This window comes from Heptranchias perlo, chromosome 19 (genome assembly GCF_035084215.1).
Source record: "Heptranchias perlo isolate sHepPer1 chromosome 19, sHepPer1.hap1, whole genome shotgun sequence".
Classification (NCBI taxonomy): domain Eukaryota; kingdom Metazoa; phylum Chordata; class Chondrichthyes; order Hexanchiformes; family Hexanchidae; genus Heptranchias; species Heptranchias perlo.
Genome location: NC_090343.1, coordinates 47568314 through 47640402, shown reverse-complemented (window position 1 = coordinate 47640402; position 72089 = coordinate 47568314). Strand labels below are relative to the sequence as shown.

The window sequence follows — 72089 nt, the reverse complement described above, 5'->3', positions numbered from 1 at the left end:
AACAGATCCTCAGTCCGTCTCCCCTTAATGCCTTCGGTTTCTAATTGTAAAGCAATGGTTCTAATATTGAGCTTCAGTCACAGGCTGTTCGGTGTGAATCATTGGAGGGCCCTGTGAGGTGGGAATCAGATTGACCAGTGAGTTCTAGCCCCACACCTATGTCAGGCCAGATGTTGATCTACAAAGAATTGCCCAGGAGACAATTACACACCGAAAGGCCAGTTTCAGAATCTGATTGCAGTGAGAAATATTATCTTAAAACTTGGCCAGAATCCAGAGGAAGGTTACCAGATTGAACCAGTTGACAGAAATCTTTCTACTAACATAACTAGCAATAACATTAGAAGTGAGAAGATACCTAGTGGTAAATAGGTTAGTGCACTCAACTCTTGTTACATCACTGTCTATGAACTGCCCTAAAAATGATCGGGTAAACAAGATGGACTTGATGACCCCTCGTTAGCGATCCCAAAGTTCAGGACCTGCATGACCCATCATTATCTCTCTCTCTCTCTCTCTCTCCTGTCCCAGGAATAGATCTTTATCCCTCTGCTCCTCAGTGAACCAGTAATACATTCTTTACTGAGACGCTGCTGTTTAATATTAACCCTGTGAGATTACAGTCTGGTCCATTAGTTAACAAAGGAAGTGTGAAGGATTTGATCCCTTTACTTCTGGGCTTCTTAACTCATCTCCAAATCCCCTTCTTTCACTCCTAATCCCCTCACTTGTTCCTAAACTTTTCTCCTTTTTCAGCAAAGTATTTCCACGTTGCTCCACATTTATTTTGCATCCTGTGAAGTAATATAAATACAGGAGAAAACAAAACTCCATTCGAATATTAAAAATAGTAACTGCAATTACACAGTGAGGGTATATCAGAATGAGACAAGCTGGCATTGCCAATTAACCAAATACATGACACATTTACAGTTGCCAGTGCAAATTGATCGCAAGCATATACAGTCTACTCCATGGTGTCAACCATGGCTCAGTTGGTAGCATTCTCGCCTGAGTCAGAAGGTCGTGGGTTCAAGCCCCGCTCCAGAGACTTGAGCGCATAATCTAGGCTGACACTCAGTACAGTACTGAGGGAGTGCTGCACTGAAAGAGGTGCCGTCTTTTGGACAAGACGTTAAACCATCTCAGGTTGATGTAAAAGATCCCAAGGCACTATTCGAAGAAGAGTTCTCCTTGGTGTACGGGCCAATATTTATCTCTCAACCAACATCACTAAAAACAGATGACCTGGTCATTATCACATTGCTGTTTGTGGGATCTTGCTGTGCGCAAATTGGATGCCATGTTTCCTACATTACAACAGTGACTACACTTTTTAAAAGTACTTAATTGGCTGTAAAGAGGTTTGGGACGTCCTGAGGTCATGAATGGCACTATAGAAATGCAAGTTCATTCTTTTTTAATTTAAAGTCATTTTTTGCTTTAAAAAATGTGATATATCCAGTGGTTTAAATTAAGCAATTTCAATAAAATAAATGCACGAGCTGCTTTTTAAACAAGATTTCAATTGAAGTTAACAGATAATTTGAATGCAGCAACTTTGATTTAAGAAGAATGGACTGTGGGCAACTACTGAGGATTGATTAGACCACACCCACACTAATGCCCAGGGTAAATTTTCAAGTTGTCTTGCAAGCGTAAAACTGGCGTTGTGGATCAGTGGAAATGAAAATCAGGCGGTTTCTATGATGGGCGGGTGATTGCTCTGGCTGTTTACTTCCCAAACTGTGAAGGTGAAAATTTCCCCACTGTACTTAGGAAAATGAAGGAATTAGAAAACCATAACAGTAAGGATTATGTAAATACACTGTGAGGTATTCACTGGTGCACACATGATGTCCTCTTCATGATTATGTGACTGTATGTGAGTAAGTCACGGATAGGTATCACACCGTTTGGTTCTGTAGGCGGATTTCTCCCATTACTGTTGCAACTATGGGTTGTTAATCCTTCAACAATAACTTCTACTTGATTCTAGCTCGAGTGGTTATAAAATAGCAAGTTTAATAGATTGACTTACAACACAGTTGCACTACAACTGTCTTCAACATTACATTCGACAGTATTATAGTTATAATACAACTGCTTACAGATTACATCAAATGATAAGCAATCAATACAACCTGATCTATCCAATGAGTTGATCAGACTTAGCCTTTGAGGATTGCTTGTGGCAATGGACTTCCGACCATGCCCTCTTGAGAGCTCTAACTTTTTGGAGGGAGCATGCCCTATCGTTATACTATTCGGCTGTGTTGTTCTGTACGTAAGCACCGCTGGTCTTATCTCATGGTTGTAAGTCCTCCCACCATGCTGATGCCACAATAGCAACTCAAGATAAGCTGTTTTATGTAACATAGCCAATTACCTCAACCTCCATCTCTGTTTACAAGCTGTTTGTTCCTCTGGGGAATGGGTGGCCTTTCTTATCTGAGTACAGCCCCCCAATTCAGCCTTGGACAGCCCCACCAATGTTGGTTTCTTAGCAACCACACCTCTTATTTTGGTGTAAACCACCTTCTGATGTTAATGTTATCTATTCTATGGCCTCCCTGATGTTCCACTGTGTGAGCTGTCCTTCTTCTCACAGAGATGTTTAACTCCGCCCCCTCCCTCCTATTAACACCCAGTCTCTTGCTAAGATGCTTGGGACTTTGTGAGATGGGTATTGAGTGAAACCACTTGGGTTCAATTTTCACTTTATCCTTCAATTTCCTTCTTGGTCTTGCCTAAGATCAAGTTGAGTTAACATTTAATCAACATTAGGTTTACATAAGCATACATAGACAGACACATATTGCTTCTAAGTTTCATTTGTTTAATACAGAAACCTACAGTCTATCATAATATCAAAAAACCATGGACTTAAAAGATTCTCCAGCTCTCCTTTTACTAATATTCACCTTGTGGATATTTTTGCTAAGTATTATTTTCCCTGAGCCCAATTTCATTGTTAACTGAAAGGAACTCAACCCCGAATTTTGGAAATCCAAATTACTTTGTCCCTCTTTACTTTAATTTCAATCTGTCTGATTGGTACCAGTGTTTCCTGATTGTTTCATTAATTAGTCGGTTTCTATATGGAGCATGCGCCTTGTTTAAAAGGTTTTCTCACTCTCCTGAGCCACATTATCCACTTCATGTCATGTTGTTGTCAAGTAACTAAGCATATCTGAGACCTGTTCTTCAGTGTATCTTCATCACACATTTCCACATACTGGTTACCTCACACGCAACATACCGCAGGTAGAATATTAACTTTCTGCCGGCCAGTTTCTTTTTTCTCATGGTATTTCCGAATGTGTTTCCATGGCATATGTCATATGTCCAGTCAAATTCAATCCTGTAAGAGCAACTGCTCTGTTTAAAGAGAGGTTCCAATAGTTCACCAGGCCTTTGTAATCATGTTCTTCATCCTGGTCTCCGTTTCCAATTGATGGCAGCATACATTTGTATCTTTCATGTCCACTGTAGCCATTCCTGGGCTTTCAGGTTATCATATCAAAAGTTCGGGGGATATCTGGAGGTCTTTGCTTATCTCCCCCTGCCTGGTCCTGATGTCTCAAGCTATCAAATGCTGTTTTCTCATTGTTCAGTATAGGCAAGGACACAAATATCTCCAAGAGAAAGCTATCAATTTACTATTCTCAACTACACTTTCCTGACTCTCACTAGATTGAACATTTATACCAGATTAATATCTGTTGGTAAATCATGCCCAGGTGATTTATTTACCCATAATCTCCCAGGACGATGACTTTAGAGAAATTCCCATTTGCTGGTGTAATTACTCTGTTTCTATCTTATATTCTCAATCATTTCCTCCCATCCAATTTTACACATCCCATTATATTACCATTTCATCTCATTCATGAGCCTTGGAGGGACTTTCCTGTCCAACACAATATTTACAGTCTGGTCCAATATCCCAATACATTTTTTTGTTTATTTTACTTAGATTCTTCTTGAACCTGCTTTTCATTATCCCAATTCCAGAGAGCAGTAATGTTGGACTGACAGGACTTGTCAATGTATTAGTTTATTTCCCACAAAATACTTTCTTCCTTGATACACAACAATGGGCAGGAACCACTTAGACTCAACTCTTTTATTTTAAAATATAATCTGATTATCCCCTTAAACTACAGGTAAATTTTCCCTTCTCGCTTGAACAGCAACTCATATTGATTTATCTTATCAATTCCAATTTCAGAAACAAATTATGTCCAGGCTTTGTGGTTTTACAATAGAGACAGTAGTGCTTGTAATTACTTTTGGCAAAATATTTTCAAAAGAGGAAAAGCAACTTGGTTTATTCTCAAGGCTGATGATTGCTTTTCCTTCTCTACGTAATTTTAAATTTTTGATAGGACTTAAGTCTTAATCCAAAACATCACCACACTGTGACATTTGATATCTGCCAAGTCTGCAGATAAATTCTTAACACCACTGGATCATTTCCTGCACCAGCACTCATGCGGTCCCGAAAACCCATGGTCCCCTGTTTTAAAAGAAACACAGAAAATCCATTGTGATTCTCAAACAACTCATTAATTTTTTTCTGTCACGCTTTATCCCGGGTCCAGAGAGAAGGGTCCTTGGAAGGGGTTAACTTCTTTGCAGAAACAAACGACGGAGCCGGATATCAGACGCATGCAACGTATGTCAACGTAGCTTTCACTTAAATTTTTTAAAAACCTTTCATGTCAGGGAAGGGAATATTTCATGCTGCTAAGTTGTATGAACTAATTGATTTTCCACCTCTAATTTTTGTTCCATCAACTTTTTGTTTAGGTCTCCCTCGGTTTCTAATTGTTTCTTAAGTTTTATAATTTGCTGTCCTTGCCATAACACAACTATAGTTTTCCAATTTTCCTTTTTCACAAGCTTTTTGTGGGTGTGATCGTAACCAACTCTCCAGGCCGTTCCAGGTTTCCTGCTTTTTCTATCAAGGAGATACGAGATTTCCTTTATTTGATTTTTTCTGTCTTACGGTCACTTTTTTTTTCTGACCACAACCAATCACAAGATAAAAAGGGGTGCTGTCAGACCTAACAGTTATCACATTTTAGTACAACCAAGAAGATTATCTCAAACTTATCAAAATTGATGCCCTGTACTAGATAACAAGATATTGTTCTTCGATTTACAGTTACACACAACATTAACTCCTTACACACCAATTCACACTCACTAATATTCAACACAACTTCAATCTGATTAATTCACACTCACTAATATTCAACACAACTTCAATCTGATTAATTCACACTCACTAATATTCAACACAACTTCAATCTGATTAATTCACACTCACTAATATTCAACACAACTTCAATCTGATTAATTCACACTCACTAATATTCAACACAACATCCTAACTCGCACCAAGTCCTGTTCAACCATCACCCCTGTGCTCGCTGACCTACTTTGGCTACCGGTAAGGGAACGCCTCGATTTTAAAAATCACATCCTTGATTTCAAATCCCTCCATGGCCTCGCCCCTCCCTATCTCTGTAACCTCCTCTAGCCCTACAACCCTCCGAGATCTCTGCGCTCCTCCAATTCTTGCCTCTTGCGCATCCCCGATTTTAATCGCTCCACCATTGGCGGCCGTACCTTCAGCTGCCTAGACCCAAAGCTCTGGAATTCCCTCCCTAAACCTCTCCACCTCGCTACCTCTCTCTCCTTTACGACGCTCGTTAAAACCTACCTATTTAACCAAGCTTTTGGTCACCTGCCCTAATATCTCCTTATGAGGCTCAGTGTCAAATTTTGTTTGATAATCACTCCTATGAAGCTCCTTTGGTCATTTTACTACATTAAAGACACTATATAAATGCATGATGTGGAGATGCCGGTGATGGACTGGGGTGGACAAATGTAAGGAGTCGTACAACACCAGGTTATAGTCCAACAGCTTTATTTGAAATCACAAGCTTTCGGAGCTTTGCTCCTTTGTCAGGTGAAGTGAGGAGGAGTTGCATAAAGGCACAGCATATATTGTCAGAGAACAATGCCTGGTGATTACAGATAATCTTTCTAACTGCCCTTTATCACACCTCGGCAGACAGATAATCACAGCATTCAAAGGAGTGAATGGTGTTCAAACAGGTTAGTCGGGGAAACCTTACATCCAAGAATACTGAGGTGGGATCACCAGGGGTCAAATGTAGCAGATGCTGGGGTTTGTATTAAAAACAGATAACTTTTTTTTGCTGGAAATCGCAGCAGGTCCGGCCGCATCTGTGTATGGAGAACAAGCCGACTACGACTTGAGTCTGGATGACTCTACGTCAGGTGGGGTTACATGTAGCGTGACATGAACCCAAGCTCCCGGTTGAGGCCGTCCTCATGGGTGCGGAACTTGGCTATCAATTTCTGCTCGACGATTTTGCGTTGTCGTGTGTCTCGAAGGCCACCTTGGAGAACGTTTACCCGAAGATCGGAGGCTGAATGTCCTTGACTGCTGAAGTGTTCCCCGACTGAGAGGGAACCCTCCTGTCTGGCGATTGTTGCGTGGTGTCCGTTCATCCGTTGTCGCAGTGTCTGCATGGTCTCGCCAATGTACCATGCTCCGGGGCATCCTTTCCTGCAACGTATGAGGTAGACAACGTTGGCCGAGTCACAGGAGTATGAACCATGCACCTGGTGGGTGGTGTCCTCTCGTGTGATGGTGGTATCTGTGTGGATGATCTGGCATGTCTTGCAGAGGTTACCGTGGCAGGGTTGTGTGGTGTCATGGACGCTGTTCTCCTGAAAGCTGGGTAATTTGCTGCGAACGGTGGTCTGTTTGAGGTTAGGTGGCTGTTTAAAGGCGAGTAGTGGAGGCATGGGGATGGCCTTAGCGAGGTGTTCGTCGTCATCGATGACATGTTGAAGGCTGCGAAGAACATGGCGTAGTTTTTCCGCTCCGGGGAAGTACTGGACAACGAAGGGTACTCTGTTGGTTGTGTCCCGTGTTTGTCTTCTGAGGAGGTCTATGCGATTTTTCGCTGTGGCCCATCGGAACTGTCGATCGACGAGTCGAGCGTCATATCCCATTCTTACGAGGGCGACTTTCATCGTCTGTAGGTGTCCATCGCGTTCCTCCTCGTCTGAGCAGATCCTGTGTATTCGCAGGGCCTGTCATCGATGACGACGAACACCTCGCTATGGCCATCCCCACTCCTCCACTACTCGCCTTTAAACAGCCACCTAACCTCAAACAGACCATCGTTCGCAGCAAATTACACAGCTTTCAGGAGAACAGCGTCCACGACACCACAAAACCCTGCCGCGGCAACCTCTGCAAGACATGCCAGATCATCGACACAGACACCACCATCACACGAGAGGACACCACCCACCAGGTACATGGTTCATACTCCTGTGACTCGGCCAACGTTGTCTACCTCATACGTTGCAGGAAAGGATGCCCCAGAGCATGGTACATTGGCGAGACCATGCAGACGCTGCGACAACGGATGAACGGACACCGCACAACAATCGCCAGACAGGAGGGTTCCCTCCCAGTCGGGGAACACTTCAGCAGTCAAGGACATTCAGCCTCCGATTTTCGGGTAAACGTTCTCCAAGGCGGCCTTCGAGACACACGACAACGCAAAATCGTCGAGCAGAAATTGATAGCCAAGTTCCGCACCCATGAGGACAGCCTCAACCGGGATCTTGGGTTCATGTCACGCTACATGTAACCCCACCTGACGTAGAGTCATCCAGACTCCTGTCGTAGTTGGCTTGTTCTCCGTACACAGATGCGGCCGGACCTGCTGCGATTTCCAGCAAAAAAAAGTTATCTGTTTTTAATACAAACTATATTTGACCCCTTGTGACCCCACCTCAGTATTCTTGGATGTAAGGTTTCCCTGACTAACCTGTTTGAACACCATTCACTCCTTTGAATGCTATGATTATCTGTCTGCCGAGGTGTGATAAAGGGCAGTTAGAAAGATTATCTGTAATCACCAGGCATTGTTCTCTGACTATATATGCTGTGCCTTTATGCAACTCCTCCTCACTTCACCTGACGAAGGAGCAAAGCTCCGAAAGCTTGTGATTTCAAATAAAGCTGTTGAACTATAACCTGGTGTTGTGTGACTCCTTACATATATAAATGCAAGTTGTTGTCATTGTTGTTAGAATCATAGAAGTTTACAACATGGAAACAGGCCCTTCGGCCCTACATGTCCATGTCGCCCAGTTTATACCACTAAGCTAGTCCCAATTGCCTGCACTTGTCTACAGATCACATTAAATGACAAGCAATCAATACAACCGGATCTATCCAACGAACCCAAGTTGTACACTTCCGACCATCCCCTTTTGAGAGGCCTAACTTTTTGGAGGGAGCATGCCCTATCGTTATACTATTCGGCTGCGTTGTTCTGTATGTAAGCACCACTGGTCTTATCTCATGGTCGTAAGTCCTCCCTCTGTGCAGATGCCACGTTAGCAACTCAAGATAAGCAGTTTTATGTAATGTAGCTAATGACCTCAAATCTCATCTCTGTTTACAAGCTGTTTGTTCCTCTGAGGAATGCGTGGCCTTTCTTATCTGAGTACAGCCCCCCCATTCGGCCTTGCACAGCCCCACCAATGTCGGTTTCTTAGCAACCACATCTCTTATTTTGGTGTAAACCACCTTCTGACATTAATGTTATCGATTCTGTGGCCTCCCTGATGTTCTGCTGTGTGATCTGGCCTTGTTCTCACAGAGATGCTGAACTCTGCCCCCCCACACTCTTGCTAAGATGCTTGGGTGCTTAATGCGAGATGGGATATTGACCATGCTTGGTTTTAAACCATATTCTCACAGGTTCTTAGCCAAAAGGTAAATGCTTTGCTTCTATTTTCAAAATGGTCCCTAAAACCACTGGGCAATCAGGGTGCAATAGCATCAAGATTCTGCTGGTGGCGCTGCTGAGACCTGGAGATATAATAGCAAGACAGTGTCACCCACAGGAACATGTTGACACTGCTGCTGCGTGTTGCTAACTTCAGGTATCAACATCTGCAACAAGAACTTGCATTTATATAGCACCTTTAATGTAGTAAAATGTCCCAAGGCACTTCACAGGAGCAATTTTCAAACAGAATGTGGTACCGAGCCACATAAAGAGATATTAGGACAGGTGACCAAGAGCTTGGTCAAAGAGATGGGTTTTCAGGAGTGTCTTAAAGGAGGAGAGAGAGGCAGAGAGGAGGAGAGGTTTAGGGAGGGAATTCCAGAGCTTAGGGCCCAGGCAGCTGAAGGCACGGCCGTCAATGGTGGAGCGATTAAAATCGAGGATGCGCAAGAGGCAAGAATTGGAGGAACGCAAAGATCTCAGAGGGTTGTAGGGATGGAGGAGGTCACAGAGATAAGGAGGGGTGAGGCCATGGAGGGAATTGAAAACAAGGATGAGAATTTTAAAATCGAGGTGTTCCCCGACTGGGAGCCAATGTAGGTCAGCGAGCACAAGGGTGAAAGGTGAATGGGACTTGGTGCGAGTTAGGATACGGGCAGCAGAGTTTTGGATGAACTCAAGTTTACGGAAGGTGGAAGATGGGAGGCCGGCCAGGAAAGCTTTGGAATAGTCAAGTCTAGAGGTAACAAAGGCATGGATGAGGGTTTCAGCAGCAGATGAGCTGAGGCAGGAGCGGAAACGGGCGATGTTACGGAGGTGGAAGTGGATATGGGGTCGGAAGCTCATCTGAGGATCAGATAGGTTGTGAACGGTCTGGTTCAGCCTCAGACAGTGGCCAGGGAGAGGGATGGAGTCGGTGGCTAGGGAACGGAGTTTGTGGTGGGGACCAAAGACAATGGCTTCAGTCTTCCCAATATTTAGTTGGAGGAAATTTTTACTCATCCAGTACTGGATGTCGGACAAGCAGTGCATTTATATAGCGCCTTTAACGTAGAAAAACGTCCCAAGGCTCATCACAGGAACGAAATCAGACAAATATGGATGCCGAGCCAAAGAAAGAGATATTAGGAGCAGGAGAGTCCAAAACCTTGGTCAAAGAGGTGAGTTTCAAGGAGGGTTTTAAAGGAGGAGTGACAGATGGTGGAGAGGTTTAGGGAGGGAATTACAAGGTATGGGACCTAGACGGCTTCTTGCAGCACAGCCGTCAATAATGGGGCGAAGTGAGGGAGGGGATGCACAAAAGATAGAGAACGGGGAGTTCTGGAGAGGTTGTACAGCTGGAGGAGGTTACAGAGATAGGGAGAGGAGAGGCCATGCTGGGATTTCAACATGAGGATAAGAATTCATTAAAAGAACTTGCAGTGAGCAAGCTAACATTCTTGCTGCCAGCTGCAAGAAGCAGCAACCCCTCCGCGGTGAGGTGCTGCCCTTTCCAGAATTAGTCGGTGGCTGAAGTGTATGTGGGACAGGCCTCAGTCAGAAGGAGCAACATCCGGCCTCAGCTTGTCATTTAATGTAATCTAGATCTGGCGTAATACCAGGCGGTCAGGAGCCCCTTCCAGAAGACTCTCTCAGCACAAGCTGCCCCTCCCAACAGGTTCTCCCTGCTCACCCAAGTGCCCAGCCTCCATGTATAAAGCCAGGCAGTAAGTGAGCTATTTGACCCTGGGGGGAGGGGGAGACCATTGCAGCTAAATCCAATCCCGTCCGCACTTGCACGTTCCAGCAGGTGTAATCGGGAGCAGGAATCCTGCCTGTTCATCTTCCTTCAATCCTGGTTCAGGATCTGCAGCTGGACCGTGAGATTGGGGTGGATTTTAAACTTGTCGCCCTGGTCTAAAGCTGGAGTCGAGAATTGCCCGCCCGTTATACAGACCTGCCGGATTTTGATTTCCATTGGTTGGGGGGCTAATCTTCATCTTCGCCACCTGGGAAATGAAAATTGGGCAGCTTCTACCATGGGCAGGGGTGGGGGCGGGGGTCACGTGGGGGGTGATCTGGAGACGCCCGCAATACGCCCAGCGGAGGAATGTTGAAAATCCAGGCCAAGGGATGAAACATGTAACATCAACAAAACGGCCCATTCACTTAAACCTCCATCCGACTCTTTAACCATGTCGAACACATGCTGAGATATTCCATTCTACCCATACTGTCAGACAGCATCTCCCCCCACCCCCCCCCCAACATAACCTCACTCACTACACAATCCCCCCCCCCACTGAAATTCCAGTTCCCCTCCCTCCCCCCCCCCCCCAGGGCCTCAGCTTGTCAGAGCGGTTAATACTTCAATCATGTTTCCTGAGCATTTTCACAATCTGTGTATCGCCACCATTTTCATCGTGGTTTAAATAAAATGGATATTGCTTTCAATTTCAAACTAATACTTTGTGTTATTTCTTTCCTCCCCCTTCCTCTCCTGAAGCTGCCGTCTTATTCTGAGCTAAGTTCCTCTGGGAGTCAGCTGTCCTTACCCGAGTGGTCGTTCCTCACATGGGAGTCCAGACAGTTGAGTGTGGGCTGGCTATTTGACTTTGGGGAGCTTCACATCGGCACCTAATCCCGTCCTTGGCCACCGCCCATAAACATGCACGTTCCAACAGGGGCCACTGGATCATAATGAACACCGGGATTGCTTCCCCAATTGGGGGGCGGAGTGGATTAGGCCAATGCTACTGCCCTAACAGGGATCAGCAAACTCAGTCCAGACTGGGAATGGCCCCTTCTGTGGGTGTATGGTGCAGTATTAGACTGGGTGGTACGTTTTAACACTGAACCACTGGGGCTGAAAGTTAATGCTGCGATCATTTGCAAATGAATGATTTATATTATCGATTGTCAGTGTTTGATACTGAGAGTCATCACGGCCCAGCCCTGTCTACAGCTCAGTGCATTTATTGCCTCTGCCAGTTCTCTACATAAGTCGACCCAAACGCTTCAAAAGCTATTTGTGCACGTGGACGGTGTTCGATGTCTTGTGTGTGAAGTTCCAGGGTTTGTACACAGACTAGAGGTTTGGGAACATGTGGGCCCCACCCTGAATCTGCTCAGCATAGACCAGCAAGTAAGACCATTAATATCTGAAATCAAAACAGAAAATGCTGGAAATACTCAGCAGGTCAGGCAGTATCTGTGGAGAGAGAAACCGAGTTAACGTTTCAGAACTGGAAGATGCTGGAGGTGAACAAGTACAGAGCCTGGGATAAAGGGATAGAAAAAGAACAAAAGGAGGGCAGGGGTGATTAAATGACAAAAAGGGATGATGGTGCAAGGCAAAAGGGGATGGTAATGGGACAAGTAAAGAAACAAAAGATGTGTCCAGAGGGATAAAAACAGAAAATGCTGGAAATACTCAGCACATCAGGCAGCATCCGTGGAGAGAGAAACCGAGTTAACGTTTCAGGCTGATGACCTTTCATCAGAACGTTCGACCTGAAACGTTAACTCTGTTTCTTTCTCCACAGATGCTGCCCGACTTGCTGAGCTTTTCCAGCATTTTCAGTTTTTATTTCAGATTCATGTGTCCAGAGGAGGTGTAAAGTGTTACAGAATAGCAGCGGGGGAGGGAAGCATGGAAACTCTAGCAAAGAGGAGGAGGTTCCCATGGCACGGGAATGTGGTGGGGAAAGGCGGTAGAACCCAGCGGTGTGTGCCGATAGGGGAGTTCCCCCCAGCCCAAGCACCAACCCACACCTCCTCCACTCCTAGTGTCTCTGGTCCAGCCATCCTCCATTATCAGCACCTGCTGTCTGAGATAATCGGAGCAGTGGTTATAATCTAAAGTTGTTAAACTCAATGTTGAGGCCAGAAGGCCGTAAAGTGCCTAATCAAAAGATGAGGTGCTGTTCCTCGAGCTTGTGTTGAGCTGTATTGGAACAGTGTAGGAGGCCGAGGACAGAGAGGTCAGAGTGAGAGTGGGACGGAGAAGTAAAATGACAAGTGACCGGAAGCTGAGGGTCACTCCTGCGGACTGAGCGGAGGTGTTCAGCAAAGCCATCACCCAATCTTTTTTTTTTATTTGTTCATGGGATGTGGGGGTCGCTGGCAAGGCCAGCATTTATTGCCCATCCCTAATATCTGCGTTTGGTCTCCCCAGTGTAGAGGAGACCGTATTGTGTGCAGCGAATACAGTATACTAAATTGAAAGAATCGCTGTCTCTCCCGGAGGAAGTAACTGCGTCTCGTTCATGCTCTCCACAGATACTGATTGACCTGCTGAGTGTTTCCAGAACATTCTCTGTTTTGAATGACCTCAGTGCCTGACCTGGGAAAGTACTTTGTTCCCCAGTACCCCAGCCCTCTCGCTTTCTTCCCTGCTCCTCTACACCACTCCCTGACCTGACGTGAATTATTGTAACAAGCTCCGATAATTCAATCTCTGCAATGAGACGACAGCTGAACCTGCACTAAACACTCTACTTTTTGAGAGATGATGCAAGACAACCTCAACGTGTTGCAGCTTTACAACATAGAATCTATATATACTGTTCCAGGTAACATGCAGCAGAGAGAAATCCAGTTCAAATATCATGATATAAAATCACCGATTCAAATCACGATTCAGTGTCAGCTTGCCCCTCGCAGCTTTCAAGTAAACTTAAAAAAAAACTTTGCCACATGAAATAGAACCAAATTCCACTTTACTTTTTTCAAAGTCTTTGTGCCTTTAAAACTTGCATAAAGATCCCGATACAATTACATTTTGGAAAATAAATTTCAGCTTCGGTTTGACTTCCAATTTTCAAAACATGTGCCATGAAGGCAAAAAAAAATTATCAATTTTTTATCCATCCTTAGGAATTGAAAATATGTTAAAACAGCAGAAATCATTAGAAACATCACCATTAACTTTCTGTGAGACAATTCCGAAGGACAGTCCAACTACAAGATGTCTCCAGATTGTTATCATGGAGATAGCAGTAAATCCTTTAATCATTCTTTTTTTCCCGTCACTTTGTTTTAACCACAGTCAATCACAAGATCAAAGGGTGCTGTCTATTTGCTGACAGCTATCACATTCCAGTACCACCAAGATGATTAAACAATCAGAATCAGAATCACCTCAAATGTCCCAAAATTTTAACAACAGTATTCATGATCTCCGATATTCAACACAACTCCAATTACGTTTAACATTAACTCCTTATCCACCTCAAGTCATTGAGTCCTTGGCATGGGTGAGAAATTCAAAAATGCCAATTTTTTCTGTGCTAATCTCATATCCAGAACTGGAAACTCTCACATAATTTACAATAACCAGAATTTCACCTTGGTCACAATATAAGTCTGGTTTTCACAATTTAATAGGTTAGTTAACCTCAATAACACAATACAGAACAGATAAAATTATCAAAATAGCACGTGCTTACAAAGACCCAGTAAATTACATCATCTTTCTTTTTGTTCTTTCTTCAGGCGCTTTTCCAAATGACTATGAAAATATTAAATATAACTGAAGAAAAAGTTAGCGTTCACAGTTAAACAAAATCTTTGTACCATTCTTACACATTGAGAAAAAGGGCAGAGCACAGTAGTGGCACCGAAACACTCACACAGTCTTTTTAAAGAGACGATACCCTGAAAACAATAGAACTTCTGTAGAACAGTAGAAAGGGACAGGATCCTCCCCTTCCTCTTTATTCCATCATAGACTGATTTATCCTTTTTCACTTAAACCAATTTTCAATTTCTGATGTTTGCTACTTAACCCCATTCTGTACTGATTCGAAGTCTCAAGCTCACAGTCTGTGTCTCACCCAAGCCTGTTACCTCCTGCACAATTATTAACACTTTTCCCCGTTGGTATATGGGAGGGGTGTAATGACATAGAGTAAAGGGATGCTGAGGGTCCAGTCCACAGACCCAGTCCTTTTCTCGGTTCACCCTCTGGAACTGCTGGTTTCAACATTCCAACTCTGATTCCACATCCCTTTACACCATGCTTACAACATTTTAGCTTTTCACTGAACATCTTATCAGTTTTGAGACGGCCCATTCCTACAGAAACTTTACCTCCTTCGGAACAAGCTGTTCCCATTGCTTTTCATCTCTAACTGTTTCTGGATCAGTTTCTCATCCTCGGCCTCCTTATACCGAACACCTCAGACTGTCCGTTCGTTAGATCACCCACATCGGCCCCACTTCTCTGCGCACAGAAGTGAGCCACATACTCCAACAACCGTCTTGCCCGTTTCTTTTCCATCCCATGGCTTCTATCTTTTTGTTTCTGCCGGCACACTTTTTCCAGTGCCTTCTCAGTCTCCTCCCACCTCCCTTTCAAAATTTCTTTGGAAAATCCGTAGGGTCCCCATTTATCTCTAATCCGATCAAAATTTTTTAAAAGGACCGATTTGGTCGAGAAACCTTGTATCTTGTCTGATTCCATCCTATTCCCTAAATCGCGATTCCGAGGAACTAGTTATACCCACTGTCGATATTAAATTATACTCACCGTCCGCCTTCTCCTTCATGCGACGTGAGAGAAAGCGAGAAGGCCCGAAACAGGTCCCTTTATAGTGCCTTTATAGCATAGCTTGTAGGCCCAGAGTAGCAGGAGTGCATCCCCCAGGCCCAACAAACCGACCTGCAGCGACTCCCCCCCACCACAATCTCTGACCCACCCACTATGATCTCCGACCCCCCCCCCACATGATCTATGACTCCCCCAATCTACAACCTCCCCAAAATCTCCAACCCCCCCCCACGATCTCCAAACCCCACACAATCTATGACCCCCACCCACATCTCTGACCTCTCCCCTCCCCCCCTCACCACCGATGACTCCTGATCCCGGCGACCCCCAAACCCGACCACCCCATGACTCCTGATCGCCAATGACTCCTGACCCTGACCCCGCGGTGACCCCGACCCCGACCCCTGGTGACCCTCGATTCTGACCCCCGACGACTCCCGACCTGATGCCCCGATCCTTGACCCCCCCTGTGATGCCGAACCCCCGGTGACCCTCAATCCTGACCCCCGATGACTCCCAACCTGACCCTCCTATGACCCCCAACCCCGACCCCCAATGACTCCTGACCCTGACCCCCCGGTGACCCCCGACCCCTGGTGAACCTTGATCCTGACCCCGATGACTCACGACCTGACCCCCCCATGACCCCCAACCCCGACCCCTGATGACTCCCAACCCCGATCCACCCCCAGGCCCGACCGCCCCGATGACCCCGCCTCCCCAATCCCATGGCCAACCCCTCCAACCCCCCATCTAAGACTTACCTTCTTGCATCTGTTTCCTTCCTCTTCTCCCGTACGACTGAAACCAGCCTGTCAATCAGGCTGGCCTGACAGGTGGGAAACCGAGATAAAAAAGACATCCTTACATCAAAATCCTAAGGACATCAGGGAAACCCGAACTTCCAGATTTAAAACCCTCCCCCCAACCCCCCCCACCACCATCTTCCCGGCTCGGAGTAAAAATTTAGGTTCATGATTTATCTGTTCTCAGATCCTCCCAACGACAGCTTATGGACATCTTAGTTACCTAAATTGTAACAGACATCCACTCTATACAATGGTCAATTGATCCCTCTGCCTATGTTTATGACACTAATCACTAAAGTTATACATTAATCACTCATGCTCGATGTTGCTCTGGTCAGGCATTCCTTGTAGATGATAATCAGGAATCTGGAGCGGAACAGAACTTATCTTCCCTCGCTCATAGGCCCCCCCACTGCCCTCCTGTTATCCCTAGAAAGCCTCTTGCTCCATGACCAGTTGTAGTTGTACAGTTCCGCTAAATCTTAACTCTCCAACGGGTACAACACCAGAAACTCAAATTACATGATTCAATCACATGACACACTGATTCCGGACATGTTTCAGTCACATGGTACAATCAGAATCACAAGATTCAATTGAAGGAGCCAGCTGACGCTCATTGCCAGAAAATTACAAATAAAATTCCAGAAAACAATATAAGAAGCTCCTGATTGCTCAGTGAATGGTGTATTATGACTTATGCAGGCCAGACACATGCTAGGTCTCAGCCCTGGACTATGCTGAGTTGGTAAATCACAGCTGGAGTGTTAATAGGGGTTTTACAGTTGGCCTTAGTGTCCCAGGCTAGCAAAGGGAAATATTCATCTGAGTTCCCACACCTGATAGCTATTCAATCACCCTGACGGAAAGTACACTCGTGGAGATCTGTTGGGCTGGGCTGTGATGCCCTCACGGTCGAATTGCCTACAGTCATTCCTGATCATGAGGGGAGGATAAAAGTGAAGGAAAAAAAAGCTAACGCTATAGACCCTCCCCCCCCCACCCCTGCTCAACAGTATATTTTACAGAGTAACACAAGCTGGAGGGTGCTTCACTGGCAGAACACGTCTCAGGATTTAGATCACCGTAAACCAGTCAGACTTTAAACCTGCTGTGTAACTTGACATCATCTGCTCATACAGGAACATAGAAAACTAGAAATGTACAGGAGCAAAGAGATTTGGGAGTTCAAGTACACAAATCATTTAAAGCTAGTGCATAGACAAAAAGTGATCAAAAAGACTAATGGAGTGTTGGCCTTTATCTCAAGGAGGCTGGAATGCCATGGGGATGAAGTTATGCTTCAGTTGTACTGAGCCTTGGTCAGACTGTTTCTGGAGTACTGTGTTCAGTTTTGGGCACCGAACCTCAGGAAGGATATATTGGCCTTGGAGGGGGTGCAGCGCAGATTCACCAGACTGATACCAGGTCTTAAAGTGTTAAATTATGAGGACCGGTTGCATGATCTTGGCTTGTATTCCCGTGAGTTTAGAAGATTGAGGGGTGATCTAATCGAGGTGTTTAAAATGTTAAAAGTATTCAAAAGGGTAGATACAGAGAAACTATTTCCTCTGGTAGGGGAATCGAATTCAAGGACATCATTTTAAATTAGAGCTAGGCCATTTAGGAGGGAAATCAGGAAAAACGTTTACAGACAAAGGGTAGTGGAAATCTGGAACTCTCTCCCCCAAAAGTCTGTGGATTCTGGGTCAACTACAGCTTTCAAGACTGAGCTGGATAGATTTTGTTGTTTAAGGGTATCAAGGCTCCACACAATGGAGTTGAGGGACAGATCAGACATGATCAATATGAATGGCGGAACGGGCTCGAGGGGCCGAATGGCCTCCTCCTGTTCCTATGTTCTCAGTGCAGCTCTTCACTGAAGGTACCGGATTGGTGAATTTACCTCACATTTTATACCTTCTAGGACACAGTCTGTGACCATGACCCGTCAGGAAGTTTTGATTTTTGACACTATTTTGATGTATTTTTCTATCCTTTCTGGAGCCTGCTGTAATTCAGGCCAAAAATAATTTATCCTGAAAGGGTTTAAATATGAAAATACGACTCCTACTGTTAATTTAGCCGTTCATGGAGCTGAATCCAGCTGGATTTTTTTGTGGACATTGGCCTTTTTGCATTTGCCATAAAATTGGCAACAATTTAAACTCCTCCCGAGTGGTTCATGGAGATTGTTCAACAAATTAAGGGATTGGGGGGGGGATCAAAAAGCTGGAGACTAAGCTAGAACCTGTTTCTATCCCGCTGCAGTGTGATCGACAAGGTGGGATGGAGAAGAGGTCATGAGAAGTGGCAGGACAAGACAGGGTCTGGCAGTGACGTGGCATGGGAAAGAACAGGAATCTGGCAGAATACAGGAATGCTGCGGCAGACATCCAACGGTGACCTGATATAGGGAGCACTCCACGAGATACAGATCGGCACGAGGTGCATCTTCATTTAAATACAGACCCAATTAACACAGGATAAGGGGGAACCAGCTTCATATCTCCTGCACAAAGAAAGACTTGTATTTATACAGCACCTTTCACAACCTCAAAATGTCCCGAAGCACTTTACAGCCATTGAAGTATTTTCAAAGTATAGTTACTGTTGTAATGTAGGCAACATGGCAGGCAATTTGTGCAAGCAAGATCCCACAAACAGCAATGAAATAATGACCAGATAATCTGTTTTAGCGATGTTGGGTGAGGGATAAATATTGGCCAGGACACCGGGGAGAACTCCCCTGCTCTTCTTCGAAATAGTGCCATGTGATCTTTTACGTCCACCTAAGAGGGCAGACAGAGCCTCAATTTTACGTCTCATCTGAGAGCTCTCTACCAGTTTTTTCCTGGCAGACTATTATTTCCTAAACTAACGCTGCTCAAGATGGGAATCCCGTCATCCCACAGACCCAGCTGGCAGACCCACTCCCTGACAGACCCACTCCCTGACAGACCCACTCCCTGACAGACCCACTCCCTGACAGACCCACTCCCTGTCAGACCCCCCTGACAGACACAGTCCCTGACAGACCCACTCCCTGACAGACCCACTCCCTGACAGACCCACTCCCTGACAGACCCACTCCCTGACAGATCCACTCCCTGAGAGACCCACTCCCTGACAGATCCCCCTGACAGACCCACTCCCTGACAGATCCCCCTGACAGACCCACTCCCTGTCAGACCCAATCCCTGACAGACCCACTCCCTGACAGATCCACTCCCTGTCAGACCCACTCCCTGACAGATCCCCCTGACAGACCCACTCCCTGACAGATCCCCCTGACAGACCCACTCCCTGACAGACCCACTCCCTGACAGACCCACTCCCTGACAGAACCACTCCCTGACAGAAACACTCCCTGCCTGACAGACTCCCCTGACAGACCCACCCCCTGACAGACCCACCCCCTGACAGACGCACTCCCTGACAGACCCACTCCCTGACAGACCCACTCCCTGTCAGACCCAGTCCCTGTCAGACCCAGTCCCTGTCAGACCCACTCCCTGACAGACCCACTCCCTGACACACCCACTCCCTGACAGACCCACTCCCTGACAGACCCACTCCCTGACAGACCCACTCCCTGACAGACCCACTCCCTGACAGAACCACTCCCTGCCTGACAGACCCCCCTGACAGATCCACCCCCTGACAGACCCACCCCCTGACAGACCCACTCCCTGTCAGACGACTCCCTGACAGACCCCCCTGACAGACCCACCCCCTGACAGGCCCACTCCGTGACAGACCCCCCCTGACAGACCCCCCCTGACAGACCCACTCCCTGACAGATCCCCCTGACAGACCCACTCCCTGACAGACCCACTCCCTGACAGACCCACTCCCTGACAGACCCACTCCCTGTCAGACGACTCCCTGACAGAACCCCCTGACAGACCCAATCCCTGACAGACCCACTCCCTGACAGACCCACTCCCTGACAGACCCACTCCCTGACAGATGCCCCTGACAGACCCACTCCCTGACAGACCCACTCCCTGACAGACCCACTCCCTGACAGACCCACTCCCTGTCAGACGACTCCCTGACAGACCCACTCCCTGACAGATGCCCCTGACAGACCCCCCTGACAGACCCACTCCCTGACAGACCCACTCCCTGACAGACCCACTCCCTGACAGACCCACTCTCTGACAGACCCACTCCCTGACAGATCCCCCTGACAGACCCATTCCCTGACAAATCCCCCTGACAGACCCACTCCCTGACAGACCCACTCCCTGACAGACCCACTCCCTGACAGATCCCCCTGACAGATCCACTCCCTGACAGACCCACACCCTGTCAGACCCACTCCCTGACAGACCCACTCCCTGACAGACCCACTCCCTGACAGACCCACTCCCTGTCAGACCCACTCCCTGACAGACCCCCCCGACAGACCCACTCCCTGACAGACCCCCCCTGACAGACCCACCCCCTGACAGACCCACTCCTTGACAGACCCACCCCCTGACAGACCCACTCCCTGACAGACCCACCCCCTGACGGACCCACCCCCTGACAGACCCACCCCCTGACAGACCCATTCCCTGACAGACCCACTCCCTGACAGACCCACTCCCTGTCAGACGACTCCCTGACAGACCCCCCTGACAGACCCAATCCCTGACAGACCCACTCCCTGACAGACCCACTCCCTGACAGACCCAGTCCCTGACAGACCCACTCCCTGACAGCCCACCCCTGACAGACCCACCCCCTGACAGACCCACCCCCTGACGGACCCACCCCCTGACAGACCCACCCCCTGACAGACCCACTCCCTGACAGCCCACCCCTGACAGACCCATTCCCTGACAGACCCACTCCCTGACAGACCCACTCCCTGACAGCCCACCCCCTGACAGACCCACTCCCTGACAGACCCACTCCCTGACAGACCCACTCCCTGACAGACCCACTCCCTGACAGACCCACTCCCTGACAGACCCACTCCCTGACAGCCCACCCCTGACAGACCCACCCCCTGACAGACCCACCCCCTGACAGACCCACCCCCTGACAGACCCACTCCCTGTCAGCCCACCCCTGACAGAACCCCCCCCAACAAACCACCCCCAAAATTGCAAAGTACTTTTCACTCGCCATAAAAAAATTACCCAACTGCTCCTCCCTCCCCACACTTCTTCCAGAGGATCAGTTAGTGCCCAGTGTTGGAGTCTGTTCAAATTAGACATTGTGATGGTTATTCCTATTGACTCTAAAGAGTCTTATGGTTTTGGACACCAAATAATCAAGGTCACAACAACAATTTGTGGCAGCCGTGACTCAGTGGGTAGCATTCACGCCTCGCAAGTTAGAAGGTTGTGGGTTCGAGTCCCATTCCAGAGACTTAAGCACATAATCCAGGCTGACACTTCTGTGCAGTACTGAGAGAGTGCTGCACTATTGGAGGTGCCATCTCTCATATGAGATGTTAAACCGAGGCCCAGACTGCCCTCACTGGTGGATATAAAAGATCCCATGGCACTATTCAAAGAAGAGCAGGTAGTTCTCCCTTGTGTTGTGGCCAATATTTATCCCTCAACTAACATCACTAAATCAGATTATCTGGTCATTATTTGTGGGAGCTTGCTGTGCACAAATTGGCTGCTGTGTTTCCTACATTGTAACAGTAACTGTTAAGTGTTTTGGGACATCCTTGGGTCATTAATGCTGCTTTATAAATGCAAGTCTTTATTTCTTTCCTTCTTTAATGACTTTATTAACAACACTGCAAAATACAGACAAAGATATTCAGCCGGTCAGGAGAACAGAGGTACAATGACTTTGGAGCTCTCTCCTTCCAAGGTTTGTTCTAACAAGCTGTGTTTATAAGAACATAAGAACATAAGAAATAGGAGCAGGAGTAGGCCAATCGGCCCCTCGAGCCTGCTCCGCCATTCAATAAGATCATGGCTGATCTGATCCTAACCTCAAATCTAAATTCATGTCCAATTTCCTGCCCGCTCCCCGTAACTCCTAATTCCCTTTACTTCTAGGAAACTGTCTATTTCTGTTTTAAATTTATTTAATGATGTAGCCTCCACAGCTTCCTGGGGCAGCAAATTCCACAGACCTACCACCCTCTGAGTGAAGAAGTTTCTCCTCATCTCAGTTTTGAAAGAGCAGCCCCTTATTCTAAGATTATGCTCCCTAGTTCTAGTTTCACCCATCCTTGGGAACATCCTTACCGCATCCACCCGATCAAGCCCGTTCACAATCTTATATGTTTCAATAAGATCGCCTCTCATTCTTCTGAACTCCAATGAGTAGAGTCCCAATCTACTCAACCTCTCCTCATATGTCCACCCCCTCATCCCCGGGATTAACCGAGTGAACCTTCTTTGTACTGCCTCGAGAGCAAGTATGTCTTTTCTTAAGTATGGAGACCAAAACTGTATGCAGTATTCCAGATGCGGTCTCACCAATACCTTATATAACTGCAGCAATACCTCCCTGTTTTTATATTCTATCCCCCTAGCAATAAAAGCCAACATTTCGTTGGCCTTCTTGATCACCTGCTGCACCTGCATACTAACTTTTTGATCTTCTTGCACTAGGACCCCCAGATCCCTTTGTACTGCAGTACTTTCCAGTTTCTCGCCATTAAGATAATAACTTGCTCTCTGATTTTTCCTGCCAAAGTGCATAACCTCACATTTTCCAATATTGTATTGCATCTGCCAAATCTCCGCCCACTCACCCAGCCTGTCTATAGCCCCCTGTAGGTTTTTTATGTCCTCCTCACTCTCTACTTTCCCTCCCATCTTTGTATCATCTGCAAACTTTGATATGTTACACTCGGTCCCCTCCTCCAAATCGTTAATATAGATTGTGAAGAGTTGGGGACCCAGCACCGACCCCTGCGGAACACCACTGGCTACTGGTTGCCAGTCCAAGAATGAACCATTTATCCCAACTCTCTGCTTCCTGTTAGATAACCAATCCTCCACCCATGCCAGAATATTACCCCCAATCCAGTGATTCTTTATCTTGAGCAATAATCTTTTATGTGGCACCTTGTTGAATGCCTTCTGGAAGTCTAAATACACTACGTCCACTGGTTCCCCTTTATCCACCCTGTACGTTATGTCCTCAAAGAACTCAAGCAAATTTGTCAGACATGACTTCCCCTTCGTAAAGCCATGCTGACTTTGTCCTATTAAATTATGTTTATCCAAATGTTCTCCCACTGTCTCCTTAATAATAGACTCCAAAATTTTACCCACCACAGATGTTAGGCTAACTGGTCTATAATTTCCAGCCTTCTGCCTACTACCCTTTTTAAATAAGGGTGTTACATTAGCAGTTTTCCAATCTGCCGGGACCTTTGCCGAGTCCAGAGAATTTTGGAAAATTATTACCAAAGCCAAGTTTATTGTAGCTATATTTATACTTAACATTGGTGATCTGACTTTGCTCAACTGTGACACAGGTTATTGCACACACAGGTACTGGCCATCTCATTACACGCCCCCACTCTGTGCAATATCGACAGATAGCAGTAAAGTCTTTAGGTGATTATAAGACACACACCAAGACAGTCACAGGGAGCTGAAAATCTGTATACATACACATGTTTGGTGCCTTGTCAAAGGTCCTGCAGACTGTATGGGGGTGATTTTAAACCCCCAAGAATGGGTAGGAATTGAAAATAGTTGTTTTTTTGGGTCGCAACCGCAAAATTTTCGGACTTTGCATTCCCAGTGGGAAGCCTGTACTTTTCCGCACCGACGTTAAACCCGGAAATAAAGCCGGGTTGCGATCGCGACCCAAAAAACAACTATTTTCAACTCCCACCCGTCCCCAACCCACCCGTTCTTGGGGTTTAAAATCACCCCCTATGAGTCAGTACTTACATGGTATCTGCAAAAGGCAGATGCACCCGTGTTGTTAATGTGTATGAATAGATTTATTGTTAATAAAATGTAACTTGCAACAACATATGTTGAGTGTTTGTACACCAGAAGGCTTGTTTTGTCCGGTTCATTCTGAATCCCTCCGTAACCAGAAGATTCTGACCTTTAGAGTTGCATGTGCCTTGTGTGCAGAGTAACTAGTTCCAAGGAAGCACAATTCAGCATTTCATTTCTTGCCCAAGTACTAGTTCCTCAAACGCTCCCCTCAAAATCCCCAACAAAGGAACTTGAAAGTGATTGGCTGCTAAAAAAAAACCACTCAAACCAAACAGCACAATGAGGAAATGGAGGTATCATGTGATGATTCGAGAACGGCCAGGCTGGGATCTTGCCAAGTTTTGTACACCGCCTCAATCGACCTACAGTTTCAGTTCACAAGATAGATTCGGATAAAGGTTCTGATAATGAACCCATCAGTCCATTTGATTTCATCGTCCCAGGATACCAACCCTGCTGTCTACACCATGATAGTAACCAGCTGGTTCTTAAAACATTCCTGTATCCTGACCTCAACTATTCTTCTTGACAACCTGGTCCAGCTCTGGAGCACCGTCAGTGCAAAGCAATACTGTCTGTCCTCAACTTACCCCTGACCCTAACGTCTGTCCTCAACTTACCCCTCACCCTGACCCTAACGTCTGTCCTCAACTTACCCCTGACCCTGACCCTAATGCCTGTCCTCAACTTACCCCTCACCCTGACCCTAATGCCTGTCCTTAACTTACCCCTCACCCTGACCCTAACGTCTGTCCTTAACTTAACCCTCACCCTGACCCTAATGCCTGTCCTTAACTTACCCCTGACCCTGACGTCTGTCCTTAACTTACCCCTCACCCTGACCCTAACGTCTGTCCTTAACTTACCCCTCACCCTGACCCTAACGTCTGTCCTTAACTTACCCCTCACCCTGACCCTAACGTCTGTCCTTAACTTACCCCTCACCCTGACCCTAATGCCTGTCCTTAACTTACCCCTCACCCTGACCCTAACGTCTGTCCTTAACTTACCCCTCACCCTGACCCTAATGCCTGTCCTTAACTTACCCCTGACCTGACCCTCCTGTCTGTCCTCAACTTACCCCTCACCCTGACCCTAACGTCTGTCCTTAACTTACCCCTGACCCTGACGTCTGTCCTTAACTTACCTCTTTCCCTGACCCTAACGCCTGTCCCTAATTTACCCCTCACCCTGACCCTGCTGTCCGTCCTTAACTTAACCCTGACCCTAATGTCTGTCCTGAACTTGTCCTTCCCCCTTACCCTGACTTCTATTGCTCCAGCCTATCTGTTTCACGTTTAATTTATCTCAGTAAATACCTTCTATACCTCATTAAGGTTCCCTCCAAGACATTTATTTACAAGGCTGAAGAGCCCTAAAGCCATTCCTCAGCTCTTCCCTCTAACACCAGGGATCAGCCTCATTGCTCTCCTGTGCACTGACTCTAGGACTAGATGACCCCTTTATGTTGTGGGAACTGTACCCAGTACTTCAGGTGTGGTCTGACCAGCTCCCTGGATGGTTCCAACATCACCTCTGGGGATTTGAACTCAACTGGTTTGATAGTATAACCCGACATCCTATTCACTTTGTTTATCGAAGTCTCACACTCACTGTTTGGCCTCAATCACCCTCCCTCTTCCTCCGTGTAAGTTTCTGTAGTTTACATAGGTGATCCAGCCCTGATCAGAAACCATTTGTGTTAGGTTATTGAGGCCTCCAGCAAAGGGAGTATGAGTGGGCTCTCTCTCCATCCCTGTGCGCATAAATAAATCCAATGCTTATTGTTCAGTTAAAGGTTCTCCAGTCTGGAATCAGCAGGGATGTCTCTTCTGATTTTCCTTTTAGCCCAAATTCCTTCCGCGCATATAGTGCTCATCACCCTTGTTTATCGTCGCTGGGCCAAAATCCTGCAATTGCCGATCTAACACCATCATGGAAGTACCATCATCACAGCAACAGCAGTGGTTCAGAAAGGCCCACCGCCACCTTCTCAGGGCCACTAGGGATGGGCACTAAATGCCAGCCTTGCCAGTGTTGCCCACATCCCGAGAACAATTTTTAAAAAATTGTACCACTCAAGGTCTAAAGAAAGAATTGCATTCATATAGCACCTTTCATGACCTCAGGACGTCCGAAAGCACTTTACAGCCAATGAAATACTTTTGAAGTGTAGTCACTGTTGTAATGTAGGGAATGCAGCAGCCAATTTGCGGACAGCAAGGACCCACAAACAGCAAATGAGATAAGTGATCACATAATCTTTTTAGTGATGTTGGTTGAGTGATAAATATTGGCCAGGACACCGGGGAAAACTCCCCTGCTCTTCTTTGAATAGTGCCATGGGATCTTTTACATCTTATCTGAAAGACAGCACCTCCGACACTTCCTTAGTACTGCACGGAAGTGTCAGCCCCGATTACACGCTGATATCTCTAGAGCAGGACTTGAACCAACAACCTCCGACTCAGAGACGAGAGTGATACCATTGAACAAAGGCTGACACACGAAGACTTAGCACTTTGCAGGGTTGCTGGTAGCCATGCAATCGCACCTCAATCATAATCAGCACCTTCAGGAGAGGAGGGTGGAAAAGTGAGGCCAGTAATAAGGAATGGAACCCTCTTCCACTTCATGGATTTTTAAGTATGAGGATCTGTATTTGCCAGGTGTGGGTTGGTAACCTCCTTGAATGTGAGGCACATTTGCCTGTTTCCACTCTGTCACAACCTTCCCAGTGCTCAAAATGGCCATCAGTGTTCCACAAATCTCCTCCCTTGTAAGGAGCAGGTGAAGCTCCGTCTATTCTGCCCCACCTGGCACAAAAATCAGTAACATTTATAAACAGTTTTTATTTTGTTACACACAACGCAAAATAAATCTCCCTCGATGTCCTTAAGCCCCAACCTCAAAAGAACACCCTCCTGCTGCATCAGTGTGATATTCTTCCATTTCCCACACCAGCCATCCTCTAGCCTCTATTTCCTGTGGCCTCTGAGTGAGGCCATCAATTTAGTACCAATGAGTGCTGATTAAGGTCCTGGAGACGGCACAGCCCAAAGTCATTTAATAAAGGGCCCGATCTCACCCAGCCATCTTCGGTGTGCTGCCAGCTGCCATCATTGCACTGTACAGGTTTAGCATGACATTGTCTGCCTTATCCACTGACCTAGTAATACGAATCAGCAATACAAACAGAGAATGCTGGAAATACACAGCAGTTAGCCAACGTCTTTAAGGAAAAAGGGATATGTTATATGGTTTGGGGTATATGGTGGAGTCAGCCTTGGCTCAGTGGTAGCATTGCTGCCTCTGGGTTAAAAGGTTATAGGCTCAAAGCCTACTCCAGACAGCTCTAATGAGCAGAGATGACTACTGGGTCTCTCAATAGCAGGCTGACATCCAGCAAGACATTAGCATCTAACCCACCCTCCTGTCATCGCATCTTGCCAATTCTCCTGTTGGGAGTCAGGCTAACAACCTGACCATGTGAAAAGGGACTCTGTTCTGGAAACAACCCACAGCACAATCACACTGGATGTAAAGTAGTAAGAACATAAGAACATAAGAAATTGGAGCAGGAGTAGGCCAATCGGCCCCTCGAGCCTGCTCCGCCATTCAATAAGATCATGGCTGATCTGATCCCAACCACAAATCTAAAGAACACAAGAAGTCGGAGCAGGACCCGGCCACATAGCCCCTGGGCCCTCTCCGCCACCCACAGGGCATTGACCGATCCGAACTCAGCTTCATGTCCAATTTCCTGCCCGCTCCCCATAACCCCTAATTCCCTTTACTTCTAGGAAACTGTCTATTTCTGTTTTAAATTTATCTAATGATGTAGCTTCCACAGCTTCCTGGGGCAGCAAATTCCACAGACCTACTACCCTCTGAGTGAAGAAGTTTCTCCTCATCTCAGATTTGAAAGAGCAGCCCCTGATTCTAAGATTATGCCCCCTAGTTCTAGTTTCACCCATCTTTGGGAACATCCTTACTGCATCCACCCGATCAAGACCCTTCACAATCTTATATGTTTCAATAAGATCGCCTCTCATTCTTCTGAACTCCAATGAGTAGAGTCCCAATCTACTCAACCTCTCCTCATATGTCCGCCCCCTCATCCCCGGGATTAACCGAGTGAACCTTCTTTGTACTGCCTCGAGAGCAAGTATGTCTTTTCTTAAGTATGGAGACCAAAACTGTATGCAGTATTCAAGGTGTGGTCTCACCAATACCTTATATAACTGCAGCAATACCTCCTTGTTTTTATATTCTATCCCCCTAGCAATAAAAGCCAACATTCCGTTGGCTTTCTTGATCACCTGCTGCACCTGCATACCAACTTTTTGATTTTCTTGCACTAGGACCCCCAGATCCCTTTGTACTGCAGTACTTTCCAGTCTCTCGCCATTAAGAAAATAACTTGCTCTCTGATTTTTCCTGCCAAAGTGCATAACCTCACATTTTCCAATATTATATTGCATCTGCCAAATCTCCGCCCACTCACCCAGCCTGTCTATATCCCCTTGCAGGTGTTTTATGTCCTCCTCACTCTCTACTTTCCCTCCCATCTTTGTATCATCTGCAAATTTTGATATGTTGCACTCGGTCCCCTCCTCCAAATCGTTAATATAGATTGTAAAGAGTTGGGGACCCAGCACCGACCCCTGTGGAACACCACTGGTTACTGGTTGCCAGTCCGAAAATGAACCATTTATCCCAACTCTCTGCTTCCTGTTTGATAACCAATCCTCCACCCATGCCAGAATATTACCCCCAATCCCGTGATTTTTTATCTTAAGTAATAATCTTTTATGTGGCACCTTGTCGAATGCCTTCTGGAAGTCTAAATACACTACGTCCACTGGTTCCCCTTTATCCACCCTATACGTTATATCCTCGAAGAACTCAAGCAAATTTGTCAGACATGACTTCCCCTTCATAAAGCCATGCTGACTTTGTCCTATTAAATTATGCTTATCTAAATGTTCCGTTACTGTCTCCTTAATAATAGACTCCAAAATTTTACCCACCACAGATGTTAGGCTAACTGGCCTATAATTTCCAGCCTTCTGCCTACTACCCTTTTTAAATAACGGTGTTACATTAGCAGTTTTCCAATCTGCCGGGACCTCTCCTGAGTCCAGGGAATTTTGGAAAACTATCACCAAAGCATCCACAATCCCTACTGCCACTTCCCTCAAGACCCTAGGATGGAAGCCATCAGGTCCAGGGGATTTATCCGCCTTGAGTCCCATTATTTTACTGAGTACCATCTCTTGAGTGATTTTAATCGTATTTAGCTCCTCCCCCCCGAGAGTCCCCTGTTTGTCCAGTGTTGGGATATTCTTAGTGTCCTCTACTGTAAAGACTGAAACAAAATATTTGTTCAGCATTTTTGCCATCTCCATGTTTCCCACCATTAATTTCCCGGTCTCATCCTCTAAGGGACCTATGTTTGCCTTAGCCACCCTTTTTCTTTTTATATAACTATAGAAACTCTTGCTATCTGTTTTTATATTTTTTGCTAATTTCTTTTCATAATCTAACTTCCCTTTCTTAATCAATCCTTTAGTTACTTTTTGCTGTCTTTTGAAGAATTCCCAATCTTCTATCCTCCCACTAAGTTTGGCTACCTTATATGTCCTTGTTTTTAGTCGGATACTATCCTTGATTTCTTTACTTAGCCACGGATGGCTGTCATTTCTTTTACACCCTTTTTTCCTCAGTGGAATATATTTATTTTGAAAGTTGTAAAATAACTCCCTAAATGAACACCACTGCTCATGTACCGTCTTACCCTTTAATCTATTTTCCCAGTCCACTTTAATCAATTCCGCTCTCATACCATCATAGTCTCCTTTATTCAAGCTCAGTACGCTTGTTTGAGAATCAACCTTCTCACCCTCTAATTGGATATGGAATTCAACCATGTTGTGGTCGCTCGTTCCAAGGGGATCCTTAACTAGGACATTATTAATTAATCCTGACTCATTACACAGGACCAGGTCCAAGGTTGCCTGCCCCCTTGTAGGATCAGTTACATACTGCTCAAGAAATCCATCCCTGATGCACTCAATGAACTCGTCCTCAAGGCTGCTCTGCCCAATTTGATTTGTCCAGTTAATATGATAATTAAAATCCCCCATAATTATGGCTGTTCCCTTATTACATGCCCCGACTATCTCCTGATTAATACTTCTTCCAGCAGAGTTGCAACTATTAGGAGGCCTATATACTACGCCCACTAATGTTTTTTTTCCCTTATTATTCCTTATCTCCACCCAAACTGTTTCATTATCTTGATGCTTTGTCCCAATATCATTTCTCTGTATTACAGTGAAAGACTTGCGTTTATATAGAGCCTTTCACAACTTCAGGACATCCCAAAGTACTTTTGAAGTGTAGTCATTGTTGTAATGTAGGAAACACGGCAGCTAATTTGCAAACAGCAAGATAATCTGTTTTTAGTGATGTTGGTTGAGGGATAAATATTGGCCAGGACACCTGGGAGAACTCTCCTGCTCTTCTTTGAAATAGTGCCGTTGGATCTTTTACGTGCACCTGAGAGGGAAGACAGGGTCTCGGTTTAACGTCTCACCTGAAAGATGGCACCTCTGACAGTAATACAAATCAGCAATACAAACAGAGAATACTGGAAATACACAGCAAATCAAGAAAAGGATATGTTATATGGTATAGTGAGCCTGGGCTCAGTGGTAGCATTGCTGCCTCTGGGTTAAAAGCCCACTCCAGACAGTTGCAACAAGCAGAGATGACAACTGGGTCTCTCAATACCAGGCTAACATCCAGCAGGACATTAGTATCCGATGGGAGTGGAGCAATAACCCACTCTCCCAGTGCTACACTAGGAGTATCAGCCCAGATTTTGTGTTGATATCACTGGAGTAGGGCTTGAACCCATTAACCGCCTGACTCAGAGGTGAGAGTGCTGCCCGCTGAGCCACGGATGACCTTGTGCTGCGAGCCATGGACGGGACGATGATTAAGTCTGCATTCTGTTGCCCTTTTTTACTGCTAGCCATTGGTTTGAGATGCCCAAAAAAACAAATATTTTCCATTGCTGACAGCTCGGCAGCAGTTTAAAACCACACATCAAGCGGCGAGTGATGTATCCGAGAGACACAGTGCAGCTGTGGGCTGTGATGGGATCGCCCCACCCCCCCCCGCGTCACCTGACTGGGTGCGGGCCCCGCCCCGCCCCCGCCCCGCCCGGAGCACGTGGGAGGGGGCACGTGACCGGCGGCGGGTCACGTGAGCTGCGGGGCTGGAGCTGGAGCTCGAGCCGAGGACCGAGGTCAGGGTCAGGGTCTCGGGCCGGCGGGGGGCGGGGGGCGGCGGGGGGCGGGGGGCGGGGGGGCGGGGCGGGGGGGGCGGGGCGGGGCGGGGGGCGGGGCGGGGCGGGGGGCGGGGCGGGGCGGGGCGGGGGGCGGGCCGGCCCCTCTCCATGCTCCGCTGTGAGCGGACTGTTCTGGGTTAGCAGAGGGAGCGCCGTTTTCCGGGAGTTTGTTAAGGGGAAAGTCCCGTGGCTGGGGCTGGGATAGGGGAATGAGAGCTGGCAGAGCTCCCCTCCAGAATTGGGGCATGTGTCCCTGAGAGGGCGGGCAGAGGGTCCTCCCTGAGAGGGCGGGCAGAGGGTCCTCCCTCGGGGGGGGGGGCGGGCAGAGGGTCCTCCCTGAGAGGGCGGGCAGAGGGTCCTCCCTCGGGGGGGGGGCGGGCAGAGGGTCCTCCCTGAGAGGGCGGGCAGAGGGTCCTCCCTCAGGGGGGGGGGGGCGGGCAGAGGGTCCTCCCTCGGGGGGGGGGGGCGGGCAGAGGGTCCTCCCTGAGAGGGCGGGCAGAGGGTCCTCCCTCGGGGGGGGGGGCAGAGGGTCCTCCCTCGGGGGGGGGGGGCGGGCAGAGGGTCCTCCCTCGGGGGGGGGCGGGCAGAGGGTCCTCCCTGAGAGGGCGGGCAGAGGGTCCTCCCTCGGGGGGGGGGGGCGGGCAGAGGGTCCTCCCTGAGAGGGCGGGCAGAGGGTCCTCCCTCGGGGGGGGGCGGGCAGAGGGTCCTCCCTCGGGGGGAGGCGGGCAGAGGGTCCTCCCTCGGGGGGGGCAGAGGGTCCTCCCTGAGGGAGGGGGGCAGAGGGTCCTCCCTGAGGGAGGGGGGGCAGAGGGTCCTCCCTGAGGGAGGGGGGCAGAGGGTCCTCCCTGAGGGAGGGGGGCAGAGGGTCCTCCCTCGGGGGGGGAGGCGGGCAGAGGGTCCTCCCTCGGGGGGGGGGGGGGGGGGGGGCAGAGGGTCCTCCCTCGGGGGGGCAGAGGGTCCTCCCTCGGGGGGCAGAGGGTCCTCCCTGAGGGAGGGTGTTGCTGGGGCCAATCTCCCCTCACTGGTGGGCTGTCATGGGGGCCTGTGTTACCGTGTTTTGCTTCTTAGTGCCCGTTTGGCTCAGTGGGTGTCACTCTCATCTCTGAGTCAGAAGGTCGTGGGTTAAAGCCCCACTCCAGAGACAAACACATAATCCAGGCTGACACTCCAATGCAGTACTGAGGGAGTGCTGCACTGTCGGAGGTGCCGCCTATCAGATGAGACATTAAACTGAGGCCACGTCTGCCCTAAACGATCCCATGGCGCCGTTGGAAGAAGAGCAGGGGAGTTCTCCCTGGTGTCCTGACCAATCTGGTTGTGAGTGGGTCACGTGACATGCTAAATCATTCTAGTGCCAGAGTACTCTTTACAGGTATTGTAGAACTATAACTCACTAATAAAAGCTCTGTTGTTTTTTTCCTCCCAGATGGTTTCTCTTGTGCTGTTTGCTGTGTTAGCGAACGTCTTTGTTACTGAATCTGCTCCAGCTAAGGATGAGATCATCTACCTCCCAGGCCTGGCCAAACAGCCTAGCTTCAGGCAGTACTCTGGGTACCTGAATGCATCAGAAAATAAGCACCTCCACTACTGGTTAGTGATTTGGGTTTATACTGTAGGTTCACATTCTAACTGCGAGTGTTCACAGCTCAGTTTAACATTCTAAACATCCACTCCCTCCACCACCAGCGCACCATGGCTGCATTGTGTACTATTTACAGGATGCACTGCAGCAACTCGCCAAGACCTCCACCACCAAGGACAAGGGCAGTAGAAGCATGGGAACACAATCACCTCCAAGTCACACACCATCCTGACTTGGACATATATTGGCCGTTCCTTCATCGTCGCTGGGTCAAAATCCTAACAGCACTGTGGGAGAACCTTCACCACACGGACTGCGGCGGTTGAAGAAGGCGGCCCACTACCACCACCTCGAGCAATTAGGGATGGGCAATAATTGCTGGCCTTGCCAGCAATGCCCACATCCTGAAAATTAATTTTTAAAAAAGGGGTGGGGTTATATTCATTTTACACTCAGCACAATGCCTGATGAGGTCATATTGTGTTGAGTTTGGGTTTGATGAGAAGGATTCCCTGTTTAGGTAACATTGTCTCCCACAGTTATAACATAAACTTAAAAAGGCACAACAAAGGTGAAGATCTCCCATTTGGAGACAAGGAAGAGAGACGATTTCCTTGTATGTTATTTCAGAACCCAATCCAACCACTCTCTCCACCTCCAGAAACAGGGAGCTGTACTGGGGATACTGGACCTGTTCAGGGATGGAGCAGAGCAATTCATTTAAAAAAAACTTTTGGTATTTTTTTTATCCTGTTTTTTTGGAGGGAAGTGTGAGAAGAATAGGAATTTTGTCTGAAGTATCTTTAAATGCTGTGGCGATCCAGATATAAAATGGATGTTCTTTTACCAAGTATAAAATGGAGGACCGGAGAGGGGCCGTGTACAAAGACGTGGGGAATTTGATTACGATAAAGGCTTTGATTTTTTTTTAAAAAAGCAACTGTGATGGGTGATGTGAAGCATTGTGGAATTGAAGTTCAATACACACATTCAATTAACATGTCGGTCCCCTTGGTAGAATGATAGTTTAATGGGTGCAATTGTTGAGTTACAGCAAGTCAGCATCCATTGTGGAATATTTTTAGCACTTTTTTTCTTGAGTTTGTCTGTCTGTATTGTAAGTGTTTTAGAGTATTAGGAGGCTCTGTGCTGTTGTCTGGTGTGACATTAGAATCTGTATTCCCCAGATGCAAGAAGCTGCAGTGTTTCACCAAGACCTGTAGTTCATTTGCAACCTAAACCTGTCAGAAAGATGAACCTGTATCGCTAGCTGGTGTCGCATATATCGTGATAAGTGATCTTGAGAAACCGATAGGAATTGTCAGAGCAGAGCAATATTTGTCAATTAAACTATTTCTACTGAAGAAAACCAGAAACGAGGATTCTTTATATTGTATTGATGTGAACAGATTGCCTTGTACACGGCCCATCTCTGATCCTCCATTTTAAACTTGGTAAAAGAACATCCATTTTATATCTGGGTTGCCACAGCATTTAAAGACAAAATTCTTATTCTTCTCACACTTCCCTCCAAAAAAAAATGGTTAAAAAAATGCCAAAAAAGTTTTTAAAAAAATTAATTGTTCTGCTCCATCCCTGAACAGGTCCAGTATCCCCAGCAAAGCTCCCTGTTGCCTTGCATCTAAACTTCCATATTTAAAGCCTAAATAAATATTGCCGGGAGTTTAGTCTGTGACAGCCCAGTCCTAATACATTTGTGTTTAAATAGACTGAAGACAGGGTGAGAATCACACGTAAATTCTAGTATGCAGTGGTCGGGATCATTAAGAGTCGAGTCGGCACAGATTCTGCACGGAGATAATGAAAAGGCAACCATTACTGCTTGGGTTTTGTCCACCATCGCCTTCAATTTAAAACCCCTCAGGTATAATTAAAGCCAGCTTTCATGGAGTTTTTCCATCTGACGTGGTTAAATTGAGAACGGAGCTACAGACACCGTCCTTTAACGATATTTCCTCTTCAAGCATAATTTCCACTTTCAAGTTAGAGTTGTAAGACAAGCTTGATTAAATTGAGTATCAGTTTACTCCCTTGGGGAACTTAATCTTTAAGGAATTAAGTTGCAATATTACAGGGACTAACTGATTTAAAAATGCTGTCTGTCGGATGAGACGTTAAACTGAGGCCCCACCTGCCCTCTCAGGTGGACGTTAAAGATCCCTTGGCGCTGTTTCAAACAAGAGCAGGGGAGTTCTCCTGTTGTCCTGGCCAATATTTATCCCTCAACCAACATCACTAAAACAGATTTTCTGATCATTATCTTATTGCTGTTAGTGGGATCTTGCTGCACGCAAATTGGCTGCTGCGTTTCCTACATTACAACAGTGACTACACTTCAAAGGTACTTCATTGGCTGTAAAGCGCTTTGGGTCGTCCTGAAGTCACAAAGGCGATGTATGAAGGCAAGTTCTTTTTAAAATAGTGGTGCTAGCCAATGCTGAGCTGTAATGTATAGTGGGTGTTTGCTCAGGTGCTAACACCTTGCAATCCTCATTTTGCATTTTAAGGAAGATCACCCCACAACAAAGGAAGCCATTCTCTTAATCCTTGACCAAGGAACAGCATTCATTTAGTCTGAGTTGCTATTGAGTTATTTTTAAAGAGTTGGGTACAAGCCAAGATGAGTCTTCTGGACCTGCCCAGTTCATGGGGAATAAAGTTCACTCATTGGAAGCACTTTGAAATTGAAACGGTTTAGGAAGAAGAAATAGAGTTCTAAAACAGGCTGGATACGGAGATACAGGTGCCGTTGGAAAGTTATTGGAACATGTTTGAGGCCGTGTTTTGTGACATGTTGAACTGTGCCCCAGCAAGAATTGGCACTTTTCAGTGAAGAGTTTACTTGTTAAAGCCCGCAGACCTTAATGAAGCCTGTTGCTGATGTTGCTTGCATCTTCGTATGGTCAGCGTGGTCCCCTCTTGCTGAATGATCACTGCTCTTGTCCTGCAGGTTTGTGGAGTCTCAGGGGCATCCTGAGAAAGATCCTGTGGTACTGTGGCTGAACGGAGGCCCTGGCTGCAGCTCCTTGGATGGGCTTCTAAACGAACATGGTCCTTTTTTGGTAAGCGAACAGAGTCTTGGGCTCCTCCTTTAGCTCAATTTATGTATTTTTGGGAATGGCCTGGTATCCCACTGAGGATTGGGCTGGTCAGGTAAGTGCTTTGCCCCATATGAGCCTGTATGGCCCAGTTGCAATCCCCTGTCTGTGCTGAGTTGGCCGGGTCCAGTAGAGGTGCTACAGTAGGTCTCGGCACTCTGCGCCCTGGAAGGGTAATCATCAGCCAGGTTCCTGCACCTTTGTGGGAAACTACACATGTACGTGTACATGAGAGCATGGTCTCCACAGTCGAATATCCTGTCAACACTTTCTGCACAGACGCGCACGTGAAGAATGGCCACTTCAGTGAGGAACTGGATGTGTGTCAGTGCCCGTGGAACTGTGCCATTGTGAGTGCTGCAATAAAATGTCCTGAAAGAGTTGGAATAGTTTATGACAGAGTGGCAGAGTTCAATGAACACTGATCTATCCGTACAGTGTATGGACAAGCATGTTGCTGTTTCAAGTCCCACGTGTGGTGGAGGCAGATTCAGTCGTGGCTTTCAATAGGGAATTGGATAAGCACTTGAAGGGAAAAAATTTGCAGGGCTACGGGGATAGGATGGGGGAGTGGGACTAGCTGGATTGCTCTTGCAGAGAGCCGGCACGTGCACGACGGGCCAGAAGGCCTCTTTCTGTGCTGTAACCATTCTATGAATCTGTTCTAGTCTGATTTCAGGTCGTCCGAAAGTGCATTATAGCCAATGAAGTACTTTTGAAGTGTGGTCACTGTTGTAATGTAGGAAACGCAGCAGCCAATTTGTGCGCTGCAAGGTCCCACAAACAGCAATGAAATAAATGACCAGATAATCTGTTCAGGGTGTTGGCCGAGGGATAAATACTGGCCAGGACAGTGAGAATTCCCCTGCTTTTCTTCAAAATGGTCCCATGAAATCTTTTATGTCCACCTGAGTGGGCAGATGGGGCCTCCGTTTAACATCTCATCCGAAAGACAGCACCTCCAACAGTGCAGCACTCCCTCAGTACTGCACAGAAATGTCAGTCTAGATTATGTGCTCAAGTCTCAGGAGTGGGGCTTGAACCCACAACGTTCAAACTCAGAGGCCGGAGAGCTACCCACTGAGCCACGGCTGACACCTTAGCCTAATGCTGCAGGCTTCTACTAACCAATGGAAAGTAGCGTGCAGCAGAAATGCTATTTTTCCTTTTTTTAAATTGAAGTTTCACTGCGAGAGATGTAAATTTTCAATCTGAAATGTAGTTGTTTTAGGAGGGGAGGAGGAGAAGTTGCAGTGTGTTTCCATACGTTAATAGAAGGTGGGGCTGCTCTTCAGATTTCTGAAGCTGTTCTGGCTGGGAAGGAGGGGTAAATATAGTCACCCCGTTGGTTTGTCTCTATCTGTTTACCCAATATTGCCCACAGGGTCCAACAAACTGAACCGAATATTGCTGTTTGTTTCCAGATCCAACCAGATGGAAAAACTCTCCAATACAATCCTTACTCCTGGAATATGGTACGCATTTTTTGCTTTGCAATCTCTTGTGCTGCCCTTTGTTGATCAGTTTTTGTTTCTAACTCTTCCCCCCCCCCCCCCCCCTTTTCTGGTCACCGTGTGACAATAGGATGACCATGTGTTACCCAAGTCCAAAAGCAAGTGTGGAGAACAGGGTGGGATCAGTTTGGAAGTTTGCTTTGCTGCTGAAAGGTCATTGCAAACCTTAACCACTAACTAATGTCTCCACATCATCAGTAATTTCCGGGCGAGCTCACAAATCCAGTCTGATGACAATCCTAAATGGTCACGCCATTACAATGGGAAGTGTTGCTCAATGAATGATATTCGGTTACATGAGCTCTCTTCCAAGTTAGTATTGTGCACAATGAATGTGCCACTTACTCCATGTATATTTGAATATTCTTTGCTGAGCATCACTGTTTTTGCTTTGTTGCCTTTTCAATACATCTTATCGCCTGTTTTGCAGCATCTCTGTTGTCCAGATGGCCCATTATATAGACATAAAATATGTCTGGTTTTAATCACCAATCTGTGTTCAATCGGCCTATCTCAACTGAGGTGGTTTGGGGCAGCAATTAGCCTCCGAGGCCTTGGGCTAGGAAAAACTGGCTAGGGTTCATGCTCTTCATCGCTCTGTACTGATGCCCAATTGGAAGGGTTGGGTGAGGACAAGAGTCAGGTTTGGCTATGATTCCCTCTTCTAGTCAACCTGAACAGCAATACCGCAGTGTGAATCACTGCCGTCTGGATCAAGGAGAAAGTGCATCTGCGTGTCAAATGCTGGCGAGGCCAGCATTTATTGCCCATCCCTAATTGCCCTCGAGAAGGTGGTGGTGAGCCGCCTTCTTGAACCGCTGCAGTCCGTGTGGTGAAGGTTCTCCCACAGTGCTGTTAGGAAAAGAGTTCCAGGATTTTGACCCAGTGACAATGAAGAAACGGCGATATATTTCCAAGTCGGGATGGTGTGTGACTCGGAGGGGAACGTGCAGGTGGTGGTGTTCCCATGTGCCTGCTGCTCTTGTCCTAGTGGTAGAGGTCGCGGGTTTGGGAGCTGCTGTCGAAGAAGCCTTGGCGAGTTGCTGCAGTGCATCCTGTGGATGGTACACACTGCAGCCACAGTGCGCTGGTGGTGAAGGGAGTGAATGTTTAGGGTGGTGGATGGGGTGCCAATCAAGCGGGCTGCTTTGTCCTGGATGGTGTCGAGCTTCTTGAGTGTTGTTGGAGCTGCACTCATCCAGGCAAGTGGAGAGTATTCCATCATACTCCTGACTTGTGCCTTGTAGATATTGGAAAGGCTTTGGGGAGTCAGGAGGTGAGTCACTCACCGCAGAATACCCAGCCTCTGACCTGCTCTTGTAGCCACAGTATTTATATGGCTGGTCCAGTTAAGTTTCTGGTCAATGGTGACCCCCAGGATGTTGATGGTGGGGGATTCAGCGATGGTAATGCCGTTGAATGTCAAAGGAAGGCGATTAGACTCTCTCTTGTTGGAGATGATCATTACCTGGCACTTGTCTGGTGCGAATGTTACTTGCCACTTGGTAGCACAATCACCTTTTTGAGTCAAGAGAGTTGTGCGTTCGTGTTGGGTCTTCAGCGCCTCATTTAGGCTGGTGCTCTAGTGCAGTACCGAAGGAGTGCTTCACTGTCTGAGGGGCTGTCCACTGGATGAGATGTTACTCTGGGGCACTGTCTGCCTGTTCTCGTGGATGTAAAAGTTGTAATGTGGGACGGTAGGGGTTTCTGGAAGGATGAGATTTAATGGCTGTAGGGTCTTGGGCCTGTTCCGTCATTCAATTAGGTCATGGCTGATCTGCACCTCAACCCCATTTACCTGCCATTTCTCCATATCCCTTGCAACCCTTACCTAACAAAACTCTACCGATCTCAGTCTTGAAAGCTTCAATTGACCCCCAGCATCCACAGCATTTTGGGGGAAGAGTTCCAGATTTCTACTACCCTTTGTGTGAAAAAGCGCTTCCTGATTTTCCTCCTGAATGGCCTAGCTCTAATTTTAACATTATGCCCCCTTGTTCTTGATTTTCCCCCACCAGAGGAAATAGTTTCTCCATATCTACCCTATCAAATCCTTTAAATATTTTAAACACCTCGATTAGATCATCCCCCAATCTTCTAAACTCAAGGGAATACAAGCCAAGTTTATGCAATCTGTACATGTTAATTCAAACCTTTTAAGCTCTGGTATCATTCTGGTGAATCTGCACTGTATCCTCTTCAGGGGCAATATATCCTTCCTGAGGTGGAATGCCCAAAGCTGAATGCAGTACTACAGATACAGTCTGACCAAGGCTCTCTACAACTGAAGCATTACTTCCCTTTATATTTATTCCACCCCCCCTTGAGATAAAGGCCAACATGCCATTAGCCTTTTGATTGCTTTTTGTACCTATCTACTAGCTCTTAATGATTTGTGCACTTGGACTCCCAAATGTGGGTTGCTCCTGTACAGTTCCTAGTTTCTCACCATTTAGAAAATAATCCAATTTATCTCTCTTGGGTCCAAAATGGATGACCTCACACTTGCCCACACTGAACTCCATTTGCCATGGTTTTGCGCACTCAATTAATAATTTGAACCCATCCGATGGAGGAAATTGGAAAAGAAACCATTGCTTCCTGTCAAAATTTGGAAGAAATGGTGTGGGATTTTCAGTTTATTTGCTGACAGGTAGTCACCAATTCAGTGTCTTACTCTGCCGTATATAAAAGGATTACTAGTGTTTTTACCATCAGCTTCTGCCCTTTCAAGCAACTATTTGTTCAGCGTTAATGGTATATGATGAACCATGTTTCCTTCACAGATTGCTAACATGCTGTACCTCGAGTCACCAGCAGGGGTCGGATTTTCCTATGCCGATGACAAGAAATACCAAACCAATGACACTGAGGTAAGAGTGTGGTGGTTTGCAAGATTGTGTGTGTGTGTGTGTATTCCATACCTACAGGTAGGTGGGGGAAATGTTTCTTAATTTGTTCACGGGATGTGAATCCCTGGTTGCCCTGCAAAGTGTTGGTGGGCCTTCTCCTTGAACCACTGCAGTCCGTATGGTGAAGGTGCTCCCACAAAGGTGTCAGGTGGGGAGTTCGAGGATATTGATCCAGTGACAATAAGGGCTCGACGGTGTGTGATTTGGAGGTAATGGTGTTCCCGTGACATTGCTGCACTTGTCCTTCTCAGTGGTATAAGTCACTGGGGAGGGAGGTGCTGGCGAAGTAACCTTGGTCAGTTGCTGCACTGTATCCTGTAGTGAGTACTTGCTGTAGCCACAGTGCGCTGGTGGTGGAGGGGGTGGATATTGAGTCCATTGGCTGGGGCACCAGTCAAGCAAACCACTCTATCTTGGATGGTGTTGTGGGTACACCCGTCCAAGTGAGTAGGTGTCGGCCATGGCTCAGTTGGTAGCATTCTTGTTTCTGAGTCAGAAGGTTGTGGGTTCAAGTCCCCACTCCAGGCACTTGAGCGCATAATCCAGGCTGACACTTCAGTGCAGTACTGAGGGAGTGCTGCACTGTCAGAGGTGTTGTCTTTCATTAAACAGAGGCCCCTTCCGCCCTCTCAGGTGGATGTAAAAGATCCCATGACACTATTTGAAGAAGAGCAGGAGAGTGTGTGTCCTGTCCCTTGACCCACCCCCACCCCCCCCCCCCCCCCCGGGTTGTCCTGGCCAATATTTATCCCTCATCCAACATCAAAAACAGATTATCCGGTCATTTACCTCATCGCTGTGAGTGGGATCTTGCTGTGTGCAAATTTGCTGCCGCGTTTCCTCCATTACAACAGTGACTTCAAAAGTACTTCATTGGCTGTAAAAGCACTTTAAGACGCTATATAAATGCAAGTCTTTATTCCATCATGCTCCTTATGTGACCTTTTTAGATGGTTGAGAGGCATTGAGGATGTGAGCCACTGATTGCAGAGTACCTAGACTCCGCCCTGATTTTGTAGCTACGGTGTTGATATGGCTGGTCCAGATATTGGAGCCCTAAGATATTGATGATTGGGTACGCAATGATGGTGGTGCTGTTGAAGGTCAAGGGGAAATGACTGGGGTTTCTCTTGTTCGAGATTGTCATTACCTGGCATTTATATGGTGTGAATGTTACCTGCCTCTTGACAGCCCAGGACTGTTATCCAGATCCTGCTGTAGGCTGGCATAGGCTGCTTCATTATCGGAGGGGTTACAAATCAAGTTGAACACCAGGGAATCATCAGTAAACTGCCTGACTCCTGACTTGGTGGCAGAGGGAAATCATTGTTGATTGGGCAGAGGATGCTTCCTCGAGGGACCCTTGCAGTGATGTATTGGAGCTGTGATGCCTGGCCTCTCACCACTGCAACCATCTTCCTTTTCATCAAGTATAACTCCAGCCACTGGAGGGTTTTCTCTTTTTTAACTTCCATTGACAAGTGTTGCTCGGGCTCCACGGTGCCATACTCGGTCAAATGCTGCCTTGATGTTGAGGGCAGATCCTCTCAGCTCTTGTGTCTATTTCTGGATCACGGCTGTGATGAGTCCTGGAACTGAGTGGTTGTGGCCGAACCAGAACGGAGTATCGGAGAGCAGGTTTTGTGAGTAGGTGGTGTTTGATGGTACCATTGATGACCCCTTCCATCACTTTACTTGCTGCAATCTGTACCTGCGGGTGAGAATGAGGTAATGGCAATAGGGCGTGGGGAGGGCTGTCACCTATGCACATATGAAAATGACGGGCCGGAGAAGATCAGCTGGTCCATCAAGCCTGCCCCAGACACCATGATGGTCGGAGCATCATGACTATCGCTTCCTCCCTCATCCCTGCCCCCGTAGCCATGTAATCTCCCGGAGAGTAAAAAAAAAACAGAAGAACCCAGGGCTTGTAAGGGAAAAAAATACTCCAGAAAATTCCTCTCTGACCCCCTCGCAGCCGATTGAAACCAGTCCAGGAGATCACATGGACCATGTGTTATTTGTAAAGCCACTTACCTTCTATATGATGTGATCTCTGCCCCAGTGAAGAACTGGTCCAGCTCCCTTTTGAAGGCAGAGAGTCAGCACCTACCACACCTGCTGGCAACATATTCCAGAGGCTCACTACTCTGATTGCTTCCTTATATCCCTCTCCACTCACATCCCCCTCAAAACCCCACTTGCTTCTGTGTCCTCCCCTGGAAAAAACATTCCCCCCCACCCCCCCAAGTCACTTACAACAGCCTTCTCAAATTCCCAACTGCCTAACCTTTGGTCCTCCATTCACCACAACTACTGCAGCTACTGATCTGTTCAGTCACACCCTCACCACCACCTTTGATGCCCTTATCCCCATTAAAACCATTACTCTCTCTCACCCTGGTCGTTACCCATGGTATGGCCCTCATCTCCGCTCCCTTAAATCCAAGGGACGCAGACTTGAATGTTTATGGCGGACAACTAGTTTAGCCATTCATCGCCAGATCTGGCTGGATCATATAAAGCACTATCGGGTCCTACTTTTATCTGCCAAAACTACTCACTAATCCAGGTTCATCCTGGAATACAAAGATAACCCCCGGCTTCTCCTCCACTACAAACCATCTTCTTTAAACCCTTCCCCTCTTCCTCCCTCCACCCTCCCCTCCAACAGCAAGTGTGAGGAGCTCATGGACTTCTTTGTCACTAAGATTGAGACCATCTGTTCAGCTGCTTCTGCTGCGTCTCTCCCTTCCCCTAGTCCACCAAGCCAAACTTCACCTGCCCTATCCCTGAACTTGCATCTTTCTCTAGTTTCCCTTCCACCTCCCCTCATGTCCTCTCCGAGCTCATCTTGACCATGAGACCCACTCCCTGCTCCCTCGACCCTGTTCCTACCAAACAGCTGACCAGCCAACTTCCCTTCATGGCCCCCATGATAGCTGATATTGTTTACGGTTCCCTCTTCTCAGGTACTGTCCCCCTTTCCTTCAAATCTGCCGTCATCGCCCCCTCCTCAAAACACCCACCCTTAACCCCTCTGTTCTTGCAAACTACCACCCCATCTCCAACCTCCCTTTCCTCTCCAAAGTCCTTGAACGTGTTGTCGCCTCCCAAATCCATGCTCATCTTTCCCGCAACTCCATGTTTGAATCCCTCTGACCAGGTTTCCCCCCCTGCCACAGTACTGAAACGGCCCTTATCAAAGTCACAAATGACACCATGGTCACAGTAACATAGGATGAACTCTCCCTCCTCATCCTTCTCGACCTGTCAGCAGCCTTCGATACGGTTGACCGCACCAGTCTCCTCCAACGCCTCTCCTCCGTCATCCAGCTGGGTGGGACTGTGCTCACCTGGTTCCATTCCTATCTATCCAGTCATAGCCAGAGAATCACCTGCAATGGCTTTTCTTCCCACCCTCACACCGTTACCTCTGGAGTCTCCCAGGGATCTATCCATAGCCCCCTCCTATTCTCATCTACATGCTGCCCCTTGGCGACATCATCTGAAAACACAACTTCAGGTACCATGTGTACGCTGATGACACCCAGCTCCACCTCACCACCACCTCCCTCGACCCCTCCACTGTCTCTCATTTGTCATGCTGGTTGTCCAACATCCAGTACTGGATGAGCAAAAATTTCCTCCAACTAAATATTGGGAAGACTGAAGCCGTTGTCTTCAGTCCCTGCCAGAAATTCCGTTCCCTAGCCATCGACGCCATCTCTCTCCCTGGCCACTGTCTGAGGCTGAATGCAACCTTGGCGTCCTATTTGACCCTGAGATGAGCTTCCGACCCCATAACCATTCCATTACCAAGACCGCCTACTTCCACCTACGTAACATCGCCTGTCTCCACCCCTGCCTCAGCTCATCTACTACTGAAACTCTCATCCGTGCCTTTGTTACCTCTAGACTTGACTATTCCAATGCTCTCCTGGCCGGCCTTCCATAAACTTGAGCTTATCCAAAACTCTGCTGCCTGTATCCTAACCCGTACCAAATCCTGTTCACCCATCGCCCCTGTGCTCGCTAACCTACATTGGCTCCCGGTCCGGCAACGCCTCAATTTTGATCACTCCACCATTTGTGGCTGTGCCTTCAGCTGCCTAAGTGTCTCTACCTCTCCTTCCTCCTTTTAAGACGCTCCTTAAAACCTACCTCTTTGACCAAGCTTTTGGTCACCTGTCCTAATATCTCCTTATGTGGCTCGGTGTCAGATTGTGTTTGAGAACATTCCTATGAAGCGTTTTATTATAGAATCATAGAAAGGTTACAGCACAGAACGGAAGCCATTCGGTCCATCAAGTCCGTGCTGGCTCTATGCAAGATCAATCCAGCTAGCCCCACTCCCCCCGCCCTATCCTCATAGCCCTGCAAATTTTTTCCTTTCAAGTACTTAAACAGTTCCCTTTTGAAGGCCATGATTGAATCCGCCTCCTCCACCACTCTGGCAGTGCATCCCAGATTCTAACCACTCGCTGCGTTTAAAAAAAAAAGTTCTTCCTCGTGTCACCTTTGGTTCTTTTGCCAATCACCTTAAATCTATGACCTCTGGTTCTTGACCCTTCTGCCAATGGGAACAGTTTCTCTCTATCTACTTTGTCTAGACCCTTCATGATTTTGAATATCTCTATCAAATCTCCTCACAACCGTCTCTGTTCCAAGGAGAACAATCCCAGCTTCTCCAGTCTATCCACATAACTAAAGTACCTCATCCCTGGAATCATTCTAGTAAATCTCTTCTGCACCCTCTCTAAGGCCTTCACATCTTTCCTAAAGTGCAGTGCTCAGAACTGGACACAATACTCCAGTTGTAGAGTACTATGTTGATGGTGCTATATAAATGCATGTTGTTGTTGTACTCTGGGAAAAGAAGAACTGACTAATAGCCAGTCTGTTCCTACTTTAGCGCAGTTTAAACTAGTGTCCCCTGGTCCTCCCCAATCTGTCAAACTGAAATAATCTCTCAATTGGCACGCTATTCAGCACTTTCATTACTTTAGAAATCTCTCATCAGCTCACCTCTATGTCTACGCTGCTCTAAAGTAAATAGACTCAGCTCTTTAAGCCTATCTGAGTAGCTATGTTTCTTTCAGCTAGGAATCATTCTCGTAGCTCCCCTCTGAACCTTTTCCAAGGTCACTATAATTGCCCACCTGTCTGAAATCTGTTGAGCGGAGCAAAGGTTTCTGGTCAGCTGCCTTTGGGACTGGAGTATCCTGGTGTATAAATGAGTGGCTATTCCCCTCCATGTTCACTGAGTAAAAATTACAAATAATTGAAATTACACATTGATAGTGGATTATCAATATGCTGGTACTGCTTATATTTACTCCATGTTTAATGCTATTGGAAATGAATCTTAATCTTGTTGTTTATATGCATCTGTTGAAATTTCTCTTTCTTTCGCTCTCACTCTCTCTTTCCCCCTCCCCCAGGTTTCTTTCAATAATTACCTGGCCCTGAAGGAGTTCTTCCGCCTGTTCCCGGAGTACAGTAAGAATGAATTCTATATCACCGGGGAGAGTTACGGAGGGATCTATGTGCCAACGCTGGCAGTGCGCGTCATGACGGATTCCAGCATCCATTTTAAGGTGGGAGTCAAACGATGAAGAATCATAGCTGTATAGAGGTAGGGGAAGAGAGAATTTGAAAATACTGCTAGGAGGGGGAAGGAGAGTGGGTGCACACCTCCACTGGGGGAGTGCTGCACTGCCAGAGGTGTCATCTTTCGGATGAGACATTAAACCAAGACCCCATCTGCCCCCTCAGATGGGTGTAAAAAATTTCATGGCGCTATTTCAAAGAAGAGCAAAGGGAGTTCTCCCTGGTGTTCTGGCCAATATTTATCCCTCAACCAACGTTCCTAAAGCAGATTATCTGCTCGTTATCTCATTGCTGTTTGTGGGACCTTGCTGTGCACAAATTGGCTGCGCGTTTCCTACATTGCAACAGTGACTACACTTCAAAAAGTGCTTCGTTGGCTGTAAAGCGCTTTGGGACATCCTGAGGTCGTGAAAGGCGCTATAGAAATGCAAGTTTTTTTCTTTTTTTATAAAAAGTTGGAAAACCCATAAATTATCTTTTCATGTGTTTTCTTTTGATGTGGCAAGGAACAGTGCAATTTCTTGTGTGTTCTACAATAAGGATACGGCGGCCTAGTGATTATGGCAGTGAACTGGCGACCCAAGGGTCTTGAGTTCAAATCCCAGCATGGAAAATCGTAAAACTGAATTTGTGGGATGGCTCAAAAACCTGCCAGAATGTTGTGTAAACCTCAACTGGTTCACTAGTATCCTCAGGGAATGGAACCTGCCACCCCCTACCTGGTCTGGCCTACATATGACTCCAGTCCCACACTGCATGGTTGACTCCTAATGCCCTCAGGGCAACTAAGGATGGGCAATAAATACTGGCCTTGCCGGTGTAGCTCAGATCCCAAGAACACATGTAAAAAGGGGGCAGTCCAAAACCAGAGGCCATCAATGTAAGATTGTCAGTGATAAATCCAATAGGGAATTCAGGAGAAACTTCTTTACCCAGAGAGTGGTTAGAATGTGGAACTCGTTACCACATGGAGTAGTTGAGGCAACTAGCATAGATGCATTTAAGGGGAAGCTGGATTAACACATGAGGGAGAGAAAGGAATAGAAGGATAGGGTTAGATGAAGTAGGGAGGGAGGAGGCTCGTGTGGGAGTATAAAAGCCGGCATAGTTGGGCTGAATGGCCTGTTTCTATGCTGAAAACTTGATGTAACTCAATGTAAAAAGAAATCCTCCGTTCCCTTTCTTTTCCCCCCCACCCCTCCACCCCCCCACTTCCCAGAAGAGCAATCAGGAGCCGGCCCCTCTGGATAGTTCCACAACCTTCTTCCCTAATCCAGTGACGATGACACCAGCTGTGCTATCCCAGCTGTTGTTCTGGCTAACTCAAGCCTCAGTCCAACCTGAGACCTTCTAGTCTGTGTGGCTTAATGTTCTATTGGGTGGGGTCTGCAGCTAGAGTCCATCAGAGTGAGCTATTGTGAGGATTTCCTTTATTATCCTCTTGAGATTTTTGTTATTTGCATGTGCATTTTGTTCATCTTGGACCCTCTTTATGTGGTGCTGATATATAATAAACTTGGATTGTATTCCCTTGAGTTTAGATGGTTGGGGATGGTCTAAATCGGGTAGTTACAGAGAAATTTAGCGGGGAAATCCAGAACAGGGGGGCACAATGTTAAAATTAGGCCAGTTAGGAGTGAAATCAGGAAGCACTTTTTCACACACAGGGCAGTGGAAATCAAGAACTCTCTTTCCCCCAAATGCTGTGGATGCTGGGGGACAATTGGAACTTTGAAAACTGAGATCGATAGATTTTTGTTAGGTAGGGTATCGGGATATGGAGTTGAGGTGCAGATTAGCCATGATCTAATTGAACGGCGGAGCAGGCTTGAGGGGCTGAATATCCTGTGTTCCATAATCGTGTTAATATTGCTGCTCTTTCAGGGAATGGCAGTTGGAAATGGATTATCCAGCTGGGAAGACAATGACAACTCTTTGGTTTACTTTGCTTACTACCATGGACTGTTGAGATCTGCGTAAGTAACACAAACTCATGCTGTGTCTGCAATGTTCCAGGGGATGACCTGGAACATTGGTTATGGGTAGTAAGGGGTCTGGAGTACAGTTGTGATGTTTAGCTGCTAATCTAGCTTGTACCTTTCATGGCGCTGCTCTAAATAGGCAAATTCAAACAATTGCCGCTGCTTAAAACCTGCTGAGGTCATTCAAGGCAATTGTAACTTGTAAATTTTAGGCTCCAGGTCAATGATTGCTTTAAAAATAAATTGTTTTGCATCTGTTACAAGGTACAAAATCAGTGTGCACCTAGACTCCAGATTTTTTTTTAAAAAGGTCTCTTTCTGTTTAAAGGTACATTTATTGTGCATTTCCTGTCAGTTTCCATACATTTTTTTTTGACGGGATACAAAGACAGTTGTTTGATATCAGACAAGGAGCCAAAATGTCTGTAACCTCTGAATGACCTTGCAAGTCACAATTTTTTTTTTAAATGGACAAAACCAGGGATGTGACCTGTAGCCAGAAGAGTAATGAAGCTTTGAGTGGCCTCACCCAGTATTTACTTAACATTAATCAGACTTTTGTTTCCCTAAAGGAACACAACATTACCTTAGTAGCTGATTAATACAACTGTGCTTTAGATGGTGTGTGACTTCCATCCTTACTAGGATGATACCAGAGCTGAGAGGTTCTACCTATCATGAAAGATTGAACAGGCTGGGGCATTTTTCTCTATATAAGAGAAGGCTGAGGGGTGATTATAAAAGGGTTTGATAGGGTAGGAAAAATGCTCCCATTTGTGAGGAGTCCAAAACCTGAGGTCATAAATATAAGATAGTCACTAATAAATCCAATAGGGAATTCAGGTGAAAATTCTTTATCCAGAGAGTGGTTAGAATGTGGAACTTGCTAATAGTTGAGGCGACTAGCATAGATGCATATAAGGGGAAGCTGGATAAACACATGAGGGAGAAAGGAATAGAAGCATATGCTGATAGGGTTAGATGAAGAGGGGTGGGAGGAGGCTTGGTGTGGAGCATAAACACTGGCATAGACCGGTTGGGCCGATTGGCCTGTTTCTGTGCTGCAAATTCAATGTAATTCTAGAGAACAGTGTATCCTCTGGCATGCTATGAGCAGTGCCACAAGAGTTCTGGTAGGGGTGTTATGAATGGTAAGTCTAACTTGCATTGCCTGACTATCTCACTTCCTTCCTGTCCATATATAAGGACATAAATGAGAAAAGGCCATTCACCCCATCAAACCTCTTCCATCCATGGCTTTAATGAACAATAAGTTCCTTTCCCCGGGGGGGGGGGGGGGGGGGGAGAATCAGCAGTGCTGCTAATATCTCTCTAGCCCCTCATTTCCCCTTTTCCAAACAGAATTTGATCCAGCTCCTTTTCTTTTAAAGATGTCAATTGACTTTCTCTGGGAATGGGTTCCAGTCGTCAGCTATCCCTATGGGGGATTGGGGGGGGGGGTGGGGAAAGAGAAGAGAGCGTATTTTTCCTTAATCCCTCACCTTGCTCGAGGCTTGTGAATTTTGCACTCGAGCTAATTGTCCAAGTGCAGCTTCTGATGTCATTTCGACCTCGTGGCTTGTTACTGCCTTATAACGTATTAGACTGTGGGGTAGATTTTTTTGAAATCAATGGAATTGAAATCAGGTGGGTTCACAATCTGCCCTGCCAGATTACCATGCACACAATGAAGATCCAAATCTTTCTCTTATGCCTGCAGATACTCGGGCTGTTCGCCCAGTTACCTCCCAACCACCAGATGCTATTTGCTCCTTTCTCTGTATGGGTCATAGATCTCTCCAATCTGCGCCCCTTGATTTGGTTACAACCTTGTAATTCCTCCCGAGATATCTGCACCCTGAAAGTAAGCAGAGGTTACACTTGGTAGTGTCTGGGTCTAGATATTCAAGTCGCTGTCTACAATTTTTTTTTAGACTGTGGCTTGATCTTCAGAAGTTCTGCTGTTCTGAAGGAAAATGCCAGTTCCACAACAATAAAGATAAGAACTGTCAGTTGAGGGTGAGTATTGCTTTGTTCATTCATGCCATTTGCGACAGTAACTATGGATCATTTCAGCAGCTGCCCTTCTCCCTGACCCTTGGGTTTCATAGAACCATGCAGCACAGGAGGAGGCCATTCTGCCCATCGTGGCTGCGCTGACTCTTTGAAAGAGTTATCCAATTAGTCCCACTCCCCTGTTCTTTCTCCACAGCCCTGCAAATTTCTCCGTTTCAAGTATATACCCAATTCCCTTTTGAAAGTTACTATTGAATCTGCTTCCAGTAGTACTGCTGCCTGTGGTTGTCTGCAGCTCTGCCTGTCCCACTCCTATGGTGATATGGTCGCTTGAGATTAGTGGTGTCTCGAGAGGGGGTAAACCAGGGAGGGAGGAAGTGCACACATTATAACAAGCATGTTGGAATCTAATAACCTCACTGGCATAGGGGAGTTCATTAATTTTATTTTCTTATTACTGTGTTACAATTCAGGTGAAGATTATTGCAAAATTTTTTCTTTTCAGGTTAAAGAGGTGATGAAAATAGTGTGGCAGTCTGGTCTGAATGCGTACAACCTATATGCCGATTGTATCGAAGGCGTGCCTGGCGAAATCCGGTAAGGAATAGTTGGGGCAGGACTCGTAGGGGAGGCTGGCAGGGTGCTGCCTATGAAAGATTTGGTGCTTGGTGACCATGGGGACGATTTTAACGGAGAGTGGGACCGAGGTAGACAGGAAGACCCTCTGCAGCATGAGGTCATCCATAGCCTTTTTTTGGGTGGGGGGAGGGGAGAATTCCAAATTTCCGCTACCCTTCGCGTAAAAAAAAAAAATGTGCTTCCTTTTTTCACTGCTGAATAACCAACTCTAATTTTAAGGTTAGGCCCCTTCGTTCTTGGTTTCTCCCACCAGAGGAAATAGTTTCTCTCCACATACCTTTAATCATTTTAAACAGAATGCTTGCCCCAGTTTTACACAGGTCACAGGGGGTGGGGGTGGGGGTAAGGGAGTCCGATTTAACAGTATGAACTCGGAGAGCCGGCTCATGGAATCTCACCCTGCTGTATAAAATCAGCTCAATAAAATTTTGGCTGCAGATTGCTGAGGTTGTGGGCTGGAGGGGTATTGAGATCTGACTGGGGAAGAAAGAGATGATCATCTGCTGTACACGATGGACAGGTATGTGAGGGGGCGGGGAGAGAATCACCTGGGGGTGTCAGCGTGGGTCAGTGGTCGCACTCTTGCCTCTGAATCACAAAGTTGTGGGTTCAAGTCCCACTCCAGAGACTTGAGCACAAAATCTAGGCTGACACTCCAGTGCAGTATTGCACTGTTGGAGGTGCCGTCTTTTGGATGAGTTGTTAAACTGAGGCCCCGTCTGCGCGCTCAGGTGGACGTAAAAGATCTCACGGCGCCATTTCGAAGAAGACCAGGGGAGTTCTCCCCGATGTGCTGGCCAATATTTATCTCTCAACGAACATCACCATATCTCGTTATCACATTGCTGTTTGTGGGAGCTTGCTGTGCACAAATTGGCTCCTGTGATTCCTACATTACAAGTGACTACACTTCAAATATACTTCATTGATTGTGAAGAGCTTTGGGACGTCCTTGGCTTGTGAAAGGAGTTATATAAATGCAAGTCTTTATACTACTTTTAGCACTCACCTGTCTAGATTGGGGCCTGTGACTGGTTTCAGGAGCCACTCTCCCCCTGCCCCAGAGTATAATCCCAATTAATTAAAACCAGGTTGTGTGTATGCCTGCTGTAACCCTTGACCAAGGCCAATCCCTCTGCTGTTCACATCTCCCATCACAGTGGGCCAATGGAGAGCAGCAGATGCCTGTGTTGTCCCTTGGCGTTACTATCTGTAAGTGAGGCGGGGGTCGCGTGAGAATGGGAGAAAATGTGTTTTGAGCCAAGAATTTAAACCAACAAGTGACTCGCTGTTATTTGATCTTTCACAGATTTGATGCGAACCAGAAGCAGCTGGTTATTAGTGATTTGGGAAACCTGTTCCCCAAACATGAAATGAGCTTGTGGTGGCGGAAGGTAAACTTGTTTAATCCTTTCCTAAAGGTGGTGGCTGGATTTATAATTCAACAATAATTTGCACTTGTATATGCCTTTTAACGTGGTAAAATGATCCAAGGCACTTCACAGGAGCGATTATCAAACAAAATTTGACACTCAGCCACATATGGAGATATTAGGACAGGTGACCAAAAGCTTGGTTAAAGAGGTAGGTTTTAAGCACTGTCTTAAAAGAGGGAAGAAAGCCGGAGAGGTCTAGGGAGGGAATTCCAGAGCTTAGGGCCTAGACGGCTGAAAGCACGGCCGCCAATGGTGGGGTGAAGGAAGTGGGGGGATGGACCAGTGTCTTTACTTTTTTTCATTTTTGTAGTGGATGTAAAGAAAAATCTGTGAATCTGGTACTTGCAGAAATAAAGATGACCTTGTGTCGATGGTGATTCTCTTCAGACAGTGCTCCCAGTGCAGGTTGGAGCAGTCTTGCCTCATGTGGAACTGTCCCATACAGACAAATCAGGTGTCTGATTCAATCCCTGGGCTCTACTGAGTTAGCTCATCTCAGCGCCTGCAGTCGAGGTACTAAGATTGGCCTTTATGCCTCCGTGACTGGGGAGAGTCAAAGAAAATTAAAAATAAACAAAAGTGCGGGTGTTAATATGAAGTAATGTATGAGGTGCCTAAAAGACATATATAGGCCACTGTGGAGCCTGGCCATCAGCTGATATTATGAGGAATGGAGTGGCAAAAGTTTAAAGCTGACTTTTAAAGGCAAGTCTGTGTTCAGCTGTGGACCAGCAAGGTGTAGCAGATAGCTCCAGCGGGTGCTGATCTAAAGCAGCAGTCAGCTCTGGGCTGTGCATCTCAGTCATCTGTCCCAAGAAAGATCTGAGTTCTTGCGAGAAGATGCCATCATTTGAATTGAAATGAGACAATGAAATGGAGGATGGGAGCAGAAACAGTGGGGGTGAAATTGGGCCCAAAACAGGCGGAATCGTGTTTATCCCATTATCCGCTCCGCACGGTATTCAGTTCTATCAATGGGACTGATTATCGGACGGAGCGTATAATAGGCGACCAATGAGACGACTGTATTGAGTCTCCGTCCATGTCAAATGTCAACCCCGCTCCGTGCTTTTAAAAATAATAGATCAGAAAATAGATATTTTGAGGGAAAATGCCTTCAGGCAAGGCCGCATGACAGAAACCGAGCAAGCGGGAGTAAAAGCCGCTTTTATATTGCGCCGGGTTCCTTCCGGCTGTAGTGAATCCGGCAAGTTTGGTATTGCTGCCAACTGCACAAGATCCGGTCATCGGGAGCTGACGGCACCGGCACGACAACAAAGCAGCTATAGCGAGAGAGAGGAGGGAGAAGGATGGAGAGAAGGGGGGGACGGAGAGGATTGAATGGCAGCAGTTAATGGGAAATGGTGAAGTGCATAGTAACAGAACGAAGTATGTTTAGAATAGGAAGTAAAGATAGGAGAGGAAAAGAATTTTAAAAATGGGGGTGTGTGGGCACGACGGCGATGTTTGTGATATAACCGTCTGTCAGAGGGAGATGGGGAAATGACCTGAGAACAAAAGAATAATTTATAGTGTTTTTCCTGACGTAAAGACCTGAACGAGCACAACTTTCTTGGGCTCAACACCAGCAAGACAGAGACTATCTGTTTGGCTCCCGCCAGAACCTTCGTGCCTTGGGAACTAACGGGATCACCCTCCCTGTTTGCTCAACTGCACTTGCAAGTATGCATGTCCAACATGGTGACTGGCTGCTTAGAATATCACCTGGCTACGCAGCCATCACTCTCATCCCAATCCCCTACCCCCGGCACCACTGAGACCCTCATCCATGCCTTTGTCACCTTCAGGTTTAACTTTTCTCCAAGGTTTTCCTCCTCGACTCCCTCCTTCCCCAGTTCCACCTCACAAACTTCAACTCATCCACAACTTTGTTCCTGTATCATCCTGCACAAAGAGCCACTGACCACCCCCCCCCCCCCCCCCCCGGTCCTCATTGGCCCCCGTCCGTCCGTCCATCTTTCTCCCCCTTCTCTAACCTTCTGTTCCAGCAAGCATGCATCCTCTGCTGAGCGTGTGTCGCACATCCTTCTGCTCCAGCTGTAGCAGAGCCAGCTCACCCTTGCAGTCGGCAGCTCTTCCTCCTAGCCCTCCCTACCTGGCTATCTCTCCTTATCATTGAAATCCTCCCCAAAGATTTCGACCATGCTTCGTTCCTTCCATTAACTTTCCCCTCATTTCCACTGGTCCTCCTATACAGCTGCTTGGGACATCTCATCCGAAAAGTGGCATATAAATGTAAGTTTAATTAAATGAGGAGGCAAAGAGAATGTTCGGAATAAAGAAAGTGGAAGTGCTACAGGAAAGGAGGATTCTGGAATCCTGGGCCAGGAGAAAGTGATTGCCCAATCTGAGGAATGGGCTTTTATTCAACGAAATTGGTATCCATATTTACCTTGTTTTGACTTTGAATTAAAATTAGTAACAGGGTGACAGTGTAATCACTGCAGGGGATTGGTGAACTAAATCAATATGTAACTCTCAACCATCCTTGAGATTTTACTTTTTGAACTGCAGAATCCTGGAACTCTCTTCCCAACAGCACTGTGGGAGAACCTTCACCACATGGACTGCAGCGGTTCAAGAAGGCACAGCTCACCACCACCTTCTCAATGGCAATTAGGGATGGGCAATAAATGCTGGCCTTGCCAGCGACGCCCACATCCCATGAATGAATTAAAGAGAGTCCAGGTCATATATCTGAAGTATTTCCCAATCAGCAAGTGTTCTCCCCTCCCCTTCTCCTGAAGGCACTGACACTTACTGTCACCATTTCAGTCCCTAACCTGTGGCTGTTTAAGTGTGAGCCAAGATAGTGTTGACGGGCTGTTTAACCACACAGTAACTCACATCAGAGCCTGATTTTACACTCCCTCAATTTCTGTAGAGCTCTAATTTCTAGCAGGGGTTACTGGATACTCAAACCTGGTTGATTACTCTTCCTTAAAGGGCTGGTCCAGTCCATTACAGGTAATTTTTTTTAATTATTCGTTCATGGGATGTGGGCGTAACTGGCGAGGCCAGCATTTATTGCCCATCCCTAATTGCCCTTGAGAAGGTGGTGGTGAGCCGCCTTCTTGAACCGCTGCAGTCCATGTGGTGAAGGTTCTCCCACAGTGCTGTTAGGAAGGGAGTTCCAGGATTTTGACCCAGTGACGATGAAGGAACGGCGATATATTTCCAAGTTGGGATGGTATGTGACTTGGAGGGGAACGTGCAGGTGGTGGTGTTCCCATGTGCCTGTTGCCCTTGTCCTCCTAGGTGGTAGAGGTCGTGGGTTTGGGAGGTGCTGTCGAAGAAGCCTTGGCGAGTTGCTGCAGTGCATCCTGTGGCTGGTACACACTGCAGTCACAGTGCGCCGGTGGTGAAGGGAGTGAATGTTTAGGGTGATGGATGGGGTGCCAATCAAGCGGGCTGCTTTGTCCTGGATGGTGTCGAGCTTCTTGAGTGTTGTTGGAGCTGCACTCATCCAGGCAAGTGGAGAGTAGTCCATTACACTCCTGACTTGTGCCTTGTGGATGGTGGAAAGGCTTTGGGGAGTCAGAAGGTGAGTCACTCGCCACAGAATACCCAGCCTCTGACCTGCTGTTGTAGCCACATTATTTATTTGTGTAGCTGGTCCAGTTAAGTTTCTGATCAATGGTGACCCCCAGGATGTTGATGGGGGATTCGGCGATGGTAATGCTGTTGAATGTCAAGGGGAGGTGGTTAGATTCTCTCGTTAGAGATGGTCATTGCCTGGCACTTGTCTGGCGTGAATGTTACTTGCCACTCATCAGCCCAAGCCTGGATGTTGTCTTGCTGCACGTGGGCAAGGAGTGCTTCATTATCTGAGGTTATGCAAATGGAACTGAACACTGTGCAATCATCAGCGAACATCCCCATTTCTGACCTTATGATGGAGGGAAGGTCATTGATGAAGCAGCTGAAGATGGTTGGGCCTAGGACACTGCCCTGAGGAACTCCTGTAGCATGTCCTAGGGCTGAGATGATTGGCCTCCAACAACCACTACCATCTTCCTTTGTGCTAGGTATGACTCCAGCCACTGGAGAGTTTTCCCCCTGATTCCCATTGACTACAATTTTACTAGGGCTCCTTGGTGCCACACTCGGTCAAATGCTGCCTTGATGTTAAGGGCAGTTACTCTCTCCTCACCTCTGGTGCCAGTCTGTATAGGCCTACTGCAGTGCATTACAGGTGGTGCCAGTCTGTACCGGGCTGCTGCGGTCCGTTACAAGTAATGCCAGTCTGTACCGGGCTGCTGCGGTCCGTTACAAGTAATGCCAGTCTGTACCGGGCTGCTGCGGTCCGTTACATGTAATGCCAGTCTGTACAAGGCTGCTGCGGTCCATTACATGTAATGCCAGTCTGTACAAGGCTGCTGCGGTCCGTTACAGGTAATGCCAGTCTGTACAAGGCTGCTGCGGTCCGTTACAGGTAATGCCAGTCTGTACAAGGCTGCTGCGGTCCGTTACAGGTAATGCCAGTCTGTACAAGGCTGCTGCGGTCCATTGCAAGTAATGCCCGTCTGTAAGGACTACTGCAGATTGTTTAATTTCGCTTTCTGCATCCTTCGTTTATCCTCGGGAATTTTTGATCGAGCCATGTCTAACTCCTGTCTGATCCAACTTCGATTAAAGGCTCAGGCCCGTCAGATTATTTACAGTGTTTTACATTTGAATCTGGTGAAAAGGGAGAGGGAGAGAAATGTTGCATTTCTTTAGGAATAAAATGACAATGGAAATTAGCTCGGGATACAGGTTCACCATGGGATTGATTCCGTTCGGTACTTGGTAGGTGTGCCCATTTAAAAATACTGAATTTAAGAATACCAGTTCTTCATGTTAGTGAAAGTTGGGAATGGTCTGACCCATTCCACACGCCAAGACCCAGAGAACTTTCTGGTGTATCCCCTTGTGCGATGCAGATACTGGACCTTTCCCTGTAAACTTTTTTTTTTGTTTGTTGTGTCATAGTGCGTTCACCACTGGTGTATTTTCTCTAGAAACTTCAAGATATATACCAGAGCCACAGAAATGTCCGGCTTGACCCCCCGTGCACCAACACCACTGCCTGCTCCAGCTACCTGAATGACCCAAAGGTCCGGAAGGCACTGCACATTCCTGGCTTCGTGCAGAAATGGGAGATGTGCAGGTAAAATTCAGTCCCTTACATGTATCGCACAGAATTATGTCAAAGTTGACAGTGCAAAGGTAGAATTCCTCATGCCGTCCTGTTCCTGTTGTGATTTGACACAAGAGTTGTATGTTTGTTTGGGGGTGATGAGGGTTGTGTCCCAATCAGTTGTGTCCCTGTGCTAGGGAGGATCAATTTAGTTAATGAATTACCCCAAAGTGTGAGTCATGCTAGAAGTATTAGTCATGTTAAAATCTCGTGGTGGATGGAGTTTTGATACACTTGCAAAGTCGCACAATGATTTTTATGTATGGTATAAATGGTGTGCGAACAGTCACGCTATGCTTGGGACATGGGCGTAAATATGGCTAGTGTGCTCACAGCCACAGTGGATGAGACAATATGACGATCTCACCGTCCTTTGTAATGCTTCTACCCTCCTGTATGCGGAATACTTAACATTATACTGTGCCTTCTACTTTCACCAATCTTCATAAAGTGTCACTCCTGCCTTGCAACACTATGGATCTACTTGCACATCCTGTTATTCTGTTTGACTTGATAATTGTTGCTACATGGTAAAACATGTAATGACCACAAATCTTATTCCTATTCCATCTAGTCTACTGATGTATCTGACTTTGGGAGGTCACAGTTGCTGTTTTGAGCATTGGTCTTTTTCTACAAAATGAAGCATTGTTCGCAGCCTTACTTTACACAACCTACACTGGGGTCACAAACCAATATGTAAATTGGTGAGGGCCAAGGACAGATTTCCAGGGGCCTGCACTAATCCAATTATAATGTGGAGATGCCGGGGATGGACTGGGGTGGACAAATGTAAGGAATCTTACAACACCAGGTTATAGTCCAACAATTTTATTTTAAAATTCAAGCTTTCGGAGATTATCCCCTTCGTCAGGTGAGTGAATGAATAAGAGGTTCTCAAATCGCATATCTTATATTAGGCTGGGACACCATCACACCAATCAAAAGGTGTCATTGGTGTTCAGACAGGTTAGCCACGGAAAACAGTAGGCCCCAGTATGCTGAATACACATTGTGTCAAATTACACAGACAGAGAGAAAGAGACCCAAAAGGCAGAGAGAGAGAATATTAAAAACAGAACTTTTTTGCCCCCCTTGCTGGTGGGATTATGTGTAGCGTGACATGAACCCAAGATCCCGGTTGAGGCCGTCCTCATGGGTGCGGAACTTGGCTATCAATTTCTGCTCGACGATTTTGCATTGTCGTGTGTCTCCAATTATATGCATCATCAATAACAACGGGAGTAGTTATTTAGCCATTTATCCAAATTAGAGCTGCTGTCTCGATCCTGTAAGCTTTCTCCTTGATCACTAGTCACTTGTGAGGGACTGAATCAGATGCTTTTTAAAAACTGAGATGTGTAGCATGCACCGTGTTCCTCTCATCCAATAATTCTTGCATGTTCTGAGAATTTGCTAGACGTGCTCTACCATCACAGACTCAGGTGGGCTTCTCCTAACTCTTTTTCCTACTGTAGCTGGCCTGCTGATATGAGTGATGTTGTCTAGCTCGCCCCACACTTATTCCAGATAAATTCAGCTTTTTTCCTTCGACCCCACCCCCGATGTCTGAAAAACATAATTGGTGCCACCCGTGCTGAATTCAATGGTGCAGCTGTCTGGAGAAGAATGTGCGGTGTTAATGGTCCAATGCTTGTCTTGGTCTCTCGATCCATGGATGGACATTCAGTAGTGATGGCTAAGTCTTGTAGGAAAGCAGAACTAATCTTTGCTGTGTTGGTTTGTTTTAAAACTGTGGCCTGCCGACTCTGAGTATCCGGAGGGTTGAGATGTCATCAGATCTCTGTCCAGCTAGGGTGCGGAGATACCACGTACGACTAGTACAATGCCTTGGAATGGTTTTTTTTTCTGCATTGATTGACTGGGACATTGGGGTAACTTTAACCTAACTCGCTGGGCGGGAAACTCACGGGATCAGGTGGAACTCCGGTTTTACACCCCGCCCAATATTACTCTCCACTGATTTCAGTGGAGTGTATAATCAGGCAGAGGGAAAAGCCCATGTTTCACCCGCTCTCATCAGTTTGCTGACGGGCGGGTTAGGTTAAAATTGCCCCCATTATTTCTGTTGCTGTGCACTAATTAAAAATATTTTCCGCAAGAATAGTACTGTTGTCCTGGGAATGGCTGATGCCATCTTTCTGGAGTTAAGACAGGTGGGAGTGGGGTGGGTGGAGGTGGGGGGAAGTTTCCCATGGAGTCGATATTTGCAGGAAGATCCCAGGGAATGTGTAGATGGTCCTCCTTCGAAAAGTTCAAAGACCAATGGATTGCCTTTAACTATTTTTTTGCTCCTGTTTAGTTTTACAGTGAATGTGCTTTATCGTCCCATCTACAGTGATATGAAGGACCAGTACCTGAAACTGCTGGCCACCAGGGTAATTGAAACATCACTCTTTCCACTCTGCTGTTTTATTCCAAGTCGGCCACTAACATGCACACTTTCCAGCGGGGGGGGGGGGGACGGATCACGGATCACTATCAGGAGCTGATTCCCCTCCCCCCAATGTAGTCTAGCCAATTGAATCGAAAGGGAATGAAAGAACTTTCTTTTATGTGGTGTCCTTTGCTTTCATCAGGATATCCTGAAGCACTTTGCAGTCGGAGTTGCTTCTGAAGCGTGGTCACTGTTGTAATGTAGGGGAACGTTCAGCAAATTTGCCACTTGTGGGACTTTGCTGTGTGCAATGAGATAAATGACCAGCTAATCTGTTTTGATAGTAGTTGAAGGAGGAATGTTGGTCAGGACATCAAGAGAACTCCCTGCTCCTCAACTAATGGTTCTTCGGAATCTTTTAGCACTCCCACTGCTGCCTCAGCTTGCTTCAGCTAAGTCGGCACAGTCCAGGGGCCAAACCTGGGACTATCTTCTGGTCTGGTACCACACCAGGTGATGTATCCACTCACCCTGTTGCACTCAAGAAATATGAAGAGCCACAAGATAATTTCTCTTTTTTTTGCATGTCCTGTGCTCGAGAAGGTGACCAGCTAACCAGATCAATGCTGCATTGAACCAGGAGCTGGGAAGCATGCACTAGTGATCTGGAGACAGCTGTGCCTCTCCCTGTGGAGAAGCATCTGGCCCCAGCTCTGTACAGCCCTTGGCCTCAGTGGAATGGGCCATGAATGTGTCCCCCTTTGCTGTACTGAATATTGGACTCGAACCAAGTGTCACTATGCAAGATATTTATTCCCAGTATCCTATGAATAACTTTACAGTCATGGATACTTATAATTTGTATTTCAACTCTGACACGTAGAATGGACTTCCATCAGAGTCAGTCCATGTTATTTCACTGAGGTTCTTTGAGAAGGAGTGGGGTGATTGACAGGAAGTGAGATTATAGGTTAGGCCTAGGTGATCAGCTATGTTACACAGTATGTTGTAATGTTGGAGGTAAGAATGTGGGGGAAGCTCACTGTTTTGGATTTTAGGAGGTTTTACCCAATTATAAATTGTCTTCCTCAAAAATTTGGGATTGGATTAGTTGGAGACCATGACAGGGTGGTTGTGCATGGTGGGTAGGAGGGAGTGGATATAATGTTATTTTCCCATTTCATGTCTTATGTGAAGGCTTGAAGCTGGGATTAGAATTCTCTTCCGCTTACCTGAAGATGAATTGTAAAAGCTTTTTCATTTTAGACACAATAGGGGCCATTTTAACTTTGTCCGATAGTGAAAATGGGAGATAGGGAATCGGCAGCCTGCTTTACATCTCTCCTGATGGTTATGGGATAAATATTGCCAGGACACCAGATATGATGATGTTCATTGAGAGATAAATATTGGCCAGGACACCAGGGAGAACTCCCCTGCTCTTCTACGAAATAGTGCCGCGGGATCTTTTATATCCATCAGAGGGCAGGCGGGGCCTCAATTTAACATCTCATCTGAAAGGCGGCACCTCCAACAGTTTAGCACTCCCTCAGTACTGCACTGGAGTGTCAGCCTAGATTATGTGCTCACGTCTCTGGAGTTAATACGGTGACTATTGCCTGTTAGCTGTCAACCTACAATGCAGATACTTTCCAGTCTCTGAATTGAATTTTAAGTTGCGATTTCTTCTCCTGTATCAATTTGGCTGTGCTTCTGACGACAGCAATACCAGATCCTGGTGTATAATGGAGACGTGGACATGGCCTGTAACTTCATGGGAGACGAGTGGTTTGTGGAGTCGCTTCAACAGAAGGTGAGTTTTTTCTGCGATAGTTCAAGGTTTGGATGTGACTTTTTGCTGTGCTCAGTTATCAGTGGCTTTGAGTTGTGTGGAAGTTGCACATCACTATCAATCGTGTACATCTGCATATGGTTGAGAGTAACATTTCACACAGAGCCTGGGTGTACAAAGGGTCAAGAGGATATGTAGAGCCTGGGGAAATGCAGTATGTTGTACACCAATGCAGACGATGCAGTTATTTTATGCATAAGTGGAATTTTTCTTGTACGTGAGGTAATTGATCTGACCAATGCAAACCACCGATAGTTCAAGAATAAACCTGTCAAACTGCTGTGTGCTTGCTCGCCCCCATGGTGGAGTAGGAGCAGTAACTGTGGTAACTTCCTCACCATTACTGACTGTAAACCGTGTCCACAGTGCAGGAAGAATTGCACAGTCAAGCAACAGGGGAGGAAATCACTAAACAGCTGAACAAAACCAAGATAATCTCTTACGGAAGTCATCTCCTGATACCACTGCTCACTCCTCCCTTACACACCCTCTTCGGCCATGAGTGCTGCATGATTTATTAGTGCAAAATACAAAGAACCATCCTAATACCGAGTCTCCACACAGTGGGCGTGCTTCAGCTAAACAAGTACTACACACTAACATTTTGTTAAGAGCAGCAGTTTCAGCCAATCTCTTAACCAAAGGCCACTCTTCAGAATGCTGCATCATTTGCAGTACAGGGTGATAGAAAGCAAGAACTTGTATTTATATAGCGCCTTGCACGACCTCAGGATGTCCCAAAGCACTTCACAGCCATTGAAGTGTAGTCACTGTTGTAATGTAGGTAAAGCAGCAGCCAATTTGCGCACAGCAAGATCCCACAAACAGCAATGTGATAATGACTGGTTAATCTGTTTGTGATGTTGGTTGACCGATTAAAAATTGGCTAGGACACTGTGGATCTTCTACATCCACCTGAGAGGGCAGATGGTACCTCTGTTTAACGTCTCATCCAAAAGATGGCAGCTGACAGTGCAGCACTCCCTCAATACTGCACTGGAGTGTCAGCCTAGATTTTTTTTTTGTTCAAGTCTCGAGTGGGACCTGAACCCACCACCTTCTGACTCGGAGGCGAGAATGATACCCACTTAGCCATGGCTCTGTGTGCAACTATTCGGCTTGGAGATATGCTTGAAAGGGAAAACATTGCCTGTTATGGGGAAAGAACAGAGGAGTGGGACTAATTGGATGGATCTTTCAAAGAGCTAGCATAGGCCACCTTCTGTGCTGTAAGATTTTAATGATCTGATTCTCCAAATAGTGAGATCCTGATTTCAATCATTCCAAATGGAGACCAGGCACAAGAAGAGAAATGAAACTACAGGGGCAGTAGGCGGATTATACTAGGACTCTGTCACTTGCCGTATGGAACCTGGGATAACCCAGTGTCTCAATACTATTTTCTTGCCGCTTCTCGCTGGTGACAAGGAGAGGAAACAGAACTGAATCTTTGTTTACTCACCATCCCATAACTTGGGAGCCAGTAAATGAAGGCACAAATATACATCAAGCACCAAGTCTGCTGAGTTCCCACCACTGGGAGGTGGGACCCTGGCCTGTTGTATTCCTATATTGAATCCAGATAACTGATTAATTGAAACGGTTGCTCTGCTTGTGAGCAAGATCTATCTAACTCGTGAGATCATTGCTATCCACTCCTTGGATTTGGTGACTTTGTATGAATAATATTTAGAGACCGCTCTATGGAAGATTAATTCAGGCAATGAGAAAAGCTTTGTGAATTGCAGTGCTGTGTTTTTTTTAAACTTGACCAACCTATGAGCCAAGGCGAGGACTGCATGGCACTACCATGGAGAAAATGAGATAAATCAAATAGTACCGGTCAGGTGATGCCAGCCTTGGGCATAATAGTCTCTTGTTTGCAGGAGAAAAGGAAGGCTGAGGGAGGGAAGGAGCTGTGGGTATTCAGATCTCTCTAGAATCATAGAATTCCATAGAATATACAGCACAAACAGACCATTTGGCCCAACTGGTCCATACTTTATGCTCCACATGAGCTTCCTCCCACCCTGCTTCATCTAACCCTAACAGCATATCCTTCCTCCCTCGTGTTTATCTAGCGTCCCCTTAAATACATCTTTGCTATTCGCCTCAACTACTCCGGCTCGAAGGAGTGAGTGTGATTTTTTCTATTTTCACTCAAAGGGTGGTGAGTGTCTGGAACGAGCTGCCAGAGGCAGTAGTAGAGGCGGGTACAATTTTGTCTTTTAAAAAGCATTTGGACAGTTACATGGGTAAGATGGGTATAGAGGGATATGGGCCAAGTGCAGGCAATTGGGACTAGCTTAGTGGTATAAACTGGGCGACATGGACATGTTGGGCCGAAGGGCCTGTTTCCATGTTGTAACTTCTATGATTCTAAGTTCCACATTCTAACCATTCTCTGGGTAAAGAAATTTCTCCTGAATTCTCCATTGGATTTATTAGTGACTATCTTATATTTATGGCCCCTAGATTTGGACTCGTCCACAAGTGGAGACATCTTCTCTACGTCTACCCTATCAAACCCTTTCATAACCTTAAAGTCTTCGATCAGGTCACCCCTCAGCCTTCTCTTTTCTAGAGAGAAGAGCCCCAGCCTGTTCAATGTTTCCTGATGAATATAACCTCTTAGTTCTGGTATCATCCTTGTAAATCTTAATTGTACCATCTCCAGTATCTGTATATCCTTTTTATCGTATGGAGACCAGAACTATGCACAGTACTCACAAAGTGTGGTCTAACTAAGGTTCTAAAGAAGTTATCAGTGCAACACAAACTTTATTCCAAGATACCTCTGCAGTCTCTTGGGATCTTCTGACATTCTTCACAAACGTGTTGTCAGACCCACATTGATGAGAGGGTTATTGTCACTGCCGTGTGGGACATGTGTTGGAAGCTCAGTTCCATGTGGCTGTTTTGTTTCCCCACAGGTGCTGGTGAACCGTCGGACCTGGCTGTATGATGACGGGAACGGCAGTCAGGTGGGCGGCTTTGTCAAGGAGTTCGCCAACCTTGCTTTCCTGACTGTAAAGGTATGGCCCCATAATGAGAGCATGAATTATAACCTATCTGGTATTTATACTGGCCTCTAAACAGTGGATGTGAAGAACTCCCCTGGGTGGCCAGTGGATAAAGGCACTTGACCAGCAGTGAGCTAGAGTACACGGAGAAGGGAGGCCCCAGGTTCCATCCCCATTCCGTGTCGTTAGCTGATCTTAGCCAGGGCAGCAAGTGGGGGAGCTACATACAGCCTCAGGACTAGGGAAATCAATCAGCAACCCCCGGCAGTAAGGGTGCAGGAAATCTTCCACCCTCCGTAAACATCAGTTCATCCAAAACTCTGCTGCCTGTATCCTGACTCGCACCGAGTCCCGTTCACCCATCGCCCCTATGCTTGCTGATCTGCATTGGCTCCCGGTCCACCATTTCCTCCATTTTTAAATTCTCATCCTTATGTTGAAATCCCTCCATGACCTTGCCCCTCCCTATCGCTATAACCTCCTCCAGCCCTATAACCCTCAAGAACTCTGCGTTCCTCCAACTCCGGCCTCATGTCCATCCCCCCATTTCCTTTGCCCCACCAATGGCAGTCGTGCCTTCAGCCGTCTAAGCCCTAAACTCTGGAACTCCCTCCCCAAAACTACCTCTTTGACCAAGCATTTGGTCACCTGTCCTAATATCCCTTTACCCCCTTGATGTCAGTTTTTGTCTGATTACACTCCTGTGAAGTGCTGTGGGACGTTTTACTACGTTAAAGGCGATATATATATGGGAGGATTGTATGGGCCTCGTGAAGAATGGTCACTTGGGTGAGGAAAGGGGGAAGTAAGGGTTGGGGAGACTGTACCCCATCACAAGTTGGGCTCTTCAGCAAAGGAGAAAATTTAGAAGGGAAAAGAAGTGGATGCAGATAATTAAGCATTGCGTTTACAATCATTGTTTCATCTAATCACGAAAACCTTTGATTCTCAGGGAGCGGGTCACATGGTGCCAACGGACAAACCAAAAGCTGCATTCACGTTCTTCAGCCATTTCCTACACAAGGAGCCGTATTGAGACCGACTGGCAAGAATTGCACCAACAAGTCTGAAGATTGAGGTCACGTTACTGGACAGTGTGCATCTACTAAGTACAAGATAGAGTTTGAAGTGTGTTCTGAGGCAGTATGTGGAAGGATTGAGTTGATGCCGTGGGCTGTGATAAATTCATGAAATATCACCTCAATCCGAAGAAGGTTATTGCTTCCTAACGCTCTAGAGCAGGGATTTTCAAATTTTTCTGTGTAAGGGACCCTTCTGCAAATATTGAATACCCTCAGGGGCTGCCTTTTAACTAATGGCACACTCCTGGGGACCGATCTCCCTGTGATAATTGGCGCACTTCTGGGGGACCTCCCTGTGATTATTGGCGCAGTCCTGTGGACTGACCTCCCTGCAATTATTGGCACACTCCTGGGATCTCCCCTCCCTGCAATTATTGGCACACTCCTGGGATCTCCCCTCCCTGCAATTATTGGCACACTCCTGGGATCTCCCTCCCTGCAATTATTGGCACACTCGTGGGATCTCACCTCCCTGCAATTATTGGCACACTCCTGGGGACTGACCTCCCTGCAATTATTGGCACAGTCCTGGGATCTCACCTCCCTGCAATTATTGGCACAGTCCTGGGGACTGACCTCCCTGCAATTGTTGGCACAGTCCTGTGGTCAGCTACCCAAAGTGGATCAATGCTTCTATTAGTGTATAGCAACAGAAATACTGAGCTAGTAAATCAAGAGATAGACAAATTCTGACTCCTGGATCCTGGCACCCAGTTCAGAAACTTAAATTTGAGTTTTGATTTTAACCTAGAGAAATATGATGATTTCTAACCTGTTTAAGGCCGTTGATATGAATGATATTAAAATTTCAAATGAACTGCAGATTCATCCATATTCAAGTGATTAGGCAAGTTTCTAGCAACAAGTGTGAACACAATGTACGCAATGGAAAGCTAAAAAAACTTTCAAGAGGGGAAGCTTAATGCGAGAAATTTGTGCGACTTTAAATTTTCTGCCTGCCGTTTCTGACCTTTGCTGCTGCGCCACGCAAAACAATTGCGGTTTAATTCCCTTCACAAATCTGGGACAATAAGACCCATGTAAGCACATCAAGAGTGCAGTCTCAGAGCTCCACAATTCGTGTACTGTTGTAACATTACTTTTATATCTGCTGTCTTTTACTGTAAAGGAGGTGCCTACGGATATCTACGTCTGCTGGCCATTTTTTAAAATCCATATACACAGCGAGTTATGAGTTAGAGGGCTAGAATATAAAGTGGAGGAAGTTTTGCTGCAGCTATACAAAGCCCTGGTTAGACCACATCTGGAGTAGTGTGTACGGTTCTGGGTACTGCACCTTAGGAAGGATATATTGGCCTTGGAAGGAGTGCAACGCAGATTCACCAGAATATTACCAGGGCTCCACAGGTTAGATTATGAGGAGAAATTACATAAACTAGGCTTGTATTCCCTGGAATATAGAAGGTTAAGGGGTTATTTGATTGAGGTTTTTAGGATTTTGAAAGGAATTGATAGGGTAGATAGAGAGAAACTTTTTCTGCTGGTGGGGGAGTCTAGGACAAGGGGACATAACCTTAAAATCAGAATCAGGCCATTCAGGAGAGAAGTTAGGAAACAATTTTTCATGCAAAGAGTGGTAGAAGTGTGGAACACTCTCCCACAAAAAGCAGTAGATGCTAGCTCAATTAATAATTTAAAATCTGAGATCAATAGATTTTTGCTAGCCAAGGGTTTTAAGAGATATGGAGCCAAGGCGGGTGGATAGAGTTAGGATACAGATCAGCCATGATCTCATTGAATGGCGGAACAGGCTAGAGAGGCTGAATGGCCTACTCTTCCTACGATGATCTGGAATGCACTGCCTGAAAGGATGGTGGAAGTAGATGCAATAGTAACTTTCAAAAGAGAATTGGATAAATATTTAAAAAGGAAAAATTGCAGGGCTATGGGGAAAGAGAGGGGAATGGGACTAATTGGCTCGCTGTTTTAAAGAGCTGGCACAGGCACGATGGGCCGAATGGCCTCCTGTGTTGTAGGACCTTCACCCTGTCGAGTGATTTGATTTTTTTTTCTCTTGGTGTGGTTGTGTCTTTTTAAACTGATCCTCACAGCTGCAAAGAAACGTGAGGGTGGAAAAGCCTGGAACTCAGGTACGTGGGGAATCTACTCTTCCCTTTACAGGAGATGAGGAAGACCGTTGCTGTGCTTCAGCTCCTCCACAGGTAGGATCCAAAGGCCGCAAGCACGCCTGCCAGTTCAGCTGATTGAAGATGCTGATGGAGGGGTGGAGCAGATGCATCCTTTGCTGAAGGCTTTCTGTTGCAGTTGCATACCTCTCCACTATAAATACTGCCATTCTGGCTCCATCTCTATAGGCCAATTATGCACTATAGTGAAGAATCGAATACCAGGGTAAATATTAGGAAGTTAGGAGTAAGAAGGGCAATCAACCTCTCTCACCCAAAGGGTGGTTGAGTTGTGGAATAGGTTAGCAGGAAAGGCCATCAATGCAGACAGTGTAAATGGGTTCGAGAGAGTAGAATGCATTTCTGGGTTGCGTGATGGTGGGTTGGTCTCTGGGGAAATAAGGGACAAACTTGTTCATTGTATTGGCCTTTTCCAATTCTTAAGTGTTTTTATTAATTAGGCACGGAGAGCGGGGCTCAGGCTATTGTATTACTTCCTGGGGGCAATCTGCTGTTTCCAGAGCTTCCCTGCAAGATAACATGATGCGGCTTTGTACCTTTTCTATGGGAAGACTCAGTACCTACAATATATGTGATCTGGTATGTCTTGGAATGCGCTAGTGTTCTCAAAAAGGATATGGATGATTTCTTTAAACTTGCAAAAATTTTAATAAAATTTCCTTTCAAGCACTTCAGTTGGTTTCTTATTAAAGAAGAAGGGACAATCCAGGCTGAGTAACTTATTCAGATATTTCTCTAACCAAATGTTTTTTGCTTATGTATTACATTCCTTTCTCTCTGTTACTCTTGTATTATTGTACAGCCTGCTCATTCAATATTATAATCTCATTCAATCTGCTGCCCATATCGTAACTCGCTTCAAATCCCGTTCCCCCATCACCCCTGTGCTCGTTGACCTACATTGGCTCCCGGTCCAGGAACACCTCGATTTTAAAATTCTCATCCTTGTTTTCAAATCCCTCCATGGCCTTGCCCTTCCCTATCTCTGTAACCTCCTCCAACCCTACAACCCCTGAGATCTCTGCACTCCTCCAATTCTTGCCTCTTGTGCATCCCCAATTTTAATCGCTCCACCATTGGCGGCCGTGCCTTCAGCTGCTTTGGCCCTAAGCTCTGGAATTCCCTCCCTAAACCTCTCCGTTTCTCTACCTCTTCTTTAAGATGCTCCTTAAAACCTATCTCTTTGACCAAGCTTTTGGTCACTTGTCCTAATACCTCCTTGCGTGGCTTGGTGTCAAATTTTGTTTGATAACGCTCCTGTAAAGTGCCTTGGCATGTTTTACTACATTATATGTGCTATATAAATGCAAGTTGTTGTTTATATGGTTGGACGCTTTTGTCAGTTTTTTTGCTCCCCTTTCCCTTGTCTTCTTCCTATGTAGCCTTGAACACCCCTCCGATTTTTTACCCCGCACCATTAATGTACCCAGCTGCAGGAGGTGGACAAGAGTGGTTGAGGATGGCTTTCCTTTGTGTCTCTAGTGCTGGTGGCAGGAACACAATATAAGTAATATTAAATGAGTGGGCTGTACCATAATAGAGGAGAAAAAAATGAACGTAGGCAAATGTGTGCACAGCACAGTTCTGCAAACAGCAAATGAGATAAATGGCCAGTTAATCTGATTTTGGTGGTGGTAGTTACATTGAGTCTACAGCACAGAAACAGGCCATTCAACCCAACTGGTCTGTGCTCCACACGAGCTTCCTTCCTCCCTACTTCATCTAACCCTGTAAGCACAACCTTCTATTCCTTTCTCCCTCATGTGTTTATCTAGCTTTCCCTTAAATGCATCTATGCTAGTCGCCTCAACTACTCCTTGTAGCGCGTTCCACATTCTTACCACTCTTTGAGTAAAGAAGTTTCTCTTCAATTCCCTATTGGATTTATTAGTGACTGTCTTATATTTATAACCTCTATATTTGGACTCTCCCACAAGTGAAAACATTTTTCTACATCTACCCTATCAAACCCTTTCATTATCATAAAGACCTCTATCAGGCTCCCCTTCAGTTCTCTTTTCTAGAGAAAGGAGCCCCAGCCTGTTCAGCCTTTTCTGATGGGTATAACCTCACAGAACTGCCAGTCTTGTTCTTTGTGTAGCCATGTTTCAGTTATCCCTACTACATCTGGCTCCTCGCTACGAATTATTGCCTCCAGTTCCCCCGTTTTGTTTCAGATGCTGTGCATGTTGCTGTGTGGGCAATTTAATTTGTTTTTATAATTGTTTATTTTTCAGTCATTTTGTACTTATGCTCTATAACTGTATTTGTTCCCTGACCGTTTATTTCCATTATTCCTTACCTTGGTCTGACCTTTACGCTCATCTCACATTTCTTTTATCTTTAGGCTTATGTTATTTTCACCAGATTGCTGTCCTGTCTTACTAGTTTAAAGTCCTATCCACAGCCCTATTTATCCTTTCTGCTAGGACCCTGGTCCCATTCCGGTCCAAGTGGAGCCCATCCCAGCGGTACAGCTCCTTCCTGTCCCAGTACTGCTGCCAGTGTCCCATGAAATGGAACCCCTCCTTCCCACACCAGTCTTTCAGCCACGCATTCACCGTCCTTATCTGTTTATCCCTATGTCAATTAGCACATTGAGGGTGGAAGGTGGGTCAGATTGCCAGGAGAACACTCCTTCAAACAGTGCCATGGAATTTTTTACGTGCAGCTGATGGGATCTTGGTTTAATGTCTCGCACAAATAACAGAATACTTGGTATCAGATACCTTGTACACCTTCCTTTGCTTTGTATATTTGTGACCTCACTCATACAAGTAAGAGAATCCAGTTTGAGTGAATGTTGGAGATACTTCCTGCAATTGTGTTTGTCCTGGATGTTCAAATTATTCAGGACCTCCCACATTCCAATAAGATTGGGTTGCGACTGTCCTGCTATTGTAACCCTTCTATACATTGACATTAATTTAAAATTTAAACTTGTAATAACACAGCACTTTTATACATAATCATAGCACACTTTACACATCAACTGCTCCACTACACAGACAAGTACTAATTGTAGAAAAGTAAAGTCTCGTCCTAGGCCATTCAGCCCCTTGAGTCTGTTCCGCTGTTCAATTAGATCATGGCTGATCTGTACCTCAACTCCATTTGCCTGACTTTGCTCCATATCCCTTGATACCCTTATTTGGTCATTTCATACCAAATGACTCTTCGCTGCTAAATTCTGAATTGGGCCAGAACTCCCATCCTTAAATGTCTCTTGTTTTTGAACGCTAAGACTTGCTCATGGACAATCTGTTGGGATAGTTGGAAGACAAATGGTTTCTGAAAGAGCCTGAGGCATACCACTGGTCAGCATGGACCACATACATGCAAGAAGCACAATTAAGAAAGTGGTCATTATTTGTGCCTGCTTCTAGCTTGACTCCAGACCCATTAGCCTCTTCCGTCTTGGGCCACTGTCCCTCACACTCGTCGTTTCCAGTAGCTTGCCATCTCCTGCTTGCGCCCCCAGGCTCTCTGTTTTCAGGCCCTGGCGGCCAGTTCCTCTTCCAGCTTCAAAAGGCAGGCCACTGTGCTGTCCCAGACTAAGTAAATGTGCTGCATTCCCTGAGCCTGCCTCTGTTTTCCGCACTGATCGAGATCTGCCTTTGCACAAGACCCCATGAGCAACACCACAGGAAATCAACTTTTAGGGTTGTGGCCTTAAAAGTTTTCCATCTTTCCTCAGCTGAGTATGATGTCTTTACACTAATGTCATCACACTTAATTCCAGTTTTCACACTTCAGTTAGGGCATATCCAGTTTATAGTGGGTCAATTGGAATCAGCAGTTATTGCAATGGCCCATAAGTTGCTGGAGTGGGGGCATCACGAGGCCAGCGCCATGAGTAGGCCTCACCCTTCAGCGCCAATTAATTCTGCGCCTCAAATTGCGAGCTGAGTGGCGAGGGCAAAGGGGCATCTGGGACCTCGGTGAACGATGGGACCAACGGTCTATCTCCTTAACCAATGAGATTTTAAGATACAGAAAGAAACAGAGCAATGATGGAGAAGGAAATAAGGTTAATTAAAGTTAAATC

At 46.5% G+C, this 72089-nt stretch overlaps 1 protein-coding gene across 4 annotated transcripts; it reads left to right on the top strand.

Annotated features, from left to right (window-relative positions):
• Nucleotides 1-31355: 31355 nt before the first annotated feature.
• Nucleotides 31356-68710, top strand: ctsa (cathepsin A). Of its 4 annotated transcripts, none has more exons than XM_068000718.1 (15): nucleotides 31356-31460; nucleotides 32929-33092; nucleotides 36056-36167; nucleotides 37628-37678; nucleotides 40504-40590; nucleotides 46074-46229; nucleotides 48127-48218; nucleotides 50159-50243; nucleotides 50746-50837; nucleotides 52189-52273; nucleotides 57340-57488; nucleotides 59842-59917; nucleotides 61640-61729; nucleotides 64702-64803; nucleotides 65744-68710. In XM_068000718.1, exons 2-15 carry the CDS (start codon nucleotides 32929-32931, stop codon nucleotides 65825-65827), a joined length of 1425 nt encoding a protein of 474 aa, XP_067856819.1. In that variant the 5' UTR covers nucleotides 31356-31460; the 3' UTR covers nucleotides 65828-68710. The 4 variants fall into 4 exon arrangements, with proteins under 4 accessions (XP_067856819.1, XP_067856822.1, XP_067856821.1 ...); XM_068000721.1 differs by lacking the exon at nucleotides 31356-31460 and adding an exon at nucleotides 31596-31620; XM_068000720.1 differs by lacking the exon at nucleotides 31356-31460 and adding an exon at nucleotides 31602-31638.
• The last annotated feature ends 3379 nt before the right edge of the window (nucleotides 68711-72089 follow it).

Bases quoted from the DNA above. Each gene is read 5' to 3' on its own strand.
- ctsa (XM_068000718.1), top strand. From the start codon at position 32,929: ATGGTTTCTCTTGTGCTGTTTGCTGTGTTAGCGAACGTCTTTGTTACT. The intron at 50,838-52,188 runs GTAAGGAATAGT...GATCTTTCACAG, and splicing joins GGCGTGCCTGGCGAAATCCG to ATTTGATGCGAACCAGAAGC. The intron at 57,489-59,841 runs GTAAAATTCAGT...GCTCCTGTTTAG, and splicing joins CAGAAATGGGAGATGTGCAG to TTTTACAGTGAATGTGCTTT.